The 60948-nt window shown below is 32.9% G+C and overlaps 3 protein-coding genes across 3 annotated transcripts in view; 2 read left to right on the top strand and 1 right to left on the bottom strand.

The window, feature by feature from the left end:
- The first annotated feature begins 16133 nt into the window (after positions 1 to 16133).
- LOC123667686 lies at positions 16134 to 29143 on the top strand. Its single transcript, XM_045601527.1, has 4 exons — positions 16134 to 16335; positions 27290 to 27436; positions 28113 to 28211; positions 28971 to 29143. Exons 1-4 carry the CDS (start codon positions 16134 to 16136, stop codon positions 29123 to 29125), a joined length of 603 nt encoding a protein of 200 aa, XP_045457483.1. The 3' UTR covers positions 29126 to 29143.
- Positions 29144 to 39356: 10213 nt separating this feature from the next.
- LOC123667877 (gastrula zinc finger protein XlCGF26.1-like) lies at positions 39357 to 43773 on the top strand. Its single transcript, XM_045601711.1, has 2 exons — positions 39357 to 40402; positions 42717 to 43773. The coding sequence occupies exons 1-2, from the start codon at positions 39639 to 39641 to the stop codon at positions 43600 to 43602; spliced, it is 1650 nt and encodes a 549-aa protein (XP_045457667.1). The 5' UTR covers positions 39357 to 39638; the 3' UTR covers positions 43603 to 43773.
- Positions 43774 to 51804: 8031 nt separating this feature from the next.
- The window catches only part of LOC123667878 (DAZ-associated protein 2-like), a 26111-nt gene continuing 16967 nt past the window's right edge, over positions 51805 to 60948 (bottom strand). Inside the window, exon 6 of the mRNA XM_045601712.1 lies at positions 51805 to 52298. Coding sequence (XP_045457668.1) covers positions 52289 to 52298 — 10 coding nt within the window. The 3' untranslated portion in view covers positions 51805 to 52288. The remainder of the gene's footprint in view (positions 52299 to 60948) is intronic.

The raw sequence follows: 60948 nt of genomic DNA, 5'->3' as shown, positions 1-60948 counted from the left end.
CTTCTCCTTGGTGGAAAAAGAGGCCTATGCCCAGTAGTGGGATATTACAGACTGAAGTGATAATACTTACAAAAAGGTTCTTACGAAATGTGTAATTGGGCAAAAAATTGGAAAACTACAATAACAGTTAACAACCCATTAAACTTCACGCGTCCGATGACATTTCTTGCATTTGACAGTTCGCGCGCCGTTATTTAATAATAGATATATTTATTCCTTGTTTATATATACAGTATTTTAAATGTTTTTGTTGCTTTAAGTTATGGGTTAATCAAAAATATTATTTCTTTATTCTTCAAAATTCTGAAATCGTAACCTCTAATTGACCGACCAATCTCCTTCGTGTTTTCTCCAATCTACGTGACACTGATGAAATAATCTGTGCTATCTTGGCACTAGTAAAAGCCATCAATTGTAAACAATAAGTTATTCCAGTTCAAATAGAAATATTCATAGTTGAGATAGGACTACAGCAGTCGCGTCGGCTAATATTAAATAAAGATATGTTATATTTTTTAAGATAACAAATTAGGTTTTACCGTGACGCGGTCACAAGGAAATACCTACTCTTATCATTTCGTGTATATCGATACTCAGATTATTTTTGCATAATATTTCGAAATATTTTAAAAATCGAATATATGTTCTATTTGATATTTCATTTTAAATCGGAAAGGAAGGTGCTTTAATTTAATAACAAAATTAAAAAAAAAGACTTCATTCTTTTTAAAAGTACATTTGCCTTTGTAAAAGTACTTTTGAAATGTAACTTTTACTGAGGGAATATTTTGTTCAACATCTGAAGAAGTCAGACTAGGAAAGTACCTCGATCTTACAGAAGATCACAGCTGAATAATACTGTTTTCAAACAATGTTGTGTTCTTGTGTTGAGTAAGGTGACCAGTGCTCTATGTTGTATTGGGGAAGAGTCGGCAACGCGCTTGCGATGCTTCTGGTATTGCAGGTTGTTGTACATTGTTTTTGTTTCACTTTTAATCACCTAATTTTTGTTTACAAATAAATAATAAATTAACTTAAGTACGTTAAGTAAAAAACAGAAAATATAGTTTTATTTTTCCATTACAAATGCAATTTGATCACTAATTATCCATTCATTCACAATTTCTGAATATTTTATTCATTTTAGTCTATATCTACACTTATTTGCTAGTTATCATATATGTACACTTATTTCCTAGTTACCATATATTAACACATTAAAAAAAAAAAAAAAACTGTCAGCGTCGGACCACGTCCTAGTTTTACTAGGCAGTCATAGAACTGTCGACTGTAGTTTTTATTACAAATCGCCTGTGGTATTAATATAATTATAATGCATGTGGATGTCAATTTTTAAATAAAATGAAAAATACGGTTATTATATTTCATTCGGAATTAATAATGCTAAGATTTGTATTTGCTTTTACAGAACATTTATTTAACACTGCATGCACTAAGCGTTGAGACTTTTATCACTATACAAAAATATTTAAATTAAATAAATATTACACTTATTTACTTATGATGATAATTTAAAATCATTTGCATTAAAAAGACTTAAAAATGTCCATGAATTGTTCATATTAAATGGCTTCACTAATATTATGTAAAGGAAGATTTTGTAGTTTTTCTTTAAGAGAATGCTACGTTATCAAATGTCAAATGATATAAGCCTGCATTTTAATACGAGGAAACGCAACAAACAAAGTCAAAATCCACGCGGGCGAAGCGACAAGCGAACAACGTATTAAATAAAAGACTTGTGTAGTTTAAATTGATTGATAATGATTTTTATTATTATGATTTCAATTTGATTCGTAAGTTTTTAATGTGATAGGTATATAAAAATTAATATTAATTGTGAAACTTAGTCCGATTCGAAATGTAGGATGCTACATCCTGTCAAAAAAAAAAAAAAAAAAACTGGAAAGAAAAATTTCTCGTACTCTCATAAAAATTATCATAATTTTTTGTAATAAAATAATATTGTGTTTGTTCTAAAAAATCAAGTTCAAATACGCATTGTTAGGGATAACTCAAAAACTAATCATCGAATTTCGTTCAAATCTAAATGTAACCATTCGATAAGCACTATCTTTAAATAAAATAATCATTAAAATCGATACATCTAGTAAAAAGTTATAACATGATAAATAAATAAAAAATACCGTCGAAATGAGAACACCCTCCTTTATTGAATCCGATATAATAAGTCACATGTCCTGTGTGAAAGAAACACACACATACATATTTGTACATTACATGAATTCGACATCATTTTAATGGCGATGGGTGATTATAATACAGCCTGACTAGGAATATTTCAGCCAAGTAAAAATAATTGTGTTTGCTCGCAAACGTAAAAAAAACCGACTTCAATTACATCGACGAGTAATACAACGTAGATCGACGCAAAAATAGTCAAGTAACTACGCGTTATCAAAGATTACTCAAAAAGTAGTTATCAGATCTCAATAAAATTTATGTTATTTATTATATGTGACCACATGACAAACATCAGCTTTCGATTAAATTAAAAATTATCAAAATCGGTACACCCAGTAAAAAGTTATTGCGGATTTTCAAGAAGTTCCCTCGATTTCTCTGGGATCCCATCACCAGATCCTGGTTTCCTTCATCATGGTACTAAACTAGGGATATCTTCTTTCCAACAAAAAAAAGAATTATCAAAATCGGTACACCCAGTAAAAAGTTATTGCGGATTTTCAAGAGTTTCCCTCGATTTCTCTAAGATACCATCATCAGATCCTGGTTTCCTTATCATGGTACTAAATTTGGGATATCTCCTTTCCAACAAAAAAAGAATTATCAAAATCGGTACATCCAGTAGAAAGTTATGCGGTATATTACAACGTAGGTCGACGAAAAAAGCGTCAAGTAAAAACGCATTATTAGGTATAACTCGAAAAGTAGTTGTTAGATCTCAAATAAATTTAAATGGGACCAATTGGCACACACCACCTTTCGATTAAAATAAAATTTGTCGAAATCGGTCCACACGATCAAAAGTTCTGATGTAACATACATAAAAAAAAAAAAATACAGTCGAATTGAGAACCTCCTCCTTTTTTGGAAGTCGGTCAAAAACCAAAGTAGATGTAATGTAATTTTTATCTATTAAACACATGGGTGTGTTTTTTTTTATATTTTGGATTAGACAATACGCTTTATTATCGTTTAAATAAATTTAATTACCGTCAATATAATTTTTGGCTGGCTGTAATGAATGAATGAATATAATTTTTTAAAAAATCATATAAATATATCATCATTACAGCTTATACAGTCCACTGCTGGACATAGGCCTCCACAAGTTTACGCTAAAAATAAGGTGAACTCATGTGTTTTGTTCATAGTCACCACGCTGGGCAGGCGGGTTGGTGACCGCAGGGCTGGCTTTGTCGTACCGAAGACGCTGCTGCCCGTCTTCGGCCTGTGTATTTCAAAGCCAGCATTTGGATGGTTATCCCGCTATCGGTCGGCTTTTCTTTAGTACCGTAGCCACACAGTACATACATATAAATATAACTCTACAGTAAAACCAGAGGAACATGGCCGTCGGTCGATAGAGCGCGATCAACATAAAAAATCACGGCGTTCTTACACCCAAGCTCATCACACCGAACCTCCCAACCCGCTCCCTCCCACCACCCTGGGCGTGTGACGTCAGTGGGCGGGGCCACGCCCTAGGGGTAGCATGTAGCTTAGTTAAGGTTATGTTCGGTTAAGTTACGTGTTATAATCCCATTTTATGAGTATCTAGATAGTTATTATACATGCTTGATATCATAATAGTGTTGTGTTGCTAAATCAAAATTAAACAATAAATTTACCCTAAGGTTGTCTGGAAGAAATCGCTCTTAGCGATAAGACCGCCTTTGTACATCTTTCTTCATATGTATTTTTTTGTAACGTTACTTTGTAGTGTACAATAAAGAGTATTTATTTATTTTTATTATTATTAAATTTAGATGACAATGATTCAAATTTTTATTGTATTAAAAAAGTACTGTTTGGCAATTATGAATGATAAAATATTATCAGGTAATCCACCATGACCTCGGTCACAGAAGTCGAATTTCATATCAACGTTATCAATCACATTTTGATAAAATCTATTTCTTTAATCATTTCACGAATTTTTAGAGAAAAATTTAAATAATAGAATAATAATTTTATAATTTAATTTTTTTATGTTTTAATTTTTAATTAATTAGTAGATTTATATTGATTTACAAACAATGTTCTTGTTGAATAATTGTGTTTGCTCGCAAACGAAAAAAAAAAACCGACTTCAATTACATCGACAAATAAATACAACGTAGGTAGACGAAATAGTTGTGTTTGCTGGCAAACGAAAAAAACCGACTTTAATTACATCGACAAGTAATACAACGTAGGTAGACGAAATAATTGTGTTTGCTGGCAAACGAAAAAAACCGACTTCAATTACATCGACAAGTAATACAACGTAGGTAGACGAAGAAATAGTCTAGTAAATACGCATTATCAAAGATTACTCATAAAGCACAAATACAAATTGTTGAATAAAGAAAGCATAATCAAAATCGATACAACCATTAAAAAATTATAACACGTGAAAAAAAAAACATTCGTCACTCATGCAGCCACTCCTTTTTACAAGTAGGTTAAAAATAATGTTTATAAGACAAAGCAATACTGTTTGAGTTTTTATTTATTTACTTAACACACTTACAATATACATATTACGACATATTTAGTAAATACAATAAGTGCCACATTCAATGATACTCTTATCGATGACAAGTATGCAGCATTGACTAGAAATCATGCAATTATATTTCGGATTAACGCTAAACATAATCTATATAACTCTAATTACAAGTAAATATTAAAAAGTCTAAACAGTTTATAAAAGGACAACAATAAACAATAAAAATCATGATTAACTGACTTACTGAAAACGGGAAGCGAATTTGGCGAATAACTGTTGGTAAGTAGTTTTTTTTAAGTAAGGGATAACACAGCTCCACTACCACCTTTGAACTTAAAAAGTCAACCGATAGTGGTATAACCATCCAACTGCTGGCTTTGAAATACACAGGTCGAAGATGGGCAGCAGCGTCTTCGGTGCGACAAAGTTAGCCCTGCGGTCACCAACCAGCCAGCCCTGCGTGGTGAATATGGACAAAACACATGAGTTCACGCCATTTTTGGCGCAAACTTGTGGAGGCCTATGTCCAACAGTGGACTGCGATAGGCTGAAGTGAAGTAATTTTTTAAAGCAAAAAATTATTCCCCCTTCTCTTCCCGTGGGTGTCGTAAGAAGCGACTAAGGGATAACACAGTTCCATTACCACCTTGGAACTTAAAAAGCCAACCGATGGCGGAATAACCATCCTACCGCTGGTTTTGAAATACACGGACCGAAGACGGGCAGCAGCGTCTTCGGTGCGGCAAAGCTAGCCCTACGGTCAGCAACCAGCCTGCCCTGCGTGGTGACTATGGGCAAAACACATGAGGTTACGCCATTTTTGGCGCAAACTTGTGGAGGCCTAATGTAAAAAATTATGGAACGAAGTTCCATTACATTTAGTGACTCTCTGATAATTGGGGATCGTTTACCAATATTAGTTCTGACTGGTGGTAAATAACGTTTTTCGTTTGAGTTACAAATTACGTGGACGTCTTAAACGTCTCTTGGGAGAGGTAGTCATATACGAAATTATAAATCGTTCAGCTGACTTCTAAGATGAAAACGGAGAAAAGGTGATGCGCAAAAAAATTTGTTGTTTCTTTATCGGAGCTACATACAATACTTTCCAACTCCATTCTCTTGAGCATGGATGATTGGTCTTTCTTCTTCTGTTTGAAATAACTCCAAAAATAATTGGAATTTTTCTTAATTAGACTGAGTTTTGTTTTTATGAATTATCCGCCAACCCGCATTGGAGCGGCGTGGTCGATTAAGCTCAATCCTTCTCCTACATGAGAAAGAGACCTATGTTCAGTAGTGGGATATTACAGACCGAAGCGCGAAATATCTGCTACGAGCGTAAATCGAATCGAAAGTAAAGCTTCCACCGATTCGGAATGTTTATTCTGCAAGGAAGAATTGGCACACAAGCTATACTAGCAACTAAGTCATCAGAAAAATTATATATCGTACTGTAGTTGTCAACTCCTGGCTTTGAAATATACAGGCGGAAGACGGGCAGCAGCGTCTTCGGTGCGACAAAGCCAGCTTTGCAGTCATCAACCCGCCCGCCCAACATGGTGACTTTTGGCGCGAACTTGTGGAGGCCTATGTCTAGCAGTGGACTGCGATAGGCTGAAGTGATGATGTGTCCCGAATAGTAATAGAATCCACAATCGCAGACGTTTACGTAACAAGACGCGCCACTAACCTAGGTCGTCTAAATGATTGTAGAACAAGTAAAAATAAATACAAATAGTAACTAGTTATAATTACGACTCGTCCATCCGCCTTATATTACACATAGACTAAGATACATAGAATAAGGTACATAGAATAAGGTACATAGAATAAGATACATAAAATAATTCATAGAATAAGCAAGAGACGCAAACTCAGCGTCTGGTCCCCCCCCCCCCCTGACATCCGCTGGGCCCAAGACTGTAGTAGTTAAGCAGAGACATTAAAGCCTCCAAATCGGTTACATGTCTTTCATTTTTTTTATTTAAGTTAATAATTAATAATTAATTAGTATAAATGGTTATCAAAACGCTCCGAAACCAAAAGTATACTATATTTGCTCTTACCTCACCTCACACATCACACATTTAGGCAAGTTCAATAAGAACAAAAACACAAAAATAATTGTCATTATTTTGTAAAACGAATAAGTTTCTGATGCTTTATTTTATCATGATTATTTTTTGACTATTATGCTAATGGAAGAGCGGAGTCTCCCGGTACAGGTAACAATATGCTTAAAAGGAGGCTCCAATCACAAGTGGATTTTTGAAAGAAACTTTTGTAATAAATAAAATTTATTATTAATATTATGTAATTATAGATAGATAATTTTACGCATAAAGATTATTTTACGTAGAATAATGCTTACACTTCTTTATACCTGTTATCTGATTAAATACATCACAATGTCTACGTTTTGAGTAATCTTTGATAACTTGAATTGACTTGACTATTATTTCGTCTACCTACGTTGTATTACTTGTCGATGTAGTTGAAATCGAAATTTTCGTTTGCTTGTGTGTTTTCTCAAAGATTTATCCTGGTTGATGATTCTTTTGATGTGACAACGTCTAATAAATCGATGAACGCCGGTTGCATGGATGAAAAAACATGACTAGTTGTAGCGTTACGCGCAGTGTCCCGTTACTCTCATTTTACGCTTGCGTTGCATCTATCTCTCTCTCACTCGATTGTTCAATGCGTCCGAGGAGATGTTTTGTTATGATGTTGTTACGTTGAAACTATCGTCCGTAAACTAACTTTACAGACAACCAATTTTTTTTAATCGATATTAGTGCATGGCATGTGGTCAAATTTAAATTTTATTTGTAATCTGACGAGCAGTTTTGAGTTATCTTATACTATTAAACGAGTAATTTTTATATATATATATATACTAGCTGTGCCCGCGGCTTCGCCCGCGTTGAAATCAGTGTGTCACAAAGTTTTCCCGGCACACTTCCAGTTAAACTCTCATTATAATCGGCTTAGCCGTTCCGTAAACCTTCCTCTTGAACCGCATGAAAATTCGTTCAGTAGATTTTGAGGAAATCGATCACATACACTTTTGGGGACTTTGTTTTATAATACACTAACTGTTGCCCGCGACTACATCCGCGTGGTTATGAAGATATGCATTACTATTAAGATGTTTAACGCATTTTTTTTATTTCAGTCACTTGAAATGCTTATCACACTGAGTAACTTTTTAAAAGGCACAATTTAGTATAATTTAATACTTGTTTTTATAAAACCTCTCTATACACCACATTTTTAGTTTTATTTTCAGGCTGTATATGTTTCATACAAACTATCAACCCCAATTAAGCCCCCTTAGCGGTGGTATATCGCTAAATCTCTCTACTCTACTACTATTATCTACTAACTATAATCTACCTCCCTGCCAAATTTCATCTTTATCCATCCTAGATGGATGGACCTTCCAGCTGTTTTTGGGTTCTCGTGATGAGTGAGTCAGTGACCTTTCTCTTTTATATATATAGATTACGATGTATTATTTGGACACCTCCTCACCATCTATAGAGCATATATTTTAAATTTCAAGTCTCTTACTTCAAAGACATAGAACTTTCATACAAATTTCCAACCCCCGTTTTATCCCCTTAGGGGTCGAGTTTCGTAAAATTTGTTCTTAGCGGATGCTTACGCTCTATAAGGAACCTACCTATCAAATGTCAAATTATATATATATATATATATATATAATCTGAATTTCGAAAACGGCTTCAACGATTTTCATGAAATTTAGTATGCAGGGAATTTCGGGGGAGATAAATAAATCTAGCTAGGATTCATTTTTAGAAAATGTCGTCTTATCCCTGTTTTTAGGCAGTGAAAAAATGGCTACAATATCGTTAGAATACGAAAGTAAATTTCGCAACTGTCAATAAAGTTGTAACAGTTCAGGGGAAATCGGCCGGTTGCGATCGACCGAAATGTTCATGGTTCAAATCCTTGTTTCCAAGATCGATTATCATTTTTTCTTTTTTTTTCTAATTGCACTCTCTTCTCGTGGGTGTCGTAAGAGGCGACTAAGGGATAAAATAGTTCCACTACCACCTTGGAACTTAAGAAGCCGTCCGATGGCGGGATAACCATCAAACCGCTGGCTTTGAAAGACACAGGCTGAAGACGGGCAGCAGCCTTCGGTGCGACAAAGCCAGCCCTGTGGTCACCAACCCGCCTGCCCGGCTGAAATGATGATGATGATGATGATGCCTTAAGACACAGTCCTATTGTTAGTTACATTGGAAATCTTCAACTACGTTAGTATTACTTATAGCTATACTTTGCTTCACCTCTACGACAAAGTGTTCTAAGCTATAGGTTCGACAAGTTTGGTACAAAATATGTTTAGAATTTTATTAGTACTGATCCTATTACAGTCGGGAAGCGTTGGCTTTTTCGAAATTACAAAAAGTCTTTGTATTTAGCCATACCAAACGTACAGACAAAATCATCTAAACCACGCAGACGAAGACAAGAGCGAAAAGCTAAGCAAATTTGTAAAGTATCGAATAAAATGAAACAAACTTGTTTTAATTATATAGATACACATTTTTATCGACCGTAAAAAATTTTTTATTCACAATGAAACAACAAAAATAAAAAAGTTGGGGTAGCAAAAAATTTACATCTAAATATTGGGTACATTAGTGTTATCCAGCAATCTTAACTTGGTCACAATATTTATTAACACTAAACCCTAATGTCTCGGTAGAGATTACCTTCCCATTATATCGTCAGCTTTATTTAATATCCACAAATAAACGTGACGACGCGTTTGCGCAATGTTGCGGGTTCCATCCCCGCACTTGACAAACATTTGTACTGGCCATACAGATGTTTTCCGTGGTCTAAGTGTTTGTGCAGTCCTTGTGGGTCTTCCCACCATGCCTCGGAGAGCACGTTAAGCCGTCGATCCTGTTTGTTATCATGTACACCTGATAGCGATCGTTACTCTCAGTAGAGAATATATTCGCCAACCCTCATTGGAGCAGCGTGGTGGATTACGTTCTGATCCTTCTCCTACATGGGAAAAGAGCCCTATGCCACGAGATATCACAGGCTGAAGCAAAAAAACGTTTATTAAAATATGTATGTATATTATAAATCTCTCGAAGAGATATTATTTGTATCGTCGCTTTTCTATGCCCTGGCCTATACCCAAAGGTTGTCTGGAAGAAATCGCTCTTTTAGCGATAAGACCGCCTTTGTACATCTTCCTCTAATTATACTACTTTTGTTTGTATGTTTTAATGGTGTGCAATAAAGCATATTATTATTATCATTAAGTTTTTTATATGTTATATACATTTTTCGTCGTTTCAGAAATCAAGGTCAAAATTCATGTTAAAGCAGATAAGCTATCTTAAAAGCTTGTTAAAGCAAAAAGCTCTGTCAATAAAAGCTTATCAATATTCACTCGTAATAAATTTCTGCACAGAGTAGCTTTTTTATACCACACGTATTTTTTTTTTCTTTTACAAAGTCGGTAGTTTAATACTAACATTATATAGAGGTAGATAATTTACTTAAAGGTTTATGATCTTTGGACTATTTGGCCAATTAAAAAAAATACCAACAGATTATACAATTGAGCCTGTAGCACCTCACTGTTGGTCATGGGCTTCTTTCTCCAAGTAGGAGAAGGATGGAAGGTAAATCCATAACATTGCTCGACTGCGAGTTGGCGGATATATTCTCTATTAGGTATGAGTAGCCATCGCTATCAGGTAATTATGATATGGACGAAAGTGCACTTCGAGGCAAGGTAGGAAGACCCACGAGGAGAGACAACCGGATCGGAAGGAAAAATTAGTACAAAAATGTAACTACCATTCCGAGCTGGAATCAAACATGCGAACTTCCGGTGTTAGGTGCCTACATGCACCTCTACACCAGATTATTTCTGACATAAAGTGTTTAACTGTATCGGCGCTGCGATGCTTTCACCTCCGCTACGTGGTCGAAATCCCACGATCACGCACTAAGCGCTTTGCTTCCTCGTTCCTAATACGCACCGCAAAAATTTGGAATGCCCTTCCGGCTTCCGTTTTCCCAACTAACTAAAGCTTAGGTATCTTTAAAGTAAGAGTGAATAGGCATCTTCTAGGCAAGCGCTAGTCTTTAAAAAAACTTAAGTTAAGGTTATGTTAAGCTAATAGTGAAAACTTTACTGATTTCTGTTATTACTGATTTCAGTTATGTAATTAGTCATAATATAATAATGTAATATAAAACTGTATGTTCCCAAAACAAAAATATAATAAGTTAAAAAAAAAAGAAAAAAAAAACCAGTCGGGATGCTCCAGAATTAAAGGAAAATATTTCCTACTGTGCTCCACGTCAATATATAATTTCTCTGTTATACATTTGTCTGTGTACGTTATTAATTTAGAAAACAATCAGTCACCGTAGTCAGTCAGTATATTTGTATTATTAGCTCACTGGACGTTGATAGACGACAACGCTTCTAAATAAATGTAAGATTACTAATTATTATATTATTTTAATTATTATTTTTGTTACTATAACAATAATATAAAGAGGTTAATATTATGGGAATAGTGTTTGAGGAATTATGCAATGCATTTTAATAATAACCAATCGAATATAATTTATATTTGCACAATTAGGACCTGTGTCACCATCAACGCTATTTGACATATGACGGTATTCAACAGGTAAAAGTTGGTAAAAGCGTATAATATGCTTTTTTACCATCGAACTCCAATGTATTTATGGGATATTTCTATTCAGAATTTTAAATCTAAAATTAATTTCTTAATTGAGGCGAAACAGGTCCCTGATGGCCTAATTTAGATCCTGCTGTGAAAGTCAATTCGTAACTTATGCGGAGGACAAATTTTACATTAATTATATTTATATTAATTTTTAATCAGTTTTAACTATTTACCAGCCAAATGTTCTGCAGTAAATTCTAATGTTGTAAAATATTGAGACATGTTAATTTCTTTTTAACTAATAAACTCAAAATGAAACTATTAGAAAACTAGAAATCAAATAAAAATGTTTATTTCGCCTTTTTATCCGAAAGCTGGTGCTTTTCATGAGATCCCATTTCGATCGATATCTGACGAGAACCCTCTATTTAGTATTATCATTACTTCAGCCTATCGTAATCCCCTGCTGGACATAGGCCTCCACAAGTTCGCGCCAAAAATGGCGTTAAATTATGTGTGTTGCCCATAGTCACCACGCTGGGCAGGCTGGTTGGTGACCGCGGGACTGGCTTTGTCGCACCGAAGACGCTGCTGCCCGTCTTCTATTAGGCGTTATAACTATTTAATATTCTCTTTTCAATGTAGATTAAAGTCGATAATCGATTGAGAAAAACTCGATTATCATAAGTGTACTTAAAAACAACATTCTTTAAAAGAAAAGTTCATGGACCATTATATCAACCGAATAAAACGGGCGGATCGTTGTAGCATATAAAAATACATAGCTCATACCAAAGTACATAAGCATTATGTAATGAAAACTTCGATCAATACTTGATTTCTTGTCTCTTTCTAACGAACTCTATCTTTCTCTCTCCCACACCTATAGAGCCTTTATGGGAACGAATGTTTTAGGATTTTAAACTCTATTTTTGTTACTCTAAAGATTATTATTGATTTTTAATATGTTTTAAATTCAATTTCTAACTGAAAATTAGCTGTGGCAAAGGCAGTGGTATCCTTAGCATAACCTTAAAACTTACAAAAGAAAACCTTTGTTGGTGTGTATAAAATAAAAAAATTATGACATAAGTATCATTTAGGCAGTAACTTCCCCTTTTCTTAGTGTAGAAAATTAAAGAACGTGTCGGAATAGTTTTTATTTTTAATCTACACGTAAAAAATAAAAATAAATAAATAACTGACCGACTCGCAATCTTTAAAATGAAAAACATTAATCAAAATTAAAATAAGATTACTTCAAATAGGCTTTCAAAGCACCTTCGAATCGTCATCTTTCAAATTAAAATTTGAATTGTTGTTAAAAGTGAAGCTACCACAGAGAAGAACCGGCGAGAAACTCCGCAGTTGGTCTTTATAACCGACTTCCAAAAAATGAGAGTCTCGATTCGATTGTTCTTTATGTATGTTACCTCAGAACTTTTGACAGAATGAACCGATTTTGATTTTTTTAAATTGAAAAGTGGTGCTTGTCATGTGGCCCCCATTAAATTTAAAAAGAAAGATTCGAGTTAAATAAATATAATATAAATATCTTATAACATACACACACGGTCGTCTGTTCCTATGGTAAGCAACTTAATGCTTGTGTTATAGTTAACAGCCGATTGGTATAGCTACATATTTTTTACTATCTAATAACGCGTATTTACTTGACTATTTTTAAACGGTTTTATTTAGCTCAGCCCGTTTGTTTTATTTATTTTTTATTATTTATTCTTGGGTCAAATTTAGTAATTCAAATTTCACCCTCTTCCTGTCAACCGATTAATCTGAAATTTTGTATACACTTTGGATTTTGGTGACAATACAATTATGTTTATTCATTATCATTATAAATTAAAGATGGCCGCCGCTACAAAATGGCGGATAATTTATGTTTTATTAATCCCATCAATATGGGTATCAAATGAAAGGGCTCAACAAGCAGAATACAATATACTATAAAAAATTGAAATCCAAGATGGCGGCCGCTACAAAATGGCGGATAACGTAGGTTTTATCAATCCCATCAATATGAGTATCAAATGAAAGGGCTCAACAAGCAGAATACAATATACTATAAAAAATTGAAATACAAGATGGCGGCCGCTACAAAATGGCGGATAACGTAGGTTTTATCGATCCCATCAATATGGGTATCAAATGAAAGTGCTCAACCAGTATAATCAATGTACTATATAAAATTAAAATCCAAGATGGCGGCCTCTACAAAATGGCGGATAACTTAGGTTTTATCAATCCCATCAACATGGGTATCAAATGAAAGGTCTCAACAAGTAGAATACAATTTACTATGCAAAATTGAAATCTAAGCTGGCCGCCGCTACCAAATGTCTGATAACAATTTTTTGTCAATCCCACCAATATGGGTATCAAATAAAAGGGCTTGACAAGAAGAATACAGTGCACTATACAACCTCAATATTTAAGATGGGCCTTGCAATAATGAAGCACTAAATGAATTAAACAGAATGCGAAATAAAAACTAAAAACTAGAAAATAAAAATAGGTAAAAAAACTTTTTAAGTTAAACGGTTTTATGTTAAACATACATTGCAATGTTTAAGATAAATGTACTAAAAACCAAAAAATAATAAAATAGATACAGTCGTGGGAATTATAAACATATGCATAGACTAGACTAAAATAAAACCGTGGGGCACGTCAATTGTCTACAAATTATCGACTTAATGTGCGATAGAAGAATCGTTTAATTCGTCGTTAAAATAGGCAGTTGGCCCGCAGACGGTGAGGAAATTACTTACTATTTTCTTGCTCATGGAAATTCCAATAGTTATACACTCCATGTAAATAAAAGAGATGTTTCAACTAGTTTATCGTTGGACATTCACACTGCTGGCTGGCGAGGAATCGTTTCACTGCTCGTAGTTTGTCTTTAATCGACAAAACATATGATAAAAGTACTACTCGCTCACCACTATGAAACCCTAAAACTCGCTTATAATCGAGCTTGCTAGCTTGTTTCCACATTCTAGCCCTACTTATCACACGTCCATCTTTGTCGGTTGAACAACTGCCTAATTATAGTGTAACATTACAAAACAAACATTTTAATCAACGATTGTAGACAATTGACGTGCCCCACGGTTTTATTTTAGTCTAGTCTATGCATATGTTTATAATTCCCACGACTGTATCTATTTTATTATTTTTTGGTTTTTAGTACATTTATCTTAAACATTGCAATGTATGTTTAATATAAAACCGTTTAACTTAAAAAGTTTTTTTACCTATTTTTTTTCGTCTACTTACGTTGTATTACTTGTCGATGTAATAAACTGAAACCATTTTTTTCCGTTTGCGAGCAAACACAATTATAAAAAAAAAACTGTTTTAATACAAAGGTAACATCTTGCATGAAATACAGCGTCACTAAGTCCGCACTCATCATTTACCTGCACCGCATAAGTTTTCATGTATTAAACTAATTCTGTATCTAATAATAATAAATCAACTAAAATTCCGTAAAACTACTCGTAAATTATGAAATATTGTTTTTTTTTTTATCTTATATCAATTAAAATGAATGTTGCTAAGCGCATAACTCGAGAATGGTTCAACTAATTCGGCTAATTTTTTTTTGTATGGCCCACGAAAGGTTTTAATAAATAAATAAAAAAAAAAATGTATATAAATAAAAATCTATTAACTTTTGACAGAACGAAGTCTGTCCGGGCAGCTACTAACTTAATAAAACATTTTAATTGCAATAATTGTAATATATAAAACAATATTTATCATAAGACGCTCATTTTGTAACAAAAATTATAAAAAACATGACACATTACAGTGACAAATGATATATATAGATGTTATAACCATCATATTTGCTATGAAATAATTTTGTTTTGGTATTGGTTTTCAATTTCTTCTAAATTAAATACTTTTTTCCCATACTATAAACGTAGATTAGGGGTCGTTCATTTATCACGAGACTTTAGCAACTTTTTAACCCCCCCCCCCCCCCTCTCCTATACCTAAAAATCACGTTTATTCATTTTGTGCAAAGTACATTGAAATTCTCAGAATTTTTATTCAGAATAATTATATTTAAATACAGGTTATAATCTGATTAAATTTTGTAAAATTATGTGTGATGATACAAATTTCTAATCTCAGTTGTTGTTTTATTACTGCCAACACTGCCAATCCACAATTATAGTCGCATTATTACATAGTATAAGACAAAGTCGCTTCCCTCTATATATGCTTAGATCTTTGAAACTATGCAATGGATTTTGATGCGATTTTCTTCGGTAAATAGAGTGATTCAAGAGGAAAGTTTATATTTATAATACATGCGTAATATAGTAGAGGAACACTGATAGTTTTTGCACCCGTGCGAAGCTGGGTTGTGTGGCTAGAAATATAATTTAATTTTGATTGTTTTTTCTAAATAATAATATTTTAGTTATGACCTAAGTAGTAAAAATCGTCAGACCTCTGACAATCAAGATCAAACAAAACATATTCCTTTGCGAATTAAAAAAAATATTTTGTCTTAAATGTCAAAGCATTTGCATCTAAAGAGGCACTCTTGCAAACGTTTTAATCAGAGCCGAAAACCATTGTTTTAGATGAAAGGCAAAACGATTTTCACCCTACTGGGCGTGCTGTATTTCCGAGCGCTCTGCGTCGTCACAGCCGACCAATCAGGGATGTCAGGCGAGAACAGCGAACCAATCAGCACCCTCGATGCGAGAGAGAAGGCAAGAGACACGCCGGAAGTGGTCCTGCAGTTGAAATACAACGATGGAGAACTGAATAAGATATATCTGACTCAGTTTAGGAAGGAAAGCAAGGGATGGCTACCCTCAGTGTCGGGTAGACGCAACTTGTGTGCGGACCTGTGTCGCGCAGGTTTTGTTATTTTTCTTTTTTCTTTTTTTTTGTTTGTTTGTTTCGGTTTTGTGTTTTTCTGAAGCTGGAGAAATGATGGATAAGGTATGTTTGTTTTATTATTAATATATTTTTATTGAAGTGTTATATTTTATTGGTATTAAAAAAGATAGTATTATGTTATTGGTATGAAAAAAGACAGTATTAATACTCTATGGCACTCCACTAATTATTTCAAACAAAGAGAGATGCACAAAAACGCAAGACGGTCATGTCGTTAACTGAGTGATCTTCCAAACAATATTTGATAACACATTAACAGTTAACTCCTTTCCTGTACAAAAAAAACCTTGACATTAAATTTTGTCAAAAAGTGATTAAAAACTTTGTTAAAAGAATTGACATCTATACAACTATATCTGTGGTTTGGTGGACATTTATCGAGCCAAAATTAACCCTTTTAATACAGTAAAAATTGTTATTTAAATTTATACGGAACGAGGTTCCTTATCGCGCGCTACACGCACTGAGCGGGATGGCAGCGAGATGCGAAAAGCATACCTAACAAGACTTTTTCTTGTTATTAATCATAAATAAATCAAATAAAATAAAAATAACTTTATACGAATAGGCGTCAAAAACACCTTCGAATTGCCATCTAGAATCCATCTTCGAATAGCTACCACAGAGAAGAAACGGCGAAAAACCGTAGTTGATCAAAAAAAAAACTTTTAATACAAAACCGGTAATATCTTGCATGAAATACAGCGTCATTTCCAGACATCTCTATCGACTATTTAATCTTGCATCGAATAATAAGCTTTATCTATTAATTTCTTTGTAATAAACACTTTAAATTTATGTTGAATTGTTAAGTTAATCACAAAATACTTTAAATACTAAAGTTCGCGTTTGAAATAAAAAAATCGTTTTTTTTTTAATGTAATTTTCAACAAAATCCAAACGATTAAAAAGTAATTCGATTTTTTTTTAATTCGATCGTATTGCAAATTATATTATTAATTATGTACTTATTATTATTATAATGAACGAACTTTTTTGGATTTTTTCGCGGATTATTCGGTTTTTTAGATTCCCGACGTTTCGGATACTTTACAGCAACCATGGTCACGGTAGGACTGGTCTGCATTAAAATCTTATAAACCGCGATTAAATCCAAAAAAAGTTGTTTTATTATAATTAGTGAAATTCGCGTAAACATTACAAAGCAATACTTATTATTATTTCGTTATATTATTGTACAGCTTATTTTTTTTCTAGTTTTACTCCTTATTTAAGTATGTCTAAAGAAACAGAAATTTAAGTAAACGCACAAAAGCCTGTCATCATTTATCTATATTTTAACATAAAATAACATAACAATACACTTTATTGTACACCAAAACAGAAATAATACATATCAGATTGATTTTAACAGAATATCATAAGTTACAAAGAGCGGCCTTATCGCATAGTTAGTATCGCTTTAGTTTTAAAATATTTTGTAAAAACATCATGAAATCGACATTAAATTAAGTATTCTTTAAATCTAAAGAAGTACCTATTATATATTTATTTTAATATCTTTAATTTATAAAAAAAAAACGAGTGTTCTTTATAGTCACACGACTGAAGTAAAATCTCTTTAGATCCATCTAACTTATATATCTCCCTCTCAACTTCCGTTCGACTCACCCGATCACACTTTTCGTAACGCTCTCGTCACGCCTTCACCAGCCTCCCCAAGTCTAGCGTGCGTAAAGAAGCTTTATTTCAGTATGCTATATCAAAGCGTTAGACATTACTTAATGTGTGTAAAAGTCATCAAAACGATATTCTTAGTAACAGAAGTACAGCTACTTAATCTATATAATGTTATAAAGCTTAAAAGTTTGTTTGTTTAAACACGCTAATCTTAAGAGCTACTGGTTCAAATTGAAATATTATTTTTGTGTTGGATAGCCTAATTACCGAGGATAGGCTAATTTTTGTCCTTAAATGAACGCGTATACAGCTACTTTCAGTAATAAAACTAAAAAATAAATAATTTGGGCTATCAATGCAGTTTTGCTTGTAATTCAAGAAGCAATTACCTACTAAAAAAAATGTACATTTATTAGTTAATTGTTACATTGTATGCTCTGTTACCAAAGCCTATTTAAAAAAATGAAATAATATTTCGTCTGAGTACACATCACTTTAAAACAATTTTTTTTTATAATGCAGCATAATTTTTGTTTTCTTTTTTTGAATTTTTTTTTTTATTCGGTCAAGCCAAGTTGGATGAAATAAGGTTTTAATTTAAAAAAAAAAAAATAGAAAATGCTAAATTTTTTTCCAATCGATCTTTTGTTAAATTTTTGCTTGTTCAAAAAGCCGTCGGTCTTTGGCCAGAGAATTGAAATTAGCCGGCAAACCACGGTCAGCTTGTCAGAATAAATTCAAACCATACAAGACTAGAGATACCGTCATTATAAATTCATTTTAGTATCTTTAAAAATCTTTTCTTAACTATTAATTAATATAAACCAAATTATTATAAAATTATTTAATTTTTACATTTATTTGATTCTGCTATAACTTTTATTACCTAATTATTGTTATTTTGTCGAGATTCCTAATCACTTTAATGTCGACAAAATACATACACAACAATTTCTATGTTTATTAAATAAAATTTAATTTTTTTTTATATCACTAGTTAGGCAAACAAGCGTACGGCTCACCTGATGGAAAGCGATTACTGTAGCTTATAGACGCCTGCAACACCAGAAGCATCGCAAGCGCGTTGCCGACCCAATCCCCAATCCCCCCCAGGAGCTCTGGTCACCTTACTCATCAACAGGAACACAATACTGCTTGAAAGCAGTATTATTTAGATGTGATCAGCTGTAAGGTCGAGGTACTTCCCCAGTCGGACTGCTCCATATTTTGAACAAGAAATTCCTGTTGTGCCCTACCTCAGTTGATTTAATGTTGTTAAGTTTTATTGATGCTATTTATTATCTTATTCTAGAGAGTTTTACTTAGCATTTGCGAATCATTCGTGATATTTTGGCAATATTGGCTAATATTGCCGTAATGGCATGAATTTATAATATTGGCTAACATTAACTCAAATTAATGAATTAACCACTATCCCAAAATTTAAAAATAAACGTATCTTGAATGAAAGTGATATTTTTAGATATTGTAATGTCATGGATGTATTTACTTTGGTGAAATTCAATATCCTAAATGAAGTTAATGATCCTTCTTTATTAATCGAAAAATGTAGACCCAATACCCTAAGAAATATCCAAAACTCAAAAAAATTTGTTGTGCCGAATGCTAGGAATTTTTACGGAGCTAGAATGTTAAACACTATTATACCTGCATTTGTTAATAAACTTCCCGAAGACCTACAAGAGTTATACCTGGACAAACGAAAATATAGAAGATCACTAAAAGAACATTTACTAAAATCTTTAAGCGTTTAATAGTTACAAAATTTTGGTAATAATAATAATAATAATAATAATAATAATAATATACTTTATTGCACATTTAAATAAAGAACAAAATTAAAATTACAAGCAATTATAGTAACAAATTGTACAACCAGGCGATCTTATTGCTAAAAAGCAATCTCTTCCAGACAACCTGATAATGAAAGGGATATTGCTTTTCAGATGGGCAGGTGGTAAACAGATTTAAATAAGTCAAAGAAAAAATAAAAAATAAAAATAGAATATATAACAATTATATATGCATATACATTATACACATACGTACGCAATAAAAAAAAAAAATAAAAACATTTACATACACACTAATATATAAATACAGTAATCGTATAATATATAGATTCATGGCAAATTTAATGATCTTTTATCAATTGAATGTAGTGAGTTTAAAATAATTATAGACTGAGGTAATATGCTTTCAAATGCTTCTTAAACAGAAACAAACTTTGAGCTCGTCTTATGGCCACAGGTAAGTCGTTCCATAGCAAAACAGCTTGCACAGCAAAGGAGTTTTTATAAAAGTTTGTTCTGTGACGGGGTACACGCAGCTTAAGGTTTTCTGATGACCTTAAAATTTCACTATGTGAACCAAGGAATTCGAACTTATCCTTTAGGTAAACAGGTGTTGACGGATGAAATAGTACACAGTACAGAAGAGACAATATATGAGAATTTCGGCGAAGACGAATGGGTAACCAGTTCAGTTTTTTACGAAATTCCGAAATGTGGTCATATTTACGCAAGCCAAATATGAACCGAATCGCAACATTTTGAAGGCGCTCAAGTTTATTTAACTGATATTCAGTGAGGTTAAGATAGCATACGTCAGCGTAGTCCAAAATCGAAAGCATAAGTGAATTCGCAAGCGCAATTTTGTTTGGAACGGGGAGAAAGTTACGTAAACGTCTCAATGACCCCGCGGTGGCAAACATTTTTCTACTCACTTCACTAATTTGGTGAGTCCAGGATAATGCTTGATCGAAGTAGATACCAAGGTTCTTCACTTTGTCCAGAAAAGGTAGTTTAACACCATCAAAAGAAATAAGAGGCAAATTTGTATAGTCAATTTTTGCAGTAATTTTCTGACTACCGATCAGGATTACTTGACTTTTTGATGGGTTAACCGTAAGACCATATTGCTTACACCATTCGGAGACAGTAGTCAGATCCGAATTAATCGCAGCTATAGTATTAGGAAGATTCTCAAGATTTGAAGATAGGTAAAGTTGGAGGTCGTCTGCATATAAGTGGTAGAGAGAATTTAAATTGAAAGTAATAGAGTTTATGAAAATAGAAAACAGGAGAGGAGACAGCACACCACCCTGCGGAACACCGGCTTTGACGTCACACCAGTCAGAAAAACTTTCGTCAAATTGTATGCGCTGCCGACGTCCTTGCAGGTAACTACGAAACCAGTCCGCTGCCAAAGGAGATATGTTAAGAGAACTTAGCACACTTACCAGTAGATCAAAATCAACACTGCTAAACGCGTTGCTGAAGTCAAGAAGGACCAGTACGGTAAGCTGCTTATTGTCCATTGCACAGCGAATGTCATCGGTAATTTTTACGAGAGCGGTAGTCGTACTATGACCGGGGCGGAAACCTGACTGGAGAGGACTAAGGATACAATTTTTGTTTAAAAACAGACTGATTTGTTGATAAACAAGACGTTCTAAAACTTTTGAAAGGAAAGGTAAAATCGAAATAGGACGAAAATCGGAAAAATTTGTTGGCTTAATTTTTTGGGAATAGGAATAATTTTAGCCAATTTCCAGTCCTGTGGAAATGTGCCAGATGTGATAGACGAATTTAGGATATTAGTAATGATGGGGCAGATTATGTCTAAGATGGGAATAATCATCTTACGACTAACACTATCGCAACCCTCCGCATTCGATGCAATGGACAATATATTCTTCCTAACATCACTCTGGGCAAAAGGACAGAAACTAAATGTTGGATATTCAGGAGTTGGTAAAGAGGAAATAAAATTTGTTGTCATCGTTTTGCTAACGCTATCCAGCATGTTACTACATGAAAAATGTTTATTTAGCGAATCAAGATTTATAGAGGTTGGAAGATTTTGAAGATTTGATGATTTACCAACTCCTATGGCTTTAAGAAATTTCCACACTTTGGCAGAATCTTCATTGTCAACGGACTTGTGGATGTAGCGTCGCTGTGCATCTCTACATAACTTATTGCAGCGGTTACGCAACTTCTTGTATCTTTCGCAGTTCAACTCAGAATTGTCACTTTTCAGTTTTAACTTAGCACGATTTTTCTTGGCAATTAACTTTTTAATGTCGTCAGTGATTACCTTAGTTTAAATTTAATGGCCTAACATGGTACGGTACGATAAAGATATCATATGATAATATGATATGCGACGCGGCGGCTTGGCCGGATAAGCTCTTGTGAGTTTTCGTGGCAGGCTTATGTATAAGTTTTAACTATGTGTTTTTTGTATTTTGAACAAATAATAAAAAAAAAGTCATAGTTTTATCGAAATGTAATCAGTAATCACGCATCATTAATCAAGTTCAATTGTTTTACAATTATTTTTATATGTAACTAGCTGTGCCTGCGACTTCGTCCGTGTGGTGTTTAACAAAAAAGTTATTGTTCGGTTTGCAGAGTTATAAGATAAATAAATTTCTTAAATAAAAGTAACCTAAGTTACTGCTTACTACGACAACTATTTGTCAGTGAAAATTCCGTCAAAATCGGCTCAGCCGCTTCAAAGATTACCCGGAACAAACAGACGGACAGACAGACGACAGAGATTTTGGTATATGTACCGTATGAATTTAGTAAGAAGCGGTTATTTTAATATTACAAACAGACACTACTACTATTTTATTTATTAATATAGATTTTATAGATTGGAATGCCATTGACCTATGAGCGTACCCACAGTGGAGTGAGTGAGGTGGAGCATTTCTCCCACCTCCTGCACTCCTGACTCGAAGCAAATAATAAATATTTTGGATTTTAATAAGATAATTTTAGCTAGATTTAGCCGTAACCTCCGCAAACTGTCATTGAAGTAGTGTACTCGTAGATATTGAAGGTAAATAAAAAGTGTCAGTCAATAAAAAACGAGTGTTCTTTAGACCACACGACTGAAGTAAAACTTCTTTAGCAACAGGCCTGCACTGTGTCTTAGCTATACGAAACGTAACTGGCTATGAGAGAGAGAAAATGTATGCTCACACCTCTCTCTCGTGCTCCATTCGCCTCGCCCGATCACACTTTCCGTAACGAGTCAATCGTAAAGATTTACTTCAAAAAGCCTTCTTATCGAGTTTTACATTGGTTTTCGACCCATCTTAAACAAATTCTGGATGATTCCATGCACCTCTATGCATCTTAATACATTTTTCATGATGAGATTGCTCTTTTAACGATAAGAACGCCTTTTGTACATATTTGCATTTTTCTTGCACAATATTTATTATATACATATATAACAGGTTCATATTGTGAAATAAACGTTATCTTAATTAAACAATTAAGTATTTAATGACTTTTTTATAAAATCTCAACTAATATCAAAATAATACAGATAAAAAATGAACATAACTAAATTACTGGCACAAATGTTTGCTTTAAATTTATATTTTCGCTAGCTGTGTAGCAGTTTCATACGCGTTAATTTGAGTAATACGACTTATTAAAATAGCTAATACTTGAATACCGAAATAGCTGAACCACTTTGGAAAAATACTTTGCTGATATTCCACTTTCGACAGCTAAGGCGCTTATATCATCGCCCGAAGTCGCCGAATCGTTGCTTAAACAAAATGTAAATGCGTGCAAAGATGATTTTATTTTTAAACCCATAGATGCTAATGAAATTGTTAAAACATTTAAAACTTTAGAAATTAAAAACACCGTTAACCTCTGGGGTATATCTGTTAAAATTATTGGTATAATTGTTGATATCATAGCACCCCACTTAGCGATTATATTTAATGAATGTATTATAAGTGGCGAGTTTCCTGATCTTATGAAGCGTAGTAAAGTTATACCTTTGTTTAAGTCCGGTTGTCATACAGATCCAACAAATTACAGGCCCATTTCTATTCCACCTGCCTGTAGTAAAATATTTAAAAAAGTGATTCTCGGTCAGCTTCTAAACCATTTCACAAAAAATAATATTTTACATAACAAGCAGTTCGGTTTCACTAAAGGACGCTCAACAACTGATGCCGGTGTCGAGCTTTTTATTTCGATAGTCAATACTTGGGAGGAGTCGCGTGATGCTTTAGGTGTATTTTGTGATTTATCTAAGGCATTTGACTGTGTTCATCATAACACATTAATCAGAAAACTCAGTCACTATGCCATCAAAAATACCGCACTAAAACTTCTGAGTTCTTATCTTAGTGATAGAACTCAGAGGGTTGAAGTGAATTGTACTAAGTCGTTTGGGCCTCATACAGATGTGGGTCCCACAAGGCTCAATTCTTAGTCCACACTTGTTCTTAATATACATAAACGATCTACGGTATTTAGTAGAGAAGAAGCATGAGATTGTATTGTTTGCTGATGACACTTCATTAACATTAAAAATACGTAGACAAGTAACCAACTATGACGATGTAAACAATGCTCTCTCTGAACTGGTACACTGGTTTAGAGTGAATAACTTACTTCTCAGTGGTAAAAAAACTAATTGTATCAAATTTTCTGCTCCAAATGTAAAACAAATTGATATGCATCCAAAACTCAATGGTGATAAATTGAACTTAGTTAACTCAACCGTTTTTTTAAAAATCACCATTGATTCAAAGTTGCAGTGGGGACCCCATATCTGTCAATTAATTGACGGATAGACTGAGTTCTGCAGCGTACGCGGTTAAAAGAATAAGGTTATTATTAACAGATGTCGATACAGCTACATTAGTTTACTTCAGCTACTTCCATAGTATAATATCTTATGGCATTTTGCAATGGGGCAATGCGGCTGATATTAATGTCATTTTTATTCTGCAGAAAAGGTCTATCCGTTATATTTATAAAATGGGATGTAAAGAATCTCAGAAAGAGAAATTTAAAGAGATCAACATTCTGACCTTTGCATCGCAGTACATTTATGAAAATATAATGTACATACGGAAAAATAGGAATTTATTTGTTAGCCGTAGTGATCGACATGCCTCACATGATGTAACCCTCAAGAAAAACCACAAATTAATATTTCCTAAATGCCGGCTCAGGAAAAAGAGTAGTTCCTTTATAGGAATATCTATCTTATTATACAATAAGATTCCGGCTGCGCTTCAATCTCTGCCTTAACTGAAGTTTAAAAAAATCATCAAGCGAACTTTATGTAATAAAGCCTATTATAACATCAATGAATATCTTAATGATGAAAAGGCATGGGATTGAATAAAGCTCGACTAGACTATGTCTTTGAACTCAATCTGTAAATATATATAGTTAAAATATTGTGAGCAGGTGACGTGTGGTGGTTTCGACACACACGATTGGCTGTCTCGTATTTGTCCTGATCATACTGTTACTTTTTGTCTTGTAGGTACTTTAAATTTTTAAAAGAGTACCGAGAGCTTTTTCGTCCTGCTTTTTTTTCTCTCTGCCTACACTAGGGATATTAGTTTATCTTATTTATTGTAATATTTAATAAAACCGAGGACATAATAGGAAGGTAATGTTTACCGAGACATTAGAAATTTTAAGTAACTTAATATGTTGATTATTTCGACTAAGTTAAGGTTGCACATAACACTGGGTATATTACCTATGTTTGTAATGTACCCAATGTTAAGATATAAATTTTTATTTTATTGTTTGATTTTTTTGCTGCCTTAACTTTATTTTATTATTGTCGTTTTTTTTTTTTAATTTATTTGTATTATTATTTCTGTATAATGACATCGACTTTCGTTAAGTGTGTATATCACCTTATGACGAAATAAATGTTTTCAATTCATTCCATTCCATTTCATTTCATTTCATTTCGTTTTATTCCATTTCATTTCATTTCATTTCATTGCATTTCAGTAGCCTTTCTCGGTAAATGGACTATAGAAAACAAAAAATACTTTCTTAATTCGAATCGGTAGATCCTGAGATAACGCATTGAAACAAATTCTTCAACTTTATAATATAAGTAATATCTATGAATTGCGACTAAACGTACTAAAATTTGCGACTATCTCTCTTCCGCAGTCGCCTGTCACTGTGAACACAACTATTATTGATTTAAAAATGATAAGTTGATAAAATTGAAAACGTGATCAAGGTTGATCATATATTGATAGGGTAATATATTTTTAGTTATCAGAAGCGGGTTTATTTCAAAAAAGATATAGTTCAAAACGATTTCAAATCAATGATAAGGAAATACGAAAAAACAGAACAGTTATCTGGAAGAAATCGCTCTTTAATGATAAGATCGCCTTTTTACATCTTGTATTGTATATTTTTTTATATGTGTGTGTGTTTCGGTATCTATTAAGAATATATATATATATATATATATATAATCGTGTAATCCACGCGAGTGAAGTCACGAGTTGGAAGCTAGTTGATAATAACTATTTGTAACAACAACATTCAAATATGTGTCATTAGATTACACGTTGTTACAGATTGCGTTGAAGAAATAAAGGTTCACTGCTCGTTCCCCGTAGGTGATAGCGTGATAATATGTAGCCTATATGTTGACCTGACTTCTTAATAATATTCGTGCCAAATTTGACGTAAATCAATGCAGTACTTTTTGAGTTTATCCCGGACATACATACAGACAAACAGACAAAAATTCTAAAAACCATATTTTTGGCTTCGGTATCGATTGTAGATCACACACCAAGTATTTTTTTTTTAAAATATTCAATGTACAGTTTTGACTTTCCTACCATTTTATTATATGTATAGATATGTATAGATTATAGATTATAAAGAGGTAATCTTCGCAAATACTGATCCGATCATGAAATTTTTTTTCACTAACAGAAAGCTACAGTATTCAGGAGTTATATAATATATATTTTATTGATATTGAACCAAAAAATCTGTGAAAAATAATAGTATATGTAAATTAAGTCGGAGAAATGCGAGCGAGATGAAAACCATACTATATATTTGCATCACAAAATAATAATTTACGCTCAACGAAGTGGGCACGGGTTGGCTAGTAATTAAGTAAATAGTGATTGATTTAAGTAGTATCTAAATAATCTGCAGGAAATTAATTAGATTTTCAATCTAAATATGTACGATTTTATTTTTGTGTTACCCACACATTAGAAATTCTAAACATTTTTGAATTCCATTCCATAATTCCAAAATTCCATTCCAATTCCATAGCTTAATTGGCTAGAGCGCCGACACGGTCAGTCGGAGACGCGGGTTCGATCCCCGCTGAAACGGTCAATTTTTGATATGATATTCAAAAATTTTTTTCAATATAAGTGTTATATTAATAACATTTTTAGGTCTCGGAGGATCGAGCTGCGGTTCCACATGTCTGGACCTGGTTCCCGTTGGTCTGACGATGGCTCTTGACAACGGCAATGAGACAGATCTCCAATATGGCGAGCCAAGGGATGCTGTTTGCCCCGTGCTTTGTGAAAACGGATTAGGTATCAATAAACATCTATTAATTGATAACCCCTTAGTGAGTTGTATGTACGATACGATTATACCTGTAACATCCTACTGCTGGGCATCGGCCTCTTTCTCCATGTAGGGAAGGGATCGAATCTTAATCCACCACGCTGCTCCAATGCGGGTTGCCGGATATATTCCCTACTATGAGTACCTAACGATCGCTATCGCGTGTTATCAGCCCTGACCGACAGCTTAATAATAAATGTACTTTATGAAGCACAGTGGGAAGACCCACATGGTCGGAAAACCAGACCATTGAGAGTTGTATGTAAAGCGAGATATTTATAATGTTAAAAATAAAAAAGTGTGTGTGTATTTATGTACGCACGTAAGAAGTTATACTTCATTGGCTAGCTAACTTCACGTTGCTAACTTCTTCTTCGTTGACTAGCTAGCTTCAGGGTGTCGGTTTTTCGTGACGGTGTGCGCGCTGGATCGTAAAGATTTACTATCATAATTATTCCCTAACGCGCCAAAAGGAATGTATAACTTCAAAAAAGATTACATTAAAATTGAGAGGAGATATAATTTTGAAATATATAAAGAAAAAACAACAGGTCTATACGATATTGTGCAGAATTAATTCAAATCTGTAATTTCGTCCAGTACCATTGCAAACCTAATTTATTGAATGTCGTTTTGATACAGGTCAGCCTCTATGCAACTGCGATGTTGAGGTTGCCGATACGGTCGACTGGAACGCGGTATGTGGGACGTTCTGTGAAACAGACAGATACGTTCTATACGGTAAGTTTACTCATACTATATATAATACCTGTACTGTGTGGCTACGGTACTATAGAATATAGCCACTCCCTCTCTTCCTGTAGGTGTCGTAAAAGGCGACTAAGGGATAACACAGTTCTACTACCACCTTGGAACATAAAAAGCCGACCGGTGGCGGGATAGCCATCCAACTGCTGGCTTTGAAATACACAGGCCGAAAACGGGCAGCAGCGTCTTCGGTGCAACAAAGTCAGCCCTGCGGTCACCAACTTGCCTGCCCAGCGTGGTGACTATGGGCAAAACACATGAGTTCACGCTATTTTTGGCGTAAACTTGTGGAGGCCTATGTCCAGCAGTGGACTGTGGCTGTAATAATGATATATAATACCATTTCTAAGCAATACACAATAGTTGAAGTCAGAAACAAAAGATCAGTCAAATAGAAGGAACAGTTTTTCTAGATCCCTATATATAAATAAACAAAATTTTGCTGGTGAGTTCAACTTTTTTTAAAAAAATACAACTAGGTCAATATAAAAGCGTATAAATCACCTGATGGTAAAATATTACCGTAAATTATATAGTCTGGAACACAAGAAGCATCGCAAGCGCGTTGCCGACCTTTTCCCCAATCCCCGCAGGAGCTCTGGTCACCTTACTCACCACAGGAACACAACACTACTTCCCCACTCGGGCTGTCCCGGATTTTGAGTAGAATATTTTCTGCCTTGCCCGACTTCAAAAAAACACCTCAAATATGTTTTAATATAATTCCTATAGGTTGTCCAGCCTGCGATGACACCAGGATCGGACCAGCTCAGCTCTCATCAAGGGTCTTGAACACCTCTCAGGGTTGGAAATTATGGTGTAACGTGCAGTGCAGACAGGGACAAGGAGGCGCGGCCTGCAACTGCGACAAAGCCCCCTTTCTCTAAACCAGAATACCGAAAAGACCAGAGAAAAGAACGAAAAGACCAAGCAGATCATGAGCGTAGTTGTAATTAGAATTCAAAAAACTACTGTTATTATTTCTTTTTAGTTGTTTCTTGAATATTTTTGACAGTCAATATCTTTTGTAAATTTTGAACAAGTAAAAATTTTATTAATTCAATTTAAATATCTTAGGAATATAGAACAGAAAACAAAATAGTATTTCTAGTATAAATATTAATATATAAAAATAATTCTGTCTTTCATAACTTAAATATTGTATTTATTAAACAATTAGAATTTATAAATATTGTAAAACGTAAATATATAATTATTTAGAAAAAAGCATGACCAGTGTTCGTTGACCGCTTAGGTAAGTAATTTCATTTAATGTACCACTTATATAATAATCTATAAGTATATAGGTAAATACATGGCTATAAAGTTTAAGTAAAAATATTTTGTGATCTATGAAAATTTATTATTAACACCTAAAGTATATCTATCTTCTTCTTTCTTATGTAACATAACATGAAAAAGAAAGAGATAGATATAATGCCAAACATGAACACTATTATTTAATATAAGTAGTTCTCACTTTTTGAATTTTCATGTGATCACAATGAGTTGATTAAAAAATAAGTTTAATCTGTATATATAATATGACGACTGTGCGAAAGACAATATTTAATTAGTAGTAGTAATGGAAAAACAAAGTTTTCCTATGTAAAATGTATTTTAGATACATTCAATTTTATTAAATTATTTACATTTATTTATTTTTTTGTTTTTTTTATTTTTTTACTTTCCTTTTTAACCTACCAGTCAATTACTGCCAAGACCTCGAGACTCTGTGGCTTCAAATTAAAAAAGTAATACCTCAAAGGTCAATGGCAAATTAATTTGACTCCCTAAATTTTTCAATTTATAATATTCGTGAAATTAGTGGTCGAGTAGTCGATTGAAAAAAAAATAGTAACTCGTTTTTCTACTCTGTAAATATGTACATAGACAAAAAATCTTTTTTTTGTTGTTAAAAAAAAATACATTGCAACATTAAGTAATACCATTTTGACATATTTTAATTAAATTTTATTATTTCATACAAATAATAACTAAAAAAAAGCAACATTAAAAGATAATTTTCGAATTCATTCATTCAGATTAATGGCTTCCAACAGTGCCAAATTAGCCAGATGATTTCGCTAATGTCACGTAGAATGGAGAAGTCACGAAGGATGATTAATCGGTGCGGTTTAATTTTAGAATTACTTTAAAAAAATCCTTACATGTCATATCTCCATTGTAACTCACAGACTGAAATAAAGAGTATAATAATAAAATACGGGGACTCAGACTTACAAAGGAAATATTTATCGACCTTTTAATGTTGTACTTTGTTATGTTTTGTTTTTAAATTGATTTATAAAAAAAAAATAGGTATGGTATATTTAATTTTGCTGAACACATCCTAAACGGTAAAACTATATTTTGTTTACGGTTCTACAATATTTTTTTTTTTATTGTTATTTAGAGAAATAAATAATGATTATGAGTTTTAAGTAACTAATCTCTTAAGACTCATAACGTGACATTTTATAGTTTATTCCCACTATTTTGCATGAAATATTGTCCTTTTAAGTAAAAAGATAAAAAATACAGATAAAGATAAAAGGCGCGCGGTATGACAGAAATATTGGTAGTGAAAACGTGTAATACAACGAAACAGCAGTCAAGAGTGGCGACGTTACGACAAAACGACTAGATGGATTTTGATGAACTTTCACAAAGATATTAGTTATACTCTGGAATAAGATAAAGCTAAATTTCCTTTCGGTATCTACCATTCTAGATACATTACCACGCAAGTAAAATCACGGGCCAGAAGCCAGTGTTATTTAAAAAAATGTAAAAAATAAATAATTCTGTTCGTATTATTTTTTACTTTATTTCATAATTAGAAAATATCTCAAAGAGTCGCTCCTTTAACTTCTAAAGAAATTAGATAAAAATTTGCTTTTTGCATTATAACTACGATAAAAAGGATATTTTGAATTAAGACATAAGGTTGAAATTATATGAGGAAATTGAATTTAATTTAATTAACTGATTTAAATCGCTATTTACGTTGACACGGAAATAAAGAAGCTATTCACGCTAGGAAAAACGATTGTCGTAAAGACTAGATAGGTACGTCTTGTATACATATAATTGATTCAATCTGTAACATCCTAAAATCTAATGTTTAATGATAGTTTGGTTTCTTGAACTTTTTTTTTAAAATACTCTTTTTTTTTTAATTTGTATTAGTTAAGGTTCGAGTAAAAACTATAGCATTAGAGTGACTGTATCTGTATGAGTGATTATATATAGTATTAAGGTGTGAATGTGATGCATATGTAGGAAATTATATGTGAAGGATAATAATAAAAATATAAATTTAAATAAATCAAAATTAATCACCGAAACGTATGTATGTGGATAGCTTCCGAACGTCTACACTAATTTGGATAATTCTTTTTTTTTAGTTCGTTATTGTCAAGAAGAAGTTTTTTTCAAAGTACATAAGTAATTTTTTGGTAATATTTAAAATAATTAAAAAAAAAATTATGTTTCAATAAGAAAACTGGATAAAAAACTATATATTTTTTAAATTTTTTTTTTTGTTTGTTTTCTATGCGAACAATAAAATGTATGAATCTTGAATATTTATAATATATATGCGTAATTGTATTGTAAAATAAATTATAATAATATAAAAATCTAATGTTAAGAATATAATAAAGTTTAATATTTAAGAATTAGGTTAAAACAACCAAGAAATATCACAACAAACAATATCACGAAAGTCTTCCAGTAGCCTAAGTGATTAGATGTAATTTAGACTGTTAAATAATTTTAATCTATTAGAAATAAAAAATATATATTTATCATTACTTTAAAATATACTCATTAGATATTTATTTAAAAATCTTTAAACCTTTTTTACTTATTATTTAACAAAAAATGTATAAAATATGATACAGCAAGTGTAAACTGAACATTGGGATGATGATTTTTATATATGGCAACTTACAAAGGTAATAATTGGTATCTCTCATTTAAATTTGATGTTTGAAAAACAAAGTTTAAATTACACACACATACATTTACTCCCGTGCTTTTACCGGTTTATCTTTCGTGTGTCAGTCTTCATTATTTTAATGAAAAAAAAAACGACATTTGTTTTTCATTTTAAAAATTAATTATGTTAACTTCTTATTGTTTTATTACCAATAATAAAATGTTTAATTAAATATTTGATATAGGTTTATGTTATTATACTATATAAGCCAGTTTATAATATACCTACCTACCAATTCTAACAAGGTAATTCGAGTGTCGTTATTTTATTCAAAATTCGAATGGAACTTAATTTTACAGCTTATAATTCATAGATTGTAAACTAGAATATTATTAATAATTTATTTATTCATACTTTATCGTGCGACATATCTACATAATACATATTAAACATAGTTTTAAGATAGATACAGACTGTGCAGTACAATGTACGGACTTATGGCTATATAGTTACTTCTTCCACACAAGCAATGTAAAGAAAGGCTAAAATGAATATCGAGATAGGGTAGGTAATACAGTTGGAAACTAATCACATGCAAATAAAATACTAATATTTTATGTTATATGATCTTATTATAAACTAATAAATATTAGTAAAAAAATATATACGGCACTTATACAAAAATATATACGGAACAATATCCAAATCGAGACGGTGTCATGCGTTAAAAGCAATTCCGTATACTTGTTAACAAGTTTTAAAAAATGTAGCAGGTTCTCAATTGAACTGTAATTTTTATGTATACAACCGCACAGATGTCGATTGCCATATGCCTATTCAAATTTAATTGAGATGTGATTTATAACTTTGAGCTATCTCTAATAATAATGCGAAATTAATAATAGACTATTACATATTTTGACTATTACATATTTTACCTACGTTGTTGTATTATTTGTCGATGTAAATTGATGTCTGTTTTTATTTTTCGTTTGTGAGCAAACTCAATTATTGATTTTGATTTTAATTATCTATTATACTGCGCGTGAACTGTCAAACGCATGGAATGTCATTGTACGCGCGAAGGACCATAGCGCGAAGTTTAAATAATCGTTAACTTTTCTTGTAATTTTCCAATTTCTCAAAATTATTCTTAACGCATTACACTACTCAATAGGAAGTAAGAGAATTAGATATACGGAGATGTTTGAAATGAACAAAAGTTTAAAAATAATTAATCATATCTGTTTATATAATTATTATATATCTGTATGCATAATAATTATTATTAATATGCGTGATGATTATGTAATTATGAAAAATATGATTTTGTCCCATTCGGTGTCGAGACCCTTGGTCCGTGGGGTCCTAGTGCTATAACACTATTTAAGGAAATAGCAACAAGGTTATTCGACGTCACAGGAGACCGAAGAGCTGGCAGCTACTTCGGACAAAGAATTAGTCTAGCTATTCAAAGGGAGAACGCTGCCAGTATCTTCGGAACCTTGCCTAAAGGGACTCCTTTTAATAATATTTTTTAGTTATTATATTATGTATATATATATATAACCTAAGAATAAACCTTAAGTATATATATATATATATATATATATATACTTAAGGTTTTTTTTTAGTTTAATGTAATTTATCTAATTATTATTATATTATGAAAAATATATAATATAATAAAAAGCGCGCTATATGTACGTAATTACTAACTAAAACGCACAAAATCATCTAATACTCGAAATATAATTATTAAAATTGAGAAATCACTGTTGTTAATTTAGAAATATAAGTCTTTCTTTCTGAAATTATAATCCGAGATGTTTTAAAAAATTTGTTATATTAAGTAAAATTATAGGATAAATGAATATGTGTAGGTAGATACCTACTTTAATTAGTCATTTATTTATAACTAAAGATTGCATAATCATTGATAAATTTTATAAGAACTCTTGGTTAATTATCCCATTGGATTTTGTAATTTATGTCTTTAAGTTCAACTTTAAGCACGTAAATACAATTTGAGACGCCTGTTCCATTAGTCACAGCGATTAGCTATTATAGACATCGGCACAATTTTCAAAATAAAAATAAATAAAATGGAATAATATTTAGTACTAATTAAATATCTATACGTATTAAAAAGTTAAAGTAAATTTGAAAGTCAGCGATCAATATCAATGCTGATAATTATAACACAAATGTTTGTAATAAGCTCTTATTATATAATTCATAATATGTTAACGGACTCTACCCAGGATTTTATTCTGTTGAGTGTGAGGTATTTATTTTACTTTTTATTTACTATGGAAACCCTTTACATATGCCTTTACATGTTTTCTACCGTATTGTTAGTTAGTTGTTTTTTTTATGAAGGTGTATATGTAGATGATTCCAACGTATGTTTTCCACGTATGTTACGTGTTATTATAACGCGGATATAATAAAAATGTATGTATATACATAAAATACTAGATGTATGTTTTGAATTAATACGTTGTATATAATTTAAAAATGAATTCCTAGTTATTTCACATACATGTGTAATTTATTGTTATATATATATATATATATATATACATATAGGTAATTTTCAATAATATTATCCTATGGAAAAAAATCTCATAAAACACGAACAAATGCAGACAAAATTTTCATACCGTGTTATGAGAGTCTATGAGATTTTTCCATAGGGTACATTTTTATCAGTCCCATATCAAATTCTGAAATAAATTAACGATTAATTCTTATAGTCTCGTAAGTATAGAATATTGTAAAATATAGTTTGGCTATACTATTAAGAGCCATTTCACAATTTTACGCTCTGCAAGTTTAGGTAAATTTGGTCGCATCGCGCGAGTCGTACGAGCCGCGCGATCTTTGTGCTAGTACGTATAGTGTGACAACCAAAAGACCATCGTGATCATTTTCTGATGTATAATAAAAATTATAACTATGGTATAAAATGTTTTTTACATAATTAATTTGTTAAAAATTTCAAGTATGTTATATAACAACAGTCAATAAATTTAAAATAAAATTAAAAAAATCAATTTTATGAAACAATTTTTTTAAATTGATTTAGTTTTTTCAGTTTACGAATGAATCTAATATTTACGATATGAATAAAAAAGCATTTAATGACATCGACACCGACAAACATATTAATTAACAAATAACAAGACAAACAGATTGAAATGCCTATTTGTATTGATAGTGTGAGAAAAGAAAATTAAATTATACATTTGTTTACAGAAATTATCATAATATTATTTTACAGTCATTTTCGTAATATGTTTATTTTATTTATATTTTATTATGAAAGTATCAAATGCGTTTTATCCGCTATAACAACAGGCGCTTGGCGCGTGTGAGCGAAAGAGACGGCTGCGCAGAATTTGGCGTGGACCTTACCTCTAAGAGCGCTAGCGCTCGACTGATTTACCGGGCTTGATGCGTGGCAATATATACTATCTTTTTATTATTTAATATAAAATGTATTAAAAATAATTACATCTTTTAATTATTTTTTTTTTGTATTCCTTAATGATGTAAGTTTACTTTGATGAAGATAGTTCGTTAAAATTTCTTAGTTTTCTAAGAGAAATATCGCTTTTAAAATTGTACTTATTTGGAAAATATTCGTAACCTTAAATTTTTTTATCGTTTAATAGAGATACAAATGGAATAAAAATCTATGATAGTGGACAACAAAATTATATTCCACATATTATGATATTTTTTTAAAATGGTTTCAACGTAGAGGTTATTGAAAAGTAGGACTTCAAAGTATACATTGCGACCGTTTACCCAGGGAGGAGGCTGATGAAAAGGTTAATAATTTTATACACATAATATAAATCAAAATTCTGATCTGACTATGGACTACAACAAAGGTTGCTCTATTATATTTCAAGAATATAAATTACATTATTGCATCCAACACTGAGATTAACGACGTCAAAATATTACAATTTCGCGGATTGTTACCGATTTTTGTGAAATGGCTCTTAAATATCATAGTCATTTGATTTTATTGTAACTCTGGTATCAAATTAAAAATTGAAAGAATTTTTTTATACGATTAGGTCGGCAAACAAGCGCAAGGCTCATCTGGTGGTAATGACGCCTGCAACGCCAGAAGCATTCAAGCGAATTGCCGAATCTACCCCCAATCTTCCGGGTGAGCTCTGAGGCACCTCACTCACCACAAGAACACAACACGGCTTGAAAGCAGTGTTATTTATCTGTGATCTTCTATAAGGTCGAGGTACTTCCCCAATCGGGCTGATTCAGATTTTGAGCAGGATATTTCCTGCTCTGCCCTACCTCAGTTAATATACAGATATGAAATCGCTAGCTTTACAGAACGCCAGAGTCATTAGTGGTCAAAAACTGAACTATTCAATAGTGCAGTATCATTTTTACTACCTATAATATTTTAAGAACATTTTGACTATAGTTTGATACGAAAGCTGAATCCGAAAATAGACGAAAAGTTAGTAAAAGAACGTGGTTACTCTAAATGAACTGGGTCTAGTACTGACATCGATGTTAATTCGATAAAATTATCAGCGTCTGAAAAATGTCTAGTAGATGTATATCTAAACCTAATAATCTTGATTTGTAAAACATTACAGTGTAAACAACGGCTTATACTGTAATGTTTATTAGAACTTATGAAAATGAAGTCGTCTTTAATATAATTACATTTAAGTATAAATGCTTATCTTCAATAAGCTTTAACACAAATGGTTGAAAGATCTCTGTAAGTAAAGTTAAAACTTAGGTTAAGCTTTAATTTGTAACTTAAATATTCTTAATTATTGTAACTTAAATAATCTAAAGTATGAAACTTGAAAATTAAATTAATTAAATCTGATACGTAGTAAAATTGCCGTTATGTATATACCTGCGTTACGTATAACCTTTAAAATATACTAATAAGAAAAAACTAGAAATTATAGTCAAAAAAACTAGAAAATTGTATGTAAAAATTTTAAGATTGTTATGTCGAATAATTATCTCTTAAAGAAATAATCATTTAACTTTTATTTTAATATTAGATGTATAATTTAAAATCATTGAAATTTACTCCTTCAAATCAACTGTCTAAATAGGCACAAAAAAGGCTTACTAGTCTAAGAAAGAGATTAATACCATATCAAATGTTAAGTAAACGAATCAAATAACTCAATAGGGTTCCGATAGATGGATGATATTTTTTCAAACCGGGTGTCTTATATAAAAGTCGATTTTAAAGGAGTAAACTTCAAAAAAATCAACAGAAAAAACTTATTAAAAATATGAAATATTAATTTGTTGAAAGCAATGTCTTTATTTACTTTACTTAGTTTTATTACAATTAGGGCCTGTTTTGCCTATTGTCCGTAAAGCTATCTGACGTATGATGGTATCCAATAGATAAAAGTGTAGTATAATATTCTCATTCACCGTTATTGATGAGATATTTCAATTCGCATCAATGAGTCTAAAAGTTCGAGTTTATCAACAGAAGTGAAACAAGACCTTAAAGGTATTAATATTGAGACGTAAGTTATTACCATCACAACCTATATTTCTCTTTATTCGGCGATATTATAGAGTCTAAAACTTGTATAGTTTCTTAGAAATTAATTGGAATGTTTTTATAGCTGTGAGTTGTAGCTTAAAATAGTTAATAAAAGATTGAAAATTTTGTTTTAGTTTTTAAACCTTCATTGTAGCACCTAAAGTTATTGCCATGCCAACAACCCATTATTGAATTAAAACTTCTCCACGCACGCTTTGACTTGGGGAGAAAGTTGATGATTGTGTGATGAGAACGTTATGAAAATTGTGATTGGGCGAGGCGAACGGAACAAGAGAGAGAGTTGCGAACACACATTTTCATTCTCTCCTTCTCTCATAGCCTGTTATTGCAGACCTATTGTGCAAAAGTTTTACTTCAATCGTGCAAGCTCGTAAAGCACGTTCGTTTTTTTTCTAAGATATTTTTCAACTTTTGTTGATAAATAACAATTGTTTGCCCGCAAACGAAAAAAAAAACATCTTCAACGTCCATTAACAAATAATAAAATGAAAAGTTAATCAAACATTATTACTCACAACCAAGTAAAAACTTATGAAATAAAAAAAAAAACACCGAAAACAATCGAATCCACAACCTCCTAATTTATTTAAAGTCGGCTAAAAATGTTATGTTAGTAATAAGAAAACGTGAAAAGCTGCATTAATCACAACTAAATATGCATTTGACTTGGAAAGGCCTATTAAGCCTACAAAATAACGAACCTTATGGTGAGCTGTATCGTAGCTTGACGCCTGCAATAGTAGGAGCATTGCAAGCATGTTGCTGATCCTACCCCCGAAACACATTCAGCTGAGATCATCTTTTGGTTTAGCTACTTCCTCGGTTATGTTGGTCAAATTATGAATAAGATATTTCCTACTGTGTGTAAATTTGATTTAGGTATGCAGAATGTTACAGGAAGTAACATCTAGCGGGCTTACTATTTTTAGCCTTAGCGTTTCATTGAGGAAACCTTTATCCAACGATGACGAACATTGATTACATCGAGTATGAAGATGTATAAAATAATATGAATCATAGGCTATGCTTTAGATTAAGAACCATCGAATTATGGGGTTTTGGGGGGTGGAGGGGGAGTTACACAAGGTAACACTGCCATCATTCGGAAACCAATGGTTATGGCGATATCCAAAACAGAATCGGAGTACCCACTATCCTCGTGGTCGTGGTCTGTCCTACCCCTATTGTTCTTTAGAAGCTGGAGGCGTGGAGGGAGGGCAGCCCTCGCCCACCGTGCGAAAGCGCGTAAACGACTGCGTAGAGGAACGGCTGAATCATAATATGAAACATCAATATAAAAAATATAAAGTAAAAGGCTGCTTAGATACATGATACTTACACAAATTTAAAACTGCTGTAGCGACATCTATGTCGCGACACTGCAAATGCATTGCATACTTTTCTAATGTTCAAACAATCTACTGTTTTTAAATTATTTAAAGTAATTTCTTACTTTTTTTTTATAAATCAACTTCTTATTAAAATTATTCGTGAATTTTATTAGTGACCATTTTTAATTTTTATGGTAGATTCAGGTCATTCAGGTATCCAATAATGAATAATCACAATATTTTCTTCTCGTCAAGGTATACGAACGCGTCTTTATTTACTCTATCATATTTTTTTGTGTATTTATTGTAGAGAATTTATATTATCTAAAATTTCATAAATTATTTAACATTAATTATAGTTTTATTATGAAATAACTGTTTAAGTTAAAACCTTAGAAGCCCGTGCTTTACCTTCTAAAAAATAAATTATACATGAATATGTGACAAAAGGTTATTAATTTTAGTGAACAATTGTAAATTTTATTTGTTTTATTAGAAAATAGTGATAAACATTGTAAATAAACATGGAAAAACCGAGGAACACTTATTGTCGGTTTTGTGCGGAACAAAAAGCGGCTGAAAAAATGTTAAATCTGTTGAGTGACGAAAAGAAACTTGACGAAATTTTGGTGAAGTTAAATTTTCTAAACGCACGTTACGTCGAAGTATCTAACACAGATACGTTACCAAAAACTATGTGTTTCGTGTGCTACGACTCCCTAAGCATGGCTTATAACTTCCTGGACCGCGTAAAGAGAGCACAAGAAGTTTTATCAAACATATTTAGTGATAACGAAAAAAATGATTTTTCGGACGATGATAAAATGATTGGTTTCGATGAAATGTTGAATACAGACGCTGAAGACACAAATACAATCAAACAAGAAGTTACAGACGCGAAGAAACAGCCAGATACATGTTTGGAAGTCAAAAAAGAGCCGAAAGATGAGATTGACCAAATGGAAACCAGTCAAGACAGCCAATGTGATCAAACAGTGAATGTACAGTATATTTTAGACGCTGCGATGTGTAATGTACCTTTAGAAGGAACTTTGTATGCAAAAGAAGTAAAAGAAGGCAGTAAAAGATCAGTATCAACATGGAAAGAGTACCCTTGGTTGTGTGCCCACTGTAATATCGAATTTCTCGATATTGTAACGCTACGTCTACATTCAAAGATGACACACGGAAAGTGTAATGCGTATGTTTGTATAGACTGTGATAACTACAGCGGAGGCGACTTTGATTACTTTATAAAACATGTTAAATTACATAGAAAGAGATTGAGGTAACTATTATTTAAATCTATTTATCTAATATGTAGTGCTGTGTGGCTACGGCACTAAAGAATTTAGCCACCCCCTCTCTTCCCGTGGGTGTCGTAAGAGGCGACTAAGGGATAACAAGGTTCCACAACCACCTTGGAACTTAAGAAGCCGACCGATGGCGGGATAACCATCCAACTGCTGGCTTTGAAATACACAGGCCAAAGACGTCTTCGGTGCGACAAAGCCAGTACTGCGGTCACTAACCCGCCTGCCCAGTGTGGTGACTATGGGCAAAACACATGAGTTCTCGATATTTTTGGCGTAAACTTGTGGAGGCCTATGTCCAGCAGTGGACTGTATAGGCTGTAATGAATGATGAATGAATGATCTAATATGTAACTGAGGTAGGGCACAGCAGTAAATTACCTGCTCCAAATATAGAGCAGCCTGACTGGGGTAGTACCTCGACCTTACAGAAGATCACAGCTAAATAATACTGTTTTCAAGCAGTATTGTGTTCCGGTGGTGAGTAAATGTCCAGAGATACTGAGGGGGATCGGGGGTGATACTCGGTCGGCAATGCTTCTAATGTTGCAGGCATCTGTAAGGTATGGTAATCGCTTACCATCAGGTGAACCGTACACTTGTTTGCCAACCTAGTTGTATCGAATAAAAAGGTCATATGTTGTGGAATTTACCTCAAGGAACTTCCTTGTAATTTTATTTCTATAACTTAACAGCTATTTGTCTGATTAGAAAAATTGTATTTATTCGATCAACCTATTTACTCCAGGCAACTTACATTAAATAGAGATTCATCGCTTGTTATTATTATAAATATATTACTTTAAAATGTGCTGAAATACCCAATTATCATAATTCAGTCCATAACATACCACCACAATGTCTGCATAATTTAACATTGTGTTAACCTTTACAAACACAAATAATATATTTGGAAGCTTTTTAAAGTTAAAATTAAAAATGAAAATGTCCAGTTTTCTTACAAAAAATAAAAATCAGTAAAGTATTATTTTTAAATTATTAATTTAATAATATGTATTATCTTCACTGTTTTTAATGAACCCCTCCCTGCGTGCGATTTTTAAGTCACTCCATTATGACTTGGATTTCACTTAGTGGAATGTTCTGCCTTCTCAACAGCAGCAGTTTTTGCTCTCTGATCGATGTGGAAGCTGCTGTATGACTCCGAATCCATCTTTCGAGGTTGTCCCATACATGTTCGGTCAGGTTTAGGTCGGGATTCTAAGATGGACATGGTAATTGCTGAATATTGACTTCATCAACAACTTCAGCAATAACACTCGCGGCGTGTCCACTGTCCACAAGTTTTGTTCGTACACTAAAACAAAACTATTGCCGACAAATAACACAATCAGAATAACACGTGATACTGTTAAGTTTATTGCATACTTGTAAGCATTAATGCTGTCTGTATCGAAGATGGACAATTCTATCTGAGCGTTGAAACAAATGCCACATCAGACAATTATCGATCATTCCACGTAGCCCTGTTTCAACCTCAAAACATTTAGCAAACTTTTTACCGCGCTATCTATACACACGCTGGCGTCCATTAGGATCTCGCAAAGCATTTCTTAATTCTTCAGAGAAGAACTCCATACCATTGCCCCGAAGTCCAATTTAAATATTCGGTAAGAAAAATTAAGTCTCGCTGTTTTGTGAGCTACGGTCAGTTCTGGGAAACGAAGTGGTTGAAATGATCTCAGGGCCCTCTCTGCTAACCTTCTTCAGAAGGTTCTCAGGCTCAAACTCGCGTTTCGGACCTCAAACAAGCTGTTACGAGCCTCAGAAGATGTAGCTAACCTATTTGTAAAACTTTCGAGACTTTGTAACAATTATTACTCTCTGATGTACATCTGCGACCTTTACTTGACAATCTGGTGTAAGAATCGGTCCGTCTGTAATACCCGCACCGCACTGGCGACCGCATGATTTCTAATATGAAATATCGACTTGGAAAATAATACGATGGAATCAGTTTGACCCCTGCCCTCAAAGTGAGGGTATGTAGAGATTTTTTCAACCCCCCTCCCCATTCCCTAATGAATGGCTCCTAACAGTCGACTGATAAAGCTATATTTTTTGTTTCGATAAACATACATATATAATATATAGTACATAATTATATTAATAAATATTTATAATACACCCGGATTTGGGGTGGGAATCGAACCCACAACCCCCGGAGCAGAAAACACTACAAAGTGCACCAACGACCTAGTCAAAACCAAATTCTATACAAATTCCTTAGAAAACTATATTAATACAAATATTTTCATTTAATTTCAGAAAAAGATGTCACTATTGCGACGAAGCAGTGAAGGAAGACTCACTATCAACTCACATACAGGACCATTTCCAAAAAAATCAAGTATCCTGCAACATGTGCGGAGAAATACTAAAAAACCACGAATCTCTACAGAAACACCTCGGGGAATACAGCACGGCGAAAGTTAAAAGAAAACCACGTAGGAAACGTGGAACGCCATTAACAATAGAAGACTTGACTTGCAAATTGTGCAAAAAAGTGTACAAAAACCCGAATAGTTTACGCGACCATATGAAGATACACACTAATGACAGAAAACGGAATTACACGTGTGACAGATGTGGCAAAATGTTTTATAATAAAGGAACGCTGACATCCCACATTATGGCTCACGATCAAGTCCGTCCACACATATGCAGGATATGCAATAAATCGTTCCTATTTCCGAACATGTTGAGGAGACACGTCGAAATGCATTCTGGTGTAAAACCATTTTCGTGCGAGCAATGCGGACGATGCTTCAGATTACAATACCAATTAAATGCACACAAAATAATCCACACAGATTCTATGCCACACGTCTGCACATATTGCAATAAGGCCTTCCGATTCAAGCAAATCCTAAAGAACCACGAGAGGCAACACACTGGGGCGAAGCCCTATTCGTGTAAGAGTTGCAGTATGGAGTTCACGAATTGGTCGAATTATAATAAGCACATGAAGAGAAGACACGGTATGGATACTTCAAAGAAAAAAATAACGCCAGAAGGAGTGTTCCCAATAAATCCTCAAACTGGGGAACTTGTACAGTTTAATGATGCAGGCACGGAAGAGTGGAAAACAAAAATTATGATACCCGGTAAACGGGGAAAGAAGAAAGTCATGAAAAAAGAAGAGATTATTTAGGAATATTGGAATTTTAGAGTTTTAAGACGATAAGAGGCAATATCCACTTTGGGACTTTTTACAGCTAGGCTGAAAATGTTAGTCCCATAATGCCCAATATCACAATCGTTATCAACATTATTCATTACAGCCTATACAGTCCACTGCTGGACATAGGCCTCCACAAATTTACGCCAAGAATAACGTGAACTCATGTGTGTTGCCCATAGTCACCACGCTGGGCAGGCGGGTTGGTGACGCAGGGCTGGCTTTGTCGCACCGAAGAAGAAGAAGGGGTACAACTTGACAAATATTAATATTCACGAATTTTTAACAGAGTTGTATCACTGCAAAAACGCTCTTTCCGTGACTATCTAAATGTAGCAGACCTTCTGTCTGAATCGTGAATTAGACCAAAAAATTAATAATTTTTTTCTGATAATGCCCACGTTAAATCCATAAAAACTGTATAACTCTACTTACATCATCATCACGGGAGGCACAGAAATCTTTCCTAAATATTTATCTATTGGATAATGTTACACGACAGATAGCTTTATCAGCAAATGTGGAACAGGCCAGACGTGGAAAATTTAGGTGTGGGGGGGGGGGGGGGGTTTCAAGTATTACGTAACGCAAATTTTTAAACTTTTGACCTCCTCCCCCCTACCCGCATGTAACGCGCTGTAACGTTTCATTTGATTTTACATGATCTCATAAATATGCGTCCAAGTAAAAGAAAAATTATCTTCATAGAATTGCCTTGTTGATGAAGTATTTTTCGTTCGTAAGGATACACATGCTTGGCTAATCATGATGCAATAAATTCACCTTTTAATTTTTTGTTATCATGAATTCGTTGCATACTATGAACCTTCTAAGTCATTCATTGAAATCTAATGATGTAAAATACCATTTTGTTCAAAAATTAATACTTGTTGAAGTAAAACTACGCACGCTTGACTTGGGGAGTGAGCTGGTGAATGGGTGATGAGAGCTTTACGAAAAGTGTGATCGGGCGAAGCGAACGGAAGTTGAGAGGAAGATATGGTAAAGCTTTAGATTAGGTAAAACCGAATTTCGGGACCGTGGGGGGATGGGGGGGGAGAGGGTGGGGAACGTTACCCCTGGTACCACTGTCACACCTCGGAACCCCATGGTTATGGAGATATCCATGGTTAAAGTTTTGAGGTTAGAAGAAGAATTTCGAAAGTTAGAGGAACGCTTGGCTCCGGCGCTACGGGAAGTGCAGCCCTTCCGCCCTTGCGTGCGAAAGCACGCTCACTCATGCTCCGTTCCGCAGCGGAGGCTGGTCGCCTTCGGCGACCAGCCTCAGCCGCTCCTCTACGCATTCGTTCGCGCGCTTTCGCACGGCGGGCGAGGGCTGCCCTCCCTTCGCGCCTCCGCGGCACAAAAAAAACACTCTAGGGGTAGGACAGACCAAGACCACGTGGACAGTGGGGTGCTCCGATTCGGTTTTGGGTATTTTTCGAATTTCTAAACCTATATTCTAGCACGCAATGTTACTAATTTTATTAGAATATTATGTCTGACGCGTTATTTTGTTTAAAAGTGTCGATTTGTCACACAATGCAAACAGTACGAGCTCAAAGGTATTATAATAGCTTTAAATTCTTCTTCTAACCTCAAAACTTTAACCATGGATATCTCCATAACCATGGGGTTTTGAGGTATGACAGTGTTACCTTGTATAGATTCCCCTACACCCTCCACCCTCCACACCCAAAAACCCCATAATTCGGTTTTTTTTTGTACGGAGCATGAGTGAGCGTGCTTTCGCACGCAAGGGCTGCACTTCCCGTAGCGCCGGAGCCAAGCGTTCCTCTAACTTTCGAAATTCTTCTTCTAACCTCAAAACTTTAACCATGGATATCTCCATAACCATGGGGTTCCGAGGTGTGACAGTGGTACCAGGGGTAGCGTTTCCCACCCTCTCCCCCCCCCCATCCCCACACGGTCCCGAAATTCGGTTTTACCTAATCTAGATCTTAGCCGAAGATATAAGTTATATGGAGCTAGAGAAGTTTTACTTCAGTCGTGTGGTCTAAAGCACACTCGTTTTTTATTAATAACGTATTTATTTGTCTATAAAACCACCTTCGCAAATAGTGCATTATTCTAAAATAAACTTGATTACCATAAAAAACTTGGACATTTTTCAAAACTTTTACTGGCGGTCAATTCCGTTATACATATATTTATACATAGTTTTTTTTGGTAGGTTTATCTGTCAACGCAGCGTGCGCAACAGAAGCTCTCAAAAAAGAATATTTTTCCCGTTTTCATAACATTTCCTTGAATTCTCAGCTCCTATTGGTCGTAGCGTGATGTTGTATAACCTATAATCTTCATTGATAAATAGATTATTAAAAATTTGTTTACTTTTATTTATTTATTTATTTTAACACTTTACAAAGCATTATTGAGAAAAAAAAATGTGCAATTCAAATCATCAGTTCCTGAGATTAGCGCGGTTATTCAAACTCTTCAGCTTTATAATATTGGTATAGATAATAATTCTATCTACCTATACAGAAGTTTAATTTATTTTTTATTCTTTTGAGTTTTGTTTTTCAACCAATTTCAAATTGTCAATAAATTTCAAATTACCGATCAATAATATGTCAAAGAGTGGATACAGTATTGTAATATTAATATAAATAATGTAAATTATGTATACATATTATTTTTTACATAATGTATAAATAAAATATAGATTATAAACTAATTTAATTTTTACTTAGCTTAACTCCTGCCCTCTTCCTTCTACCTCTGACCGGAAATACATAATTGAAAGCAGATTTTCAGTTCAGTAATGGAATCTAGACTTGTAAAAAAAATATATTTGAAGGTTATTGAGCTTATTTTAAAATATGCTATACGCTTCAGCTTGTAATATCCCACTGCTGGGCATAGGCCTTTTTCCTAATGTAGTAGAAGGAGCAGAACTTAATCCACCACGCTGATCCAATGCGAGTTGGCGGATATGTTCCCTACTATGAGTAACGATCGCTATCAGGTGTACATGATAACAACCGGGACCGATGGCTTAACGTGCTTTCCGAGGTACGGTGGGGAGACACAAGGACTGCACAAACACCCAGACCATGGCAAACGCCTGTATGGCCAATACAATTTTTTGTCATGTGCGGGGATCGAACCCACATCTGCCAGCACAACAGCCACAAACCAGTGCTGTGACCGTTGTGCCAACGCGTCGTTTATAAAATAAGTTCGATAATTTTTACAAATATAAAAAGTGAAATAAAAAATAAATCATTAAAACGAAGGATCTGTCGAACCCACGAACATAATTTTATTATAAAGATTCTTAATTAGATTTTATTAATTTATTTTACTGATTCTGTTTTTAGGGTTACTGAAATTTTAATCCCTACAGACTTAATGCTTATGATCTATTTGTTAATATATATATATATATATATATATATATATATGTCTGGAAGAAATGGCTAATTAGCCATAAGTCCGTTCATTGTACTTCACTGTCTGTAACTACCTTTATGCTATGTTTGTAATATATGTGTGGTGTACAATAAAGTATAAAATAAATAAATAATATTTAATGAAACCAACACTGCTTCCTCGACGCCGTCAATTACTCGTTTACCGCTTAGATAAATAATTATTTGAAAAATCTCTCATCTTCTTTTATATGAAATTTTAATAAATAGCTGACAAAAAAGATTAAAAAGAAACTTGTCCAAAAATTTAAAAATCAAAACAAATTCATAATAGGCTGTATAAATTTATAATTAGTTTACATTTTGCTATTAGCGAAAATCTAATTGCCGCCAAAATTTGACACAGCCGCAAATTTTAATGACTACAATTTATTTTAAGAGTTTAATTTTTTTATTTAAAGACAAGTGTAAGTGTACTGCATAGTGTTAATATTTATTATTATAATTTATAAATAAACTATCCCATATTAATAACAATTGTTTGTCATGTGATCCAGTTTTCCTACCTACTGTTGTGAGTTGGTTCGTCGCGAGTGCTTGTTTCAACTTTTTAAATATTTACATTTAAGTTGTTGAGCATGGGTAAGTTTTATGCTTAAATTTAATTTGTGTTCACGATCAGAAACAGACTGTTCAGGTGATAATAATAAAAAATAAACGCATCACATTCAACGACTCGTTCAAAGATTTAATCTTGCTGACGAACATGAATGAATCAAAGAGCAATTTCACTGTATAAAAATTAAGTGCCATAAGACTGTTATAAGTTTTGTAAGAAACTGAGAAAACATCAGTGAAATACGTTGTCGCTTCAAATCTCATGTCGTTTTTTTGGACGTGACAATGTCTAAGAAATCGATGAACGCCGGCCGCATGCACGAAAAAGGATGACTTGTCCAGTTGCGCTCATTGTACGCTTGCGCCGCATCTATCTCTATTCCACTCGCTTGGACTATTAGTCCGAAGAGATGTCTTGTTATGACGTTATCGCGTTAAACTATCGACCGTAAATCAACTTTATAGACAACCAATTTCTTTCAATGTGTGTATTTTTATACTTTATTTTTAAGTCTATATATAAAAAAAAGATCAGAATATAAAGTCCACCGCCTCGCGTGTTGCCACTTGAGATTAAATATACAAAAGAAAAATTGTTTTCATAAAATTTTCATTGGTATTGCCTATATATTTGTGCAAAAGGATAGTAAAATAAAAGATCAATAGGCATTTTAAATTTTATTGGAAACAAAATAATAATTATGCTATATATTGCACGTGACTCGAAGTCGAAAACTCACACGTTGAGCAAAACTCATTTTCGCTTACACGCTGACTACGGAGCACTGAAGATAAGTCACAGAACTGAAACGCAGTATCGTGACTTACAATCGGGACCTACAGACTGGACTTTTCAAACCTTTCTTTCTGTTTCATAGGAAATAACCTAGATAAACATTTAACAAATTTCCTTTTATAACAAATATGATTAGTTACGCAAGTCTACTAGTACAATTGTCACGGGGTGATCGATCTGTGGTCGACCAATGACATCATAATTGATTCCATCTTTTACTAATTCGTATCTCTACCTCGTGATTTGATGTAGTATTTCCGTTGACACTTTGTATCTACCATTCTACGAAACATTGGCGAAATAATTCATCTAATTGGCACAAATGCAATTTACCGAAGAATTAGAATAGATGGTGTCATATGACGTCACTGTCGACCATTGTGACAATAGTACTTAGCACACTTGGGAATAATAGCCATAACGGCTATGAGCTGTTAGAGTAGCATTTGACTAGTACAGATAGCGAAATATGAGCGTTTCCTTTAGACATCGCTAAAAGACAAGTTTTTAGTAGCGGTAACTAACAAGCTTAACCAAAATCTTTTTAAAAATTTAAAGTTGCGTCAGTAAGTTTAACTACAAGGTCAGTGTCCGTTGATCATGATTGTAAGTTTCCGATAATACGTTTCAAACCATAATAAAGGGAAATATTTTAAAAGACATATTGAAGCTACAGCCACATCTATGCACTAAAAATCACATCTGACAAAAATGTGACCGCAGCCTTACAGAGTATATCATGGATATTGTGTCCTAAACAGATTGACAAACGCAATAACATTTCTAAAACGATTTTAATTGCGTTTGATATGTCAGAGACAATTTACTTTTTTTTAAAATTTTAGACAATTTTCGACGGTAAATGCGTTGAAGTACACAAAAGGAAACAATTTGTCTATGGTCCCTACACCGCGTGGGATTACATTTGTCTTATTTCGTTCGCTATCACAACAGATAATATATATTATTTACTTTAAAATAATACTTTTTCGAACGATTAAAAGAATATGGTAGTATTTTTCATTTCTATGTTAAGATATTGATATGTGCGTTAATTTGTAACAAGACATTGATGTTTATGATGCTCTAAGAAAGATCGTTTTTAAACCAATTTAAGGCTTATAGACTGTACTGTTAGGTAAAGCAATCTTCCCTTTCTCTTTTCAAGTGTAAAACTCATCATAGGAATTTGCTGTAAATATTTTTTAGAATTTTTTGATATGGTAGGTTGCTAATTTAATTTTGTAAACACCAAATGCTTGCTACATATCAATGCTACATCAAAATCTTTTTATGACAATGTCAAATAGACAAAAAATTAAATAAAGGCACCATACAAATTTAATATTTTTGGTTAAAATATAAAATTTTGAGTTCATCACGTTTCCTTGACATGATTTGATAAAAAAAAGAAATATATGTATATATATTTATATAGGCAATAATCAAAAAAGTATATAAACTACAATATAAACAATAATGAGATTATTATTACTTTGCTACGTTTTATGATATTTTCGTTGATATTACATATATAATATAGAACTTCAATTATATACTTATACAAATACCAAAGTACGTCTGACTGTAACGCTGAAGGACATTTATTATATATGTACCATAGTTTAGAATTTGTAAATGAAAGTCATAATTGAAAATACGTGGGCAGTTAATATATAATATACACTGGCAAGAAATATATACAGATACAAGGGAGAAGCACTCAATTAAACCAATATTACATATCCAAGTTATATACAAAATAATAAGTCAAACATAATAATCTTGAGTTCTGTTGTAAAACATTGGCTAAACAATCTATTTGACTGATATTTTGTATAAATCTTATAAAAGATTTTTAAGTTTTATGTGGTTTAAATCGTCTTAGGCTTGTATTTATGTATAATTACAAATATTTTTTCATAAATCATAAGTTTTTAGATATAATTCTATAAACTTATAAATATAATAAAAACTAAAATAGCATAAAACGATAGCTTTCACATTTGAGATGTTGAAACATTTTCACAAAAAGAAAAAAAATCAACTTACGTTATTCGAATTTAGCGACACTGAACGCGTTTGTTTGTTTGACAAAACTAATGATCATTTCCAGTTTTATTTCGATTTACATACAGATTAGATATCAAATATTGTTTGTAAGCAATATTTATACTTTATAAACATTTAAGACCAAGGTTTTTTAAATTTATTTTTCAGATACGCACATTTATTTTATAAATAAACGTCGACTATAATTATGGACACGCGTTCAGTGTCCACACAACATTACATACACTAATTGCGCTCACGAGCGCCTGAGATTCTGATATCCACTTCAAAAACAACATCAAAACCGATCTAGCAATTTAATAAGCGAATAAATTGCATTAAAATACACATTACTTTCTTTACTATCACTAAAGCCGAAACGTTTAGTTTCTGTTATCAGTAAGAAACTCAAAATTTTTGATTATTTTTGAATGTATCTATACAAGCTCTTAATAGGCGTATTTCCATACATTTATATACCTATAATAATAAATGTTCATTCGCTTATTAAAGATTATTAAACCGTTTCAAACATTTCCTCAAACACAATTTCCTTTTAAAAAAATCATATTTGATAAAAATGTTAAGAATTAACTACTTTTCAATAAACGATGATACACGCTATCTCTCTCACACACTGCCCATCTCTTTCGCACAACCAGTTTTAAATTTTTTTTTACTCAATTATATATAACTACTACGGTTTTTGTGCTGTCTGTGCGCATCGTGTCTACATATGTATTCATTTAAAAAAATAAATTAAATATAAAATTATATATTTATATGACTATTTTATAGCTGCAGATAATAAAAATAGGCAGATTTATTACTAATAGTTTGGAACTATGAGAAACTTTCTGTTACAGTATAATTTTCCTACTAGGACATTATGTATAAGGAAAAAAGTTAGTTCAAGCTCTATGCGCACATGCGGACACACATACAGCACAAACCCGCGGATATAGTCTAGTCGTAGAACGGTCGAGACCGCTATAATACTATGTAGAGACCGCGTCTCGGCCCGAAATTAATGTTCACCACTTGATTTTACGATTAAATGAATTTATGAAATCGATTTTACATTTAAATGTAAAATAATTTCATTTAAAGACTATATATTGTGCCGCGGCTATTTCAAAAACAATATAAGATACACATTTATGAAAAAAACACTTAATATATAAAAGAGTATTTAATGATGTATATGAAAAATAAACATTCTCATTTTTAAATATAAATGAATACCGTCACATGAATGGAATGTCTGCAATTATCACTGGTTTTATATGAAATAAAACGAAATGGAATAACTTTGACGTGGGCAAGATATTTTTTTCGTTTATTACTTTTCAAAGGCACGATATAATAGAGAGCTTTATATAAACAAGTGGCGAACATTATATTTAACACATCACAGTCAATAATAACCGGCTAAGCTGATATCCACCGACGAAACACTATTAACGCCTTCATTTATTAATTCATATATCATAGTTACACACATTCATATAATGTTGAGACATACATACTTCATTTAAATAATAAAAAAAAACATTCGTTTATTTCTAAAATCGTTACAGAAACGATTAAACTATATGTATAATGATTTATTTAATTTGATAGTTTATATCATTTCACTGCGATTTTTTAGGGAATTGTTATTTATTGTTTTGAAAGTCGGATATAGACGATAATTGCTTGTTACATGTTATAACTTGTTCTTATATGAAGACGATGTTAGGGGTTGTGTACGTCGGTCAATGTTATCAAGGCCGCTAGAGCGACGCGGCCACAGTTAACGCCACCTGGAAAACAAAAAGTTATTGATTTTGAATATAATTTATTTAAGCAGTTTTACTTACATAGATAATAATGACGTCAATGTATTTATGTGTTTTTTCATTCGTGTTAATAGTGAATATATATAATGTGTATGATCGTTGTAGCGCAATACCTTTAAGTTTATAGTTAATTTTAGACGACCTGACCCAGGATTACAATAACACAATCCCTTGTCCAGCACTTAGAAACGCCGAAGCGCTGGCGAGCAGCTAGGAAAACTTTATGACGATTTTTTGTCACGAACTCAGAGACTGTGACGTCAGAGCCTATAAAACTAGTCTTAGTTGATCAAACCTGGTTTCTTAACGAGAGATCTTTAAATTTAATTAAAATCGCCCGAGGTTTTTGTTAGGACGACCTAATCTGTGACAGTGAGTAAAGGGGACTGGTGTTATCTGCGCGAGTCCAAGCAATTCACCCAGAAATTTAACTACATGACTGATAGTTTGTCCAACTCGGGGACTCCGTGTAGCAGTAGGATCTTCCTTCGTGATCTCATCTCAGATTCGTCCTGCAGTTTGGACAGGAACTCTACCTGGCGTTGAAGACTATCAAGAGCAGTCAAGACAAAGGCAGGGAACGAATGTAATTGTTCACCGATATCAATAATTGAAGTAGCAGCCTGTGCACTGACTTTTAAATCCTGCTGGAAGTCGTTTAACCGTGTATTAAAAACCTGTGCAAGTTCATCTAAGGTGTGCTTGACTGTCTCCATTGTAGTACAAGTTTTGTTGGGTCTCGAGGAAGTTAAGTAGCTTATTTTTGTGTTTGTAATATTGTAATAAATAGCTGACTAGTAGTTAAATATCACAGAGACATAAATTTATTATTAAGATTACTAATTGTATAATTTTAAAAACATTAAAAGCAGAGCTAAATTTTATGACTTTTAACTTAGCGCCTACCCTCAAACTCGACGGTTTACTATTTTTTTGTTTTTGAAGATAGGCATTTCTTTGTAGTAGTCAATTTTGAAACAGCTAATATTGACTAATATTTAATAATATGCACAACCTCGATATAACAAATCAGAGGGGAACAAGAAAATATTCGTTATACCAAGTAATTCGTTGAACTGAGGTTTGTTATGTTGAAGTTAGGTTGGTCTAAAATTCGTTATAAAGAGGTAAAAAATTAGGTTTATTTACATAACATTATGTACTCATCTTGTTATAGCGAACAGCTTCTACTAATAAATGATAACACATTTTTATCAAATTATTGCATGTATTTTCTATTTAAAACAATTAATTGGGTAGCTATTTTTTTTCTCTTACATTAATAATCAAATTTAAATGCAGTAAATCCGTAAAAGAAAAAAAAAATGAATGACGTTTCGCTTTTCTGCGACCGATAAGGAACACATTTAACGTTACTGAGTTATTTTAACTGAAATCTTTAACAATAGTGACGAGCAGAAGTGTTTACATTTCTTTCCATCAACAATGATTGTTTTACGAACAAAAGCTTGTCGAAACATGTCGCGACATGAATCACATACTATGAGATCAAGTCATACATTGGTGGGAACTTTATATAAAAGTTTTGGGTTGACAAAATTCTTTAATTAGAGGTATTTATACTTTTTCTTGATCGTTGAAAATTCGTTATAAAGAGGTTGTTCGCAAAAATGTTCGTAATGTAAAGGTATATTTTATATTGCCTCTTATGGAAAATTCAAGGGGATTACGAAACGAACGATGCTATATCGAGGAAGTCGTTATATTGAAGTATGTTATATTGAGGTACGTTATACTGAGGTACGTTATATATTAAGGTTGCACTGTATATTCTTTTTAATGAAAAACTACTTTTTTTATTATAATTCAATTTACAATTCATATTAATTAAAATATTTTTAATTTGATAGTACTCCAAAAACAGTTTTTTTTAATGAACTAGAAAACTGTTTAATACACTTATTTGAAATTTGAATGCTGCGTAAAAAATTTGGCTGATAGTAGACGGGATTGCGTTCCGTTTTTTTTTTTTTAAATATAAGTTTTAACATCCATGGGCTCTAAGTGCTACTGATTTTTTTATTTAAATTTAAATTTTCAAAACGTTGAGGCGTATTATTTTCAACACTCTGCGTTCCGTTTTAAATAGTAACCAGTATACTCGTCACACTGTAGTGGTCGCAGTGCATATCGGAACGTACCCTAAGTTGACATCAGGGCTGCCAGATGTACGATTTTAATCGTACTCATACGATTTTTTTGCATTTTTACTCATGTAGGATCGCTAGACCAAGATCGTACGCAAAATGTACTATTTTTATATTCCTATTACCTGGAAGCATTTCATAATATTAAAGAAACGTCATTCACCGGCAAGCATGAATTTCTATAAATTCCCTTACTTGAATGAACCTACATCTTTTACTTGAATGAAGACTCTTTGAAAAATCATATAAAGGCTGTATTTGTTTGCTTTCTAATGAAACTTATAATTTATCTTGTGGTAATAATTGCTACTTGAAAAAAATAACACATTTTGAAATAAAAAACAATTTGAAAATTATAACACTGACTCTTAAGCCAACAAATTCTTTTGTTAAAGACAATGACAACAGAAAATTTTGTATGAGTGTAACAAATAGTTTTATTGCATTTATTTTCTAAAACTAAGCGGTTTTTGATAATTTATAATAAAAAATTAGTACTTAGTCTTAAAAGGCTGTACTGTACTGTAGGCTTTTTATTTCAAAATTGCCCTGACATACGATTTTTTTTTTTTTTTTGTAGCTGGCATACGATAGCACTTTTTTGCACCTGGCAGCCCTGGTTCACATCTATTGGCAGCGCAATTTTGATTTCGTCATTTTATAGTTGTCACTCGATCGTATTGAACGTACGTTTTGTGTATACTAAAAGAACTAAAAGCCACAAAGAACTGAACTGTGTATAGTAAAGCCACAAAGAACTGAACTGTGTATAGTAAACGTGGATTTACTGTAAATGTTATGATATATTAACTGTGTGTTAATTCAAGTCCGTGTAAAAAGTTGCGACTTCAAAATGACCACTACAACAGTTCCAAATCAGACAAAAAACACGAACGCTACGCTAGCGAAGCCGCAAAAAAAGTATGGGCAGATAGTACTAACGCTACACAGTTGTCTATTGCCTGAATCAGCGTTCAAGGAGACTCCATCACAGGCTGATGGCATGGATGTAGAAACTGAGACAGACCTCCGTATACTCGGCTGCGAAATGATACAAACGGCAGGTATATTGTTAAGACTACCACAAGTGGCCATGGCTGCTGGTCAAATGTACTTACAAAGATTTTATTACTCGAAATCTTTCGTCAGATACCCTATAGAGGCCACAGCTATGGCTAGCATTTACTTAGCGTCCAAGGTTGAAGAGAAACCTTGCCAGATTCGTGATGTGATCAACGTGTTCCACCATATAAAGCAAGTGAGAGCACAGAAGACTATATCCCCATTAGTACTCGATCAAAACTATATTGAACTGAAAAATCAGGTTATTAGGGCTGAACGGCGTATCCTTAAAGAATTAGGATTCAGTGTCCACGTTAAACACGCACACAAGCTTATTTTAGTATATCTACAGGTATTAAAGTATGAAAAGAATAAACGGTTAACGCAAATGGCCTGGAATTACATGAACGATGCTCTACGGACTGATGTGTTCATGAGGTTCCCACCCGAGACAATAGCTTGTGCCTGTATATATTTAACAGCTCGGAAAATTAGACTGCCACTACCAAACAATCCGAGCTGGTATCTTTTATTCAAAGTCACAGAAGAAGACATTCGAGCGGTATGTGTAAAGATTTTACAACTTTACAAACGACCAAAGGTCAATTCAGAAGAATTAGACAGAAAGGTTGATGCACTGAAGAAGATATACCAAGCAAACATGCACATGCAGGCGCAAAAGGAATGCGAGGCAAAAATAGAGGAGAAAAAAGCAGAATCTCTCGCTGTGTCCACATCGAGAATCTCAAAGCGAGATACAAATAAAGATGACTCTCCTAAAACACCACCGCTGCCTTCAAAACACCATAGCAGTTACAAGAAGAGAGAGAGATCTCGGTCCCCATATGACAGGAGGAGAGATTACTCAAATAAGCGTCATAAATCTAGGCCAAGGGATAGAGAAGTTGATAGGTCTAGAGAAGTTGATAGGTCTAGAGAAAGACGTTGGTATGATAAAAGGAGTCGTGTCTCGTCAAGAAAATATGATGATTATGATCGTTCTAAAGCAAGAGATAGGTACAACAAGCGTAAACACTACTGAATTTTAATTTTAAGATTTAATATTAAGATTTTGAATTGTGATTATTAATCTGTAATATTTGTATATAATATAGGATTTTTTTAAAATGTAAAATCTGTTTTTTTATTTATCTCCTCTTTCTATAATTTAATTTTAAGAACTTTAAGTTCATTAGTGAACTACAATAATAACTTTTTTATATTTTATATGAAGAAACACATACAAAATTTTCTTTTAAATAAAAATACAAGAAAAATAAAATTTAATCATACCACAGTAAGTTACAGTTAAGTAACATTATAAAGTAAATTTTAGTAGTTAATTTTGTAATAAATAAATTAATATAATCTATATGAATACATTAATCTGTTCTTAAGGTTGGCAATATAATGATAGTGGTTTAGGGCACTCATACATTAACTTAAAGCTGTGTGAGACTATTAATTATATAAAAATAGTCTCACACTTAGCGGGAATCAAAATAAGTATTGATCAAAAAAGACCATTGCTAACTGCCAATAGGCTTGTTAAATAATTTGACTTAGCAAGATTCTTCTTTTATTATTTACTAGCTGACCCAGCGAACTTCGTATCGCCTAACACAAACTTTATCGTATGGTATTAAAGTTCAAATTGACTTTTAAGTATTATCACAAATCTTTTGTATGGGAGTATAGAAAAGTGTTGTTTTTAGACTTTTTCAGGAAATTTAATTTTTTTTTTTTTAGAATTTTTCTCTCCGTAAGAACCATCCTCGTACTTCAAGGAATATTTAAGAAAAAGAATTAGCGAAATCGGTCCAACCGCTCTCGAGTTTTGCGCTTAGCAACACATTCAGCGATTCATTTTTATATTATAGATTTGTCTTAATCACAATATCTCTGAGAAGCAATCCCGTAAACTATTAAATTGTTTACTACTCAGCCTGACTTTAACCCGACTGTTATGGTTCTACCTCGCCAACTACCAAATGGATGACTCTTACATTTTTTTTTTTTTTTTTTGAAATTTCTGATTGTTTTTTCTTATTTTGTTTTTTATTTATAAGAACAATAAGTTCTTCCTTCCAATTATCACACGCATGAAGTTAAAATAAGTTTTAGGTTTAATGTTGAATTAAAACTTTAGTCTTTCTTAAGTTTGGGTGTGACCAAAAGGAAATAAGGTTTAATTTATACATACATATATATATATACAGGGTTACAGGAAAAGTCGACCTAGATCCGTTAAGGGCGTGTAGTACACACCATTTCTGAATGATTTCTCTATGGAACCCCCCATCCTAAACTTAACCGTTTTCGAGATATTCGAGTTTTAATTTTTTTTATGAAAATGCTCAATTTTTCGGCTATTGAATTGAATATTTTGAATTTTTTTGACTCTTATGATTATTTTTTTGGTTTTTTACATGAAGAATGAGATGCTTAATGACCTCAATGACTAAAATTACACGTAAGTTAACTAAATAGGTCGTTGTAGACGATCGAAACTTAAGAAAATAAGTACAAATTATATAAAAATATTTTTCTTTTCTGGATATCTCAAAAAATTATCATAGCACTTGCTCTGCAGATGTGCTTAAAAACATCTACATTTTATCAGCTATCCAACGAGGTATAACAACCTAGGGTTGTATTTAAACTCATAGAAAAAAACATAGTTGAAAAGGTTCAGGTAGTAGGTCTAACGGGTCCCTCGGCTATTGTCTTTCAAGTTAATACGGTGCGTGTGAGCGAGACAACTTAAGATTTATGCAGGTGAGAGTGAGAAAAATAATGTGCAAAAACAAGATCTGAATGGTGAAACTTATGAAAATTTCTTAAGAGGTGACTTAGGTGACCTACTAGATGATCCCCCATTACAAGAAAGAAGAAAGAATGAGAAAATGTGTGCGAAATAGAGGTGGACACGTAGAACATGAACTTCAAAAACATTAGGTGAATAAATGTTATTTTGAACTGATTTATTGTTTCATTTAGCTTACTACAATCACCGACGATCTGTAATGATGATGATGCTGAACTTAAGTCAAATTAATTAGATTAAATAAGCGCTATTTATTCTGACTGCCATGTAGCCTTAGAAACTAAGTTTCACCTTTGAGGTTAATAAATACCCTAGAGTGTTATACCTCGTTGGATAGCTGATAAAATGTAGATGTTTTTAAGCACATCTGCAGAGTAAGTGCCATAATAATTTTTTGAGATATCCAGAAAAGAAAAATATTTTTTTATAATTTGTACTTATTTTCTTAAGTTTCGATCGTCTACAACGACCTATTTAGTTAACTTACGTGTAATTTTAGTCATTGAGGTCATTAAGCATCTCATTCTTCATTAAAAAAACCAAAAAACAAAAATAATAAGAGTAAAAAAAATTCAAAATATTCAATTCACTAGCCGAAAAATTGGGCATTTTCATAAAAAAAAATAATAAAACTCGAATATCTCGAAAACGGTTAAGTTTAGGATGGGGGGTTCCATAGAGAAATCATTCAGAAATGGTGTGTACTACACGCCCTTAACGGATCTAGGTCGACTTTTATCTATATATATATATATATATATATAACTTATTTATTATAATTCAATTTACAATTCATATTAATTAAAATATTTTTAATTTGATAGTACTCCAAAAACAGTTTTTTTAATGAACTAGAAAACTGTTTAATACACTTATTTGAAATTTGAATGCTGCGTAAAAAATGTGGCTGATAGTAGACGGGATTGCGTTCCGTTTTTGTTTTAAATATAAGTTTTAACATCTATCTTAAGTGCCCATGCCTTTTTTATTTAAATTTTAACTTTCAAAACGTTAAGGCGTATTATTTTCAACACTCTGCGTTCCGTTTTAAATAGTAACCAGTATACTCGTCACACTGTAGTGGTCGCAGTGCATATCGGAACGTACCCTAAGTTGACATCAGGGCTGCCAGATGTACGATTTTAATCGTACTCATACGATTTTTTTGCATTTTTACATTGCATTTATTTTCTAAAACTAAGCGGTTTTTGATAATTTGTAATAAAAAATTAGTACTTAGTCTTAAAAGACTGTTTGATCTTTTTATTTCAAAATTGCCTTGACATACGATTTTTTTTTGTAGTTGGCATACGATCGCACTTTTTTGCACCTGGCAGCCCTGGTTCACATCTATTTAGTCAGCGCCATTTTGATTTCGTCATTTCATAGTTGTCTCTCGATCGCATTGAACGTACGTTTTGTGTATACTGTAACTGTGAATAGTAAACGAGAATTTACTGTAAAAGTATTTGGAAATGTGTTATTTATTTGCATTAAGTGATAAATAACAACAGTATAGCATCATACAGTGTTAAAAGTGAGACATTAATTCAAGTTTCGTGTGAAAAGTTGAGACTTCAAAATGACCACTACAACAGTTCCAAATCAGATAAAAACCACGAACGCTACGCTAGCGAAGCCGCAAAAAAAGTATGGGCAGATAGTACTAACGCTACACAGTTGTCTATTGCCTGAATCAGCGTTGAAGGAGACTCCATCACAGGCTGATGGCATGGACGTAGAAACTGAGACAGACCTCCGTATACTCGGCTGCGAAATGATACAAACGGCAGGTATATTGTTAAGACTACCACAAGTGGCCATGGCTGCTGGTCAAATGTACTTACAAAGATTTTATTACTCGAAATCTTTCGTCAGATACCCTATAGAGGCCACAGCTATGGCTAGCATTTACTTAGCGTCCAAGGTTGAAGAGAAACCTTGCCAGATTCGTGATGTGATCAACGTGTTCCACCATATAAAGCAAGTGAGAGCACAGAAGATTATATCCCCATTAGTACTCGATCAAAACTATATTGAACTGAAAAATCAGGTTATTAGGGCTGAACGGCGTATCCTTAAAGAATTAGGATTCAGTGTCCACGTTAAACACGCACACAAGCTTATTTTAGTATATCTACAGGTATTAAAGTATGAAAAGAATAAACGGTTAACGCAAATGGCCTGGAATTACATGAACGATGCTCTACGGACTGATGTGTTCATGAGGTTCCCACCCGAGACAATAGCTTGTGCCTGTATATATTTAACAGCTCGGAAAATTAGACTGCCACTACCAAACAATCCGAGCTGGTATCTTTTATTCAAAGTCACAGAAGAAGACATTCGAGCGGTATGTGTAAAGATTTTACAACTTTACAAACGACCAAAGGTCAATTCAAAAGAATTAGACAGTAAAGTTGATGCATTGAAGAAGATATACCAAGCAAACATGCACATGCAGGCGCAAAAGGAATGCGAGGCAAAAATAGAGCAGAAAAAAGCCGAATCTCTCTCTGTGTCCACATCGAGAATCTCAAAGCGAGATACAAATAAA

The sequence above is a fragment of the Melitaea cinxia genome, chromosome 29 (assembly GCF_905220565.1).
Source record: "Melitaea cinxia chromosome 29, ilMelCinx1.1, whole genome shotgun sequence".
Classification (NCBI taxonomy): domain Eukaryota; kingdom Metazoa; phylum Arthropoda; class Insecta; order Lepidoptera; family Nymphalidae; genus Melitaea; species Melitaea cinxia.
The sequence above is the reverse complement of the archived record's forward strand: the minus strand, read 5'-3'. Positions and strand labels throughout refer to the sequence as shown.

Excerpts from the sequence above, each read along its gene's own strand:
- LOC123667686 (XM_045601527.1), top strand. The coding sequence starts at position 16,134 with ATGTCAGGCGAGAACAGCGAACCAATCAGCACCCTCGATGCGAGAGAG. Across the intron at positions 27,437-28,112 it reads GCTTTGTGAAAACGGATTAG|GTCAGCCTCTATGCAACTGC; the intron begins GTATCAATAAAC and ends GTTTTGATACAG. Across the intron at positions 28,212-28,970 it reads AGACAGATACGTTCTATACG|GTTGTCCAGCCTGCGATGAC; the intron begins GTAAGTTTACTC and ends TAATTCCTATAG.
- LOC123667877 (XM_045601711.1), top strand. The coding sequence starts at position 39,639 with ATGGAAAAACCGAGGAACACTTATTGTCGGTTTTGTGCGGAACAAAAA. Across the intron at positions 40,403-42,716 it reads TTACATAGAAAGAGATTGAG|AAAAAGATGTCACTATTGCG; the intron begins GTAACTATTATT and ends ATTTAATTTCAG.